The sequence below is a fragment of the Cibotium barometz genome, chromosome 56, assembly GCF_041138505.1.
Source record: "Cibotium barometz isolate CiBa-2024 chromosome 56, ASM4113850v1, whole genome shotgun sequence".
Lineage (NCBI taxonomy): Eukaryota > Viridiplantae > Streptophyta > Polypodiopsida > Cyatheales > Cibotiaceae > Cibotium > Cibotium barometz.
In genome coordinates this window covers 38,021,399-38,082,346 of record NC_141101.1, presented here as the reverse complement: position 1 = coordinate 38,082,346, position 60,948 = coordinate 38,021,399, and the positions used below count along the sequence as shown (strand labels likewise).

Here is a 60,948-nt window from a genome sequence, read left to right as displayed (position 1 = left end):
TGTAACTTGCGACCTGCAATGCTCTTTACTCAAACATACGTCTCTTTATGCTTAAATACAACAAAACTTGAGAACCAGTATAAAATACAGTGCTTGCAAATATAATATATATAGAACCTTCACGCTTGAGCTCTTTCAAGCAGCATGGAGAAAAGGAGATACATACACATTTTTATTTTAGCGACTCCGATCCTGAAGAATCGGAAACACTGATGAGAAGAGCATTTTAAATTAAACCCACCATCCTTATCTCAAAAGTCTATCTTAATGCCAACTTGCGCCTCTTGTTCTTTACTAAAAAGAATAAAATGAGACATTATATATTCAAGATCACAAACTGACTTGATCTGAGGATGAAAAGATAGACTTAATAGTATGCATTTTTCACAGTGAGATGTTAGGCATGGAAATTCTACCTTGAACATTCCAGCTTGGCCCACAATTGGTATCAAACCTTACAAGTAAAATATCTACTATTGATTATCAGGTAATAAAAGCAAAGCTATGATGTAAAATCCAGAACAGGTGAATTCAAACGTAACCAACAATTCCCGCTGAGATGCTAAATTGGATATCCCAATCTGCAAAAAAAAAAAGAAACTCACTCTAGCGCTCCAGCGCACCCAAATTCTATTCTTAAACGCAAGAGTGAAGCTCAAGCTAGAACAGCAAGTGGATGAGTCTGTCCTTGCGTGTATTAAAAAGATAACATAGGTTCAAAAGCTAGAATAACCCCCATGTACTTTAACCCATGGATATAACGCTGTCATATGAGATCTGCCACATTGGAGGGCAGCTCTTCTACCACCACATTGTAAAACCTCTGTATGTCCTGCAGCATCCTCTCATCTTCCTTTGTAACAAAATTGATTGCCACACCCTTCCTCCCAAACCTTCCACCCCGTCCAATACGATGAAGATAGTTCTCAGGTTGAGTAGGTAGATCATAATTGATCACTAAAGAAACTTGCTGTACATCAATTCCACGAGCCAAAAGATCAGTAGTGATGAGGACACGGGAAGATCCAGATCTGAACTCACGCATAATCACATCCCGAGTGTTCTGATCCATATCTCCATGAGTAGCAGATACAGTGTGGTCTCTTGCACGCATTTTGTCAGTAAGCCAGTCCACCTTCCTCCTAGTGTTAACAAAAATCACACTTTGGGTGATTGCAAGGGTCTCATACAGATCACACAAGGTATCAAGCTTCCAATCCTCTTTGTTCACATCCACGTAGAACTGCTTGATACCTTCCAATGTCAGCTCATCCCTCTTGACAAGAATTCTCACAGGTTTGTTCATGAATTTTCTTGTGATCTCAAGTGCCTCAGGAGGCATTGTTGCAGAGAATACTCCCACCTGCAACTTCGGTGGAAGCAGTTGAAAGATATCATAAATCTGCATCCAAACAACAGCAGCACTTTGTGTCAACCAACGCTTTCAAAGAGTATAGCCATGAATGTAGGTAACATTACAATTTCAGAGCTGTGACCTGGTCCTTGAATCCTCGAGACAGCATCTCATCAGCTTCATCAAGAACAAAAATTTTGATGTAATCAGGACGAAGAGAACCCCGACGAAGCATGTCATAGACACGGCCGGGCGTTCCCACTACCACATGTACCCCACTTTGAAGAATCCGAATGTCCTCCCTTACACTTGTACCGCCGACACAGGCATGCACCTTCACCTGCAAGTAGTCACCGAGTGCTCGCATCACCTTTTCAATCTGCTGTGCCAGCTCACGGGTGGGTGCCAAGACAAGGGACTGACAATCAAACAGATTGTAATCAAGCTGCTGCAAGATCCCTGAGCAAAAAGTGGCAGTCTTGCCTGTACCAGACTGGGCCTGCTGAATAACATCATAACCCTTGGCAAAAGGGACGATGCCCCTCTGCTGAATGGCAGATGGCTTTTCAAAACCTGAAAAACGAAGGAGTTGATACAAACCAATCAGCGTCAAACACAAATGAAATAGCATGTGTCTCCGAGATCAAAACAAGGACTCATCTTACCATAGGCATAAATGCCTCTCAAAAGATTTTCATGCAGACCCATTTCATCAAAGCTCTCACAGACCTCGTTCCAAGTCGAGCTTATATCATCTCCATCTCCATCCCCAGTAAGACTGCAAGGAACATGGAGCCAGATGTTCAATCAGCACACAAGCAGTGTGACATACTTTCGATACCCATACTTTAGACACAGAAGTAGAAGCATGGATTCAATATATATATATACATATGTATATATATATATATATACATATATATATATTTCATACTTTTAATGTACTGCCTCTACATAAGCAATATTACAATGCCATTATTTAAGCACCAACATTATAATGCCAGTGCATAAGTGCCAATACATGAATGAGGTATAGCATAAAAAATAACAAACTGCATGCCATATATTACGAAGCTTACAAAGCATATTTATAACTGATATCACATGCTTAAAAAGGGTATTTTCTACTTTCTATATATACGTGATTTTTTTTCAAGGCGTGTGTCTACACCAAACTGTAAAACCTCTCCCTCCCTCATCACCGTTTTCCTCCTCTTCAGAATTGTGCAAAATGCTATTCCCATGGTACAAGCACATCTTGAGTTTTTAAACCTCTCCACTCCTAGGCCCCCTACCTTGACCCCCATGCTTGCATGGTTTTTCCCGTTTCAGCACCCTAAAATATGCCCTTTTCGTTTCACTAACCGATGCACTTCCATACATATTTGCAGCTTATGCTCCAAATAGCATTCCAACTATAGATAGCATTAAGTCTGACACTGTTAAACGAAGCCAACACCACTCGAGATTAGACAACAGCACCGATTGGATTTCTAAAAAGCCAATGCTTTGTCCCAAATGGTCATGGTTGCCAGTCAATAGAAGGTGAATCACAGCCCGAGGTACATAGGGCACGTCTGGCAACTTCTTCTCTTCACCTGTAGAGTTTAAGACCCTTTGGATTGACATTTAGCTATTCCCAACAACAACACTGATGGGTTTTGTAGAGGCTTCCAAGAACTATACCAACCCTTTTTACTGGTCATGTGTTGGGATGTTCCACTATCAAAAATCCATGAATGATCAACAACTAGAGCCTGAGTAGATGACCATACCTCTTCAATGGTGACCCAAAGTTCAAGCTTGGTCTCGTCATTGTTAACTAGCTCCTTTTCCTTCCATGAAGACCTCGTACATGTGCATTATACTCTAGATGATGTGTTGCCTCATCACATTAATATCAATGACCACAGTGGACGGTCTCTTATTATGACATATAGTTTCTTTATCATTGGTCAAGGGACATAAAGCAATGGTGAGAAGTAGCATGTGGCTCTTACTAGCGAAGGAGCATCACTAGAGGCTCTATTAATACGTCAATGGTGGCACAATGGTCATGTCATGGATAGGAATTTTCTAACAAAAATAGACTCTTGTTTGAGCTAGTGGGAGGTGCGCAGCATAGCACATTGGGGTAGTGTCATGACAGTGATAGAGAGAAGTAATGATGGTCCAATACCCCAAGAACAAACCTCGCAGAGAAAGAGCATGGTAGTTAGCTTGCAGGGCAAGGGTATTTCTCTTTATGATGCATACACTCACACATTGGCACACACATACTTTATTGTGTGGGCAACAACCATAATGTGAATCACAGCCCTCTGATCAATCCTCTTCCTGCAGCAGGAACTGCACACCTCGGGCAGCTGCTGCGTCAAAACCTGGTTAGGTTATCCTCTGCGGATTTTAACAGCTACTGACGTGTCCATTTCTGATTGAATCTTCCCCACGGCAATTTGTCTGCACCTCCCTCGTTTGGCAAGCCATGATAGAGGAATGGACAGTTCTCGTCCATGCCCTAATCCAAAACCCCCATCTTTCTGTACCTTAGGTGTTTAACATTAGTAAACCAAATCCATTGAAGATCAGGAAGCCTGGCAGTGTCACAGCATTAAGTGGTACATATACCTACTTGTCTGGCTGCCCCGATGTAATGCAACTCTAAGCCCTTAACAGGAAGCCCAATTGGTGGAGCCTGGCAGCACTAACTTGATCCACTGCTATTATTTATGTGCACTACTACACAGGATGCACTTTGAAAACACAGTAGGAAAGATGTAGGGATATGGCCTGGGAAAAATTGTTGAACATGCCTTTTTTCGTGTTTCTTTTTTATTGTATCAGCTGTATCTTCAGTCGTGTGACCTACTAACAGTATAGGGCATGGAAAGAGGTAGCGAAAGGAGGAAATCTGACTTTGAAATGGATTGTATTAGCCACTACGAGAGCTGATGTACTTTGTCAAGGTTCAAAAGGAAGGTTAGGAGCTGTTGAGCTTCAGAATGGTCGAACGGATTCTGTGTAAGCACGGCAACACCATCAAAAGTACCTATCCTATTCTAGTGAGACAATAGAAGAGTAGAACAATATCCTCATCTCTAATGTATGGTACAGGCATATCCTATTCGATGTCAGCAAGACTACACCAAATATCTACCGTGTCAGAAAGACCATAGAAGAGTACCACATAGCTCCTCATCTTTGATGCCCTGATGGACGCCAGTGTGAGCAAGCCGACACCATTGAAGATCAGGTTACTAGCCCTATCGATAACCCATGCAAGACCTTCTCATGAGGACATAGAAGGAAAACACATAGATCCTGAATGGCTGCCGTGATGAGCAGCAGAGAACCATCCAGATGTATGGCAGGACCCTGCCATACCCTGATGTGCTGCAAGGCCACATCCTGTGGCTTCCCTGTTTCCCATCCTGCGGCAGCCCTGATGTACGGCAGAGGCCCAACCTGTTAAACTAAGCGTTAAAGATCAGAGTACATAACTCTGCTAGCAACCAATACAAAACCTTCTAGTGAAGCCATAGACGACTAGCACAAAGCTGGCTACCCTGATGTACAGCAGAGGCACGTCCTGCTAAAGGAGGCCCCATCTCTGCACGCTAAGCAGCCCGTGAAGATAGAAGATCTTGGCAACGGCATGGATCTGGAACTCAGAAAATCCCTCTCTCTCTCTCTCTCTCCCCACACGCGCACACACACACACACACACACACACACACACACAAGCTTACACTTGCTCCATCTTGGCGTCATAGCTACGGGCGTCGTAACCTTCGGAAGATGCCATGGCTTGCCTTGCTCGCGAAAAGAATCTAAGCTTGCGAGAATGTGTAGGAAGAGAGCAGATCCGGAAACCTGCTCGGAGGGGAAGGACTACGACGGTGTCAGCATTTCACTTTTTGAGGCCGGGGCGCGGAGTCAATTTACATCCAACCTTATTCGCAAAAGCGTTTTAAATATAAATGTATTGCATCAGGGGATAGAAATCACAAGCCTGCCGAGGAAAGAGAAAATAATTTACTAAGACTCGAAGCGTCCGCAAGAAGGGCACAAGAAGCAACTACACAAAGATATGAAGAGTTGGATGTTACACGAATGGTACGTGAGGCTGCAATATCTTATCTTCTGTCAACAAAAGAATACAGCAATTGGAGCGCCAGCTAGCAATAAGGGAAAAGATTGAAAGAACGGGGCCTGCAAATGAAGTGAGACTACTCATTGAACGAGGCTCGGAGATAGGTTTGTTGCCGGAAACTGCTCGGGCCTCTTCTCAAACCTTAATCTTGTTTTTGTCTACAGTAACCCTCTCCCTTCTTCAGTATGAGATAAACCTAACTGACAACCTCACTGTAGGAGATTCAACACTAACTCGTCAAATTACAGAGAGGGATGTCGATCCAACTATCATTATGGGTATCTTTAGGGGTGACTTAGTACTAACGGATCCAACTAATATATTTTTCTATCCCTTACATCCAATTTTGCTTAACCTCCGTAGTTAGTGTTCGACGTTACAACAATCAGACATCTTGGATAATAGTGTCAACAAACTTGACCTGTTTATGCCGGATGATATACCCACCACATCGGCCAACTACGAGGTGGTTGCACGTAGTTATCAGTGGATCATTAGTCACGGGTGGTGAGAGGTTTATAATACACACCAACATTTAAATCTCTCAAAGTCTACCCTCTATCATCCGTTTGGTATTATAAAGCTCTACCGCAATATACATAAACATTTGGAGGCCATGATGACTAATGTGGTATATAATTTTGATAAAGTACATATTGAATATCCTAATATTGCCACATAAGATCTCACATAACTCTAAGAGTTCATGAAAATTAACAAGCCCACCCACCCACTCCCTAGTTCAGGAGAGGGCCAAGAAGAAACACAAGGCTCGTCCATTCCTACTACCTATTCAGTGTTCTCTTCTATGGCAAGTAAGTCACTACACCCCTTTTCGAGTGTTACTCCTACTAACAACATTGAGGCCGATTGTATTTTCTCTAGACTACCTTCTATACCTTTAGATTTTCCCACTAACCCTATCGACCCCCAAGGAGATGCCGGCACCCCCCGTCTCCACCAAGGCCGCTTCAAGAGGTACGTCCCATTCAACAAGAGATGACATTGAGCCGTTTACTGGCAGCACTATTCTTGAGTCCTTGTTGTGTGTAGAATATGAAGGGCTTATCAGGGTAGGCAACCCATTACTGAAGCCAAAGCTGATGTTCAAGGTATTGATGCAAATCACACCGTTTGAACCCAACAGGAGAATCATACGAGATGCCTATTCTACAGTCTCATCTACATGGCAACCCTATGTGCCATATCCTCTCTAAGCACCAATGCCCGAATTGGAAGAATTATTGCCAATTGTTTACAGAAGAATTATTGCCAATTGCAGGAGAAGGCACCTTATGGCCCAATGTGGTGAAACATACAAAGTTGGCTAACCCCCACTTGGCCGAATTGGAAGAATTATTGCCAATTGAGGAGAATTATTGCCAATTGCAGGAGAATTATTGCCAATTGCAGGAGAAGGCACCTTATGGGCCAATGTGGTGAAACATACAAAGCTGGCTAACCCCCACTTGGCGACTTGCTCAAGATCAAAATTGTTACACCTTATGGGCCAATGTGGCGAAACATACCAAGCTAGCCAACCCCCACTTGGCAAATCTACTTGAGATCAGAATTGTTATATTTATGATTAGCTACTGTTTCCGCAGGTGGCGAAAAGCAAATCATGTTCACATAAGAGAGGGTTATACTGCCATTATAACAAATGATACCAATCCTCGAATGAAGGATTTCAGTACCAGATTGGTGTAAAGAGTACTTGATTCTAGAGTATAGCCAACAGTACCAGTGCTCACCACCAACCCAAAGGGTTGTTCCATTGTACATGCCTATTCAGCGGAGGCTCACCCCACTGTAGTTCCACAATGCCAAGCAACGAGACTCTTATATGTGCTACAATTTCCTGCAATTTATCCCAGAAACATTTTTAGATATAGCACAACAAAGGTAATAAATGTTGACCTTGATACAAGCATGGTGTCGTATTCTAGATCCAACTATCATGGCAACAGTCAAGTTTTTGAAGTTGATTGTGGTGCTTCTCGATCAACCAGAGGAGCGATATAATGGCTTTGATGCAGAGCAACTCTTATTTGACATGAACACTGGGCTAAATAAAAGAGACATGATGCTATACTATCATCGCCTGAGGTGCCTTCCAGGCTACATGCATATCACCTTTGAAGATATAGTCAACACAGGGTTCTGGACCTCTCACTTTGCATTTCGAAGAACCTTAAAAAAGCTTCAGTCACGTCATAACTTTTACAGGCATGAGTTCGGTGACCAGGTCTTTCGACCTCGGTAACAGGTTCTGAGGACATAACCTACATCAAGTAGAGGGGGATGTTAATCCCATTTTGGATTAATAAATATGCTCCTCCATTTGAGGACATTAATAAGTGTCATGCAAAGCCACTATAAAAGTTGCACATTATGAGATATTGGCCACCCAAGGCCTTAGTTAGTAAGTTTTGGGTGTCCAAGTGTGAATAAGGGCTACTTGTATAGAAGGCATTTTCTCCTAATCCCCCTTTGTGCTATGAGAGCTCTTGCTTGTCTTATGAGAGAGAGAGTGAGTGAGTGAGTGAGTGTGTGTGTGTGTGTACTCTAGGACATGTTCCTTTTCTATGCATGTATGTTTGGAAGAATGAGAGAGAGATTGCCTTGTGTTGTGGTGTGAGAGACTCAACGGTGACAGCATGGAGTTTGGAAGAGTGGAGCTTCCGAAAGCGAGCTTGGGGACCTCAAGGGACGTGAGCTCGAAGCATTGGTAAGTACCCAGCGATGGTTGTTGTCTATTGCTTCTTCCAATTATGAATGGTTAGAGTTCTCTCTTGGGAGGTGCGGTAGCCCATAACACCTATACCTTTCATGCCACCTCTACAAGCTGCCTACTACCAAGGCTCTCCAAAGCTTCTCATGAATTCGGCTGTCCAAGGCTTCTCATGAATATGCCCTGCATTCAGGTGCTACAGGCGGATTCGTCTTGAACCATACCACTTAGCCTCGTACACCAATTTCATGGTATGTCTTGGACCATCCATACCTTTCCACCTCAACAAGTTGATGCTTCTATGGACCTTCAAGGGAAGCAGAAAAGGCTCGTATAGTACGATCCCTCCGTCACCCTAGAATGAGAAGGGTGATCCCCTTCAACAATTAAGGAATTCACTCTATTTTTGCATATCCAACAACTTCAAGGGAAGCAGAAAAGGCTCGTATAGTACGATCCCTCCGTCACCCTAGAATGAGAAGGGTGATCCCCTTCAACAATTAAGGAATTCACTCTATTTTTGCATATCCAACAACTTCACCACCGACTGGGGTGTGATGCGAGGATGTGGTCACTATTACGAAGGGGCTTATGTTAGCCACTCTGTAGGTTAACATGGTTTCACCCGTTCGACCTATAGTAAGACGCTTTGCCATCTTACTTGCACAAACGGGCACTTATCTTTTGTAAGATTGCAATGGAACATATAAAGCGGCTTTACCTTATGCTTAATGTCAAATAGGTAAAGTCTAGGACTTCGTGTGTATACTTGCCTAAGACTAGGAAGAATAGAGGCTGGACCATTTTTTTAAGTTTGGCCAACCTAGTGTGAAAACTAGTCACTTGTATATAAGTTATTTTTTATAATAAGCAATACTACACAATCATTCCTTTGATGCAATAATATACTTGTGTTCTCTCCTCTTTCCTCTTCTTACTTGCATGTATGTTGTTGAATCTTGCTTGCTTAATGGCTAGGATTGTTTGTAGGTTTTCCTCTTGCATTAGGTTCCTCTTCTTCCCTCACCTTTTGTGAGAGAGAACCATAGCAAAAGGAACATCTTCATTTTCCTCCATCTAGGCAAAGAGATCTCTCCCTTCACCCCATTGGGGCAAGGAGCATTTTGGTGTGACAATGCGGGGTGGACGAGCTAGTGCACCCACGTCGGGAAGTTGCATTTGTAAGACCCAATGACACATGCTTTGGCAAGGCTAAGGTAATCTCTTGACTTGAACACACACATCCTTGCGTGTGTGCATTCACAAATTGTTGGAGTGTTATATCATTCAGGGAGGAGGGATCATTGGTAGGCAAAAGCACATAAGGATGGGGTTGGGAGGTAGGGGATTTTTGTTGGTAATTTGAAAGCACATAGGGGGGTTGCCAAGGTCACCATTGCATCCTTGTGGTTCAAGCAATTTTGTCAGTGGGATTTGTAGTGAAAGGGTTGATCTCGGTGACAACAATAAGCCACTAGAGACTAAGACGCCAAATTAGAAGCATCTCACTTTTAATGCCCCAAATGGAGTAATTGTGTACATTCAATTTGTCGATGTGGTGGTATGCACACTATGGGATGAATATGTGGTTGTGGTTGACGTGCAGGTTAAGTCTTGGTTTGAAGTGCTACACCAACAATCATGTGGTGTAGTAGAGGTGTTTTCTCTTCCTCCATATGAATTTTGCCATCAATTTTTAAAAAGGTTCATTCCTAGTGCTTTTCTCTCTAATGTAGTAAATTAGACAATAAAAATTTCCAATTTCCAAAGATTCTAGAGTTAGAGTGAATAGATATGCACAAAATTATGAGCTATGCCATGCTTCAATTTTTTTTGGGAACATAAAATAGTTATATTAGAAACTTATCATCGGTTATATACAAGGTCCAAATATATCACTTTGTTAACTCCCACCATTTCACTATTTAACAGATTGCATATTAGATCCCACCTCTCATTCTCCCAAACAAAAGAGGATTGCTCCCAAGAAATATGATAACCTAGTTGGATACAAGCAGAAATCGTAGCCTTTGAGGTACAACCTTTTGGAGATTGCTTCTTCATACACTTTCCTTTGGTCCATATTTTCACCACTGGTCTTCTACCCAAGGGGTTCTAAATGAAGGCAACAAATGTGTAGACTCGCTACTGGTCCTTCAAATACCATCTCTTGGTCTTTGGCCCAAACTTAGGAATTTCTACCTTCAAATCCAATCCTGTACAGCCTTGCCACATGACAGAATATGTACCTATCCAATCATCTGTCTCGGCAATGGGCAAACCGCTCTGCTGGAAGACCCTTTGTGAGAAGGTCTGCAGGGTTATCATCAGTGTGTACCTTGATGAGCTCAATGCTCTTGCTGTCAAGTACCTCCCTGATGAAATGATATGTCACCTGTATGTGCTTCGTCTTTGCATGAAAAACAGGGTTCCGTGCTAACATGATAGCACTCTGACTATCACAGTGGAGGACAGGAACCTCGGTAATACTAAGCTCAGTAATCAAATGTGATAGCCATAAGGCCTCTTTGCATGCCTCAGTGGCAGCAGCATACTCTGCCTCTATAGTAGACAGTGCAACACACGTCTGTAACCTGGATATCCAAGAGACAGATCCCCCCGTGAAGGTAAATACATACCTTGAGGTGGACTTCCTACAGTCCGCATGTCCAGCATAGTCTGCATTTGTAAAGCCAATGAACAGATGCCTTCTGCTTACCAAAGCAGATGCACAAATCCTTTGTGCCTTTGAGGTATCTCATAATACCTTTCACTGCTTCCGAGTGCTTCTCGCTAGGGTTTGCCATGTACCTGCTAACCACTCCCACTGCGCAAAGGCAATGTCAGGACGTGTAGCAACCATAGCATACATCAAACTACCAACAGCTGAAGCATACGGAATCTTGGCCATTTCAACCTTCTTATCATTAGATGTAGGGCTGTCCTCTGCACTGAGTTTCACATATGGAGGTAATGGAACCCCAATCGCTTCCCCCCCTCCATATTGAAACGCTGCAAAACCTTGGATACATACTCCTGCTGGGACAGATAGAGAAGCCCCTTTGGTCTATCCCTGAGTATCCGCATCCCAAGAATATGATTTGCATCACCAAGATCCTTCATGTCAAAGCTGCCATGTAGACTTTGCTTCAGAGAGTCCAAGGCATGAACATCCCTGCCTGCAATCAGCATGTCATCCACATACAAGACCAAGATAATTAGGCTGCCATCTACTGTCTTCTTGTTATATAAGCAGTGATCCACTTGACTCCTGTGAAAGCCCTGAGACTGCATGAATGTATCAAACTTGTGATACCATTCTCGAGGTGCCTGTTTCAGCCCATACAAACTCCTCTTGAGTTTACATATCATCTGCTCTTTGCCCTTTGCCCACAAAACCCTCAGGTTGCCCATATATATGTCCTCATGCAGATCACCATGTAAGAATGCAGTCTTTACATCCATCTGGATGAGTTCCATATCCTCGGCTGCAACCAAGCCCAAGATGGTTCTCAGAGTAGTCATCTTGACTACAGGAGAGAAGATCTCATCAAAGTCAATCCCATGTTCCTTCTTGTTCCGCTTAGCAACTAGCCGTGCTTTGTACTTTGGCGAGGAACCAGAAGTGACTTTCATCTTATAAACCCACTTGCATGGAAGAATCTTCTGCCCTTTAGGTAGATGCACCAAATCCCAAGTACCATTCTTTTCAAGAGATTCCATCTCTGACAGCATAGCTTTGAACCACTTCTTGTTGTCCTGTCTAGTCATTGCTTCCTTGAAGCATGATGGCTCACCACAGTCAGTTACATCATGACATAATCAGCAGCATACTGAGCACTAGGAACAAACCTATCATGTGGTTTTGAAGGTCGGGTCACCACAGTCAGCTACACCATGACATAATCAGCAGCATACTGAGCACTAGGAACAAACCTATCAGGTGGTTTTGAAGGTCGAGTCGACCTGCAAAGCGAAGGTTCAGCGTTTGCAGGCTGTGGGGCCTGCAAATCTGCATTTACAGCTTGCTGTCCTGAAATTTCAGCATGCTGAGATTGTGGGGCATCATGGACAATACCTTGCCGACCATTTTCAGCATCATTCCGTGCATTTTCAGGGTCATTTACAGCAAGTATTTGCTGCTGTCTATACTGGGCACAATCTGCTGTCCAACAGGTATATCTTCCCTGAAAATAACCCTTTTGACCTCCTCTATCTTTTCGGGCTGCTTGTGCATGTGATCTTCACGGAAGATTACATCATTGCTGCATACTATTTTCCTTTTCTCGGGATCCCATAACCTGTACCCCATTTCACCCTCGTCACCATATCCTAGGAAAATGCATTTACAGGACTTTGGCTGAAGTTTGCTGTGTTCCTCCTTTACGGACATGCACAAAGGCCTCGCAGCCAAACACTCTGAGATGAGAATATGAAGGTGGCTTGCCCGACCACTCTTCCTGAGGGACTTTCCCCCCCAAAGACCTGTTCGGTGACCGATTAATCAAGTGAACGGCTGTCATAATAGCCTCTGCCCAAAAACCATGGGGTAATGTAGCATGAGACAGCATAGTACGGACCTTATCTTGAATGGTCCAATTCATCCGCTCTGCAACTCCATTCTGGGGTTGATTATGAGAGGCAGTGAGCTCCCTCTTTATCCCTTTTCGCTGTCACAAAAGTCCTGAAAGGCTTTGGACACGTATTCCCCACCATTGTTAGAGCGAAGACACTTAAATGTCTTACCAGTCATGTTCTCATTCCAATGCCAGGAATTTGTTAAATTTGTCAAGAACCTCAGTCTTACTACCAATAGTGTACACCCAGAATTTCCGTGTAGCATCATCGGACAGAGGTGATAAAGCATTTCTTTCCCCCTAGAGATAACCCTGGCATCTGACATACATCTAAATGTACTAACTCTAAAAGCAAAGATTTCAATGAAAGAGACTTTTTATGTGAAGTCTGTGCATGTTTACCCCATAAACACAATGATCACAGTGTATGTTTACCCCATAAACACAATGATCACAGTGCTCAAAATCAGCACATCGAAGATAAGGCAAATAACCCAAACGAGTAAGTACTTTCATTCTAGTCTGACTCATGTGTCCCAACCGGCCATGCCACAAGGAAACACTTGGCTACTCGGTCATGGCAACAACATGGTCATGCACACTAGATACATGTAGCCGATACAAAGTATCACTCTTTGAGCCTCTGGCAATAACCCTAGATCCCTTACAGATCTTCCATTTCCCATCACCAAAGGTGGTATGAAAACCATCATCATCTAGCTGCCCAGTACTGATCAAGCTCTTCTTGAGCTGGGGTACATGCCATACATTCTGAAGAGTAAAGATAAATCCATGTTGAAACTACAGCTGCACACTGCCAATGCCTGCAATGTCACATGCATAGTTGTCCCCCAAGTGGACAACACCATGTCTACCCCCACCAGTGTGGAGGACCACTCACGATGAGGAGTGACATGAAATGAGGCACCTGAATCCAAGATCCAGGTATGCATGTCATCATCCGTATCTACTACCAAGGCATGTGCATTGAATCAAGAAGAGACAAGGAGTACATCATTACCACTGTCGCTCTCATGGCTGACTACATTCACTTCTTCAATCTTGACACTACTCTTCTTAGCTGACTGTCCTTCTTCTCATCCTTGCTATCATCAGTCTTCTTACTCTTTCCTTTCTCTTTCTTCCACTTAAAGCATTGCCGCTTAAAGTGTCCTTTCTTGTCACAATGGTTGCACTCCACATCTTTCCCACGAGATTTACTGCGTCCTTTGCTTTCAGATTTCCCCTGCTGAGACCTGCCTCTAGTATGCAAAGCACTGGACGACTTGTTAGATGCATTGTTTTGCCGCTTCATCTCTTCCATAAGTAGAGAACTCTCTACATCACAGTACAGCAGCATAGCATTCGAGTTGCTCATGGCTGTCCTGAAAGTATCCCAGCTTTCAGGTAGAGTACATAACAGAAAAGTAGCCTTGAACTCATCATCGATATTGAACTTCAAGGCAACCAGCTGGCTGAAAATGGAATTAAACTCACTGAGGTGTACAGACATGGCTATCCCCTCCTTTATGCGTAAATCCATCAATTTCTTCAGCCAATAGACTTTACTTGCAGCATTCTTCTGAGCATACAATTCCTCCAGTCGCTTCCAAACGGCATAGGCAGAATCGAGCCCTTCTATGTTGAACAACAAAGCATCGAAAACTAAAAGCTCAATGGTCAAATGAGCCAGCTCATTCAGCTCATCCCAATCCTCTTGCTCTATGTCCGCTGGTCGTGCTCCTTTCAGCTCATCCCAATTAAAATAATAACAATTGTGCTTAAAGTAGTTATTCTTATGCTTAAAATAAGAATTCTAGTGTTCAAAAAAGTAAATGTTTATTCCTTTTAAAGTTATAAAAACAGTAGAGATTGCCATGTTCCAATACTCCCACACCACTTTCCCCTTATATCTTCATAGTGCAATAGAGTCCTTGTGAACTCTATGGTTATGGCTTCATCTAGTAATCCCTCTAATACTACTACATTTCCAACCATCTTAAGTAAAGCTCTTCAATCTTTCATGCAACTCAAAGAAAAGGAACCCAGATCAAATGTCGTTTTAGAAGCATGGACAACAACGTCTGAAGTACATGAGCTCTACAAGAAGCTCAAAACATGCCAAGCAGTAGACCTTGCAGACAAGACCATGCTAGAGTTGAAAGCAACTTCAGCCATTGGGATATGGAGAGATTTCACCATCATTGAAGAGGAAAAGGAGGATCCTCTTAGAGTTGAAGTTGCAACCTTCATTCGCAAGTTAGGGTAGATGGAAAAGGTGAAGATGATAGTTGAGGCCCAAAATGCTGTCATACAAGACCTCCATCTCAGAATAGGGGAAGTCAAAGAGGGTTGTTCCCAAATCGGCCATCCACTTCCAAGGCAGTAACGCTAGAAGTGATTGAAGAATCCTCTTGCTCTATGTCCACTGGTCGTGCTCCTTTCAACTTGATAGGCTTCACCTGCTTCTTTTGCACCAAGACATTGTAGCACTGATTTTGCCAAATTGCAAAGTTATGTGCCCCTTCAAGCTTCTTGATGTGCATAAGATGACTACTGTCACTGTTGCCAGCCATAATTGCAGCTCAAATGACAAGAAGACAAGCCAAATCTGTCAAAAAAACAAGTGACCAAGAAGAGATGCAAACTGACCAACAGCAAGATCTGCTGTTCACCTGTAAACAGCACCAAAATGCCTGTATAGACTGATCTGTTTCAGCCTAAAAATGCTTGTATAGACTGATCTATTTCAGCCTAAAAATGCCTGTATAGACTGATCTATTTCAGCCTAAAAATGCCTATATAGACTCATCTGTTTTAGCCTAAAAATGCCTGTATATAGACTGATCTGTTTCAGCCTAAAAATGAGGCATAAATGTGCACCCAATGTCCAAGCATATGTCAACAATATCAGTACCAAATCAGTACATAAGGACCTCAATGGGAACCATCCAACTGTCCAAAATACCCTCTCTATTATGGTACTTGTAAACTGTAATTTTCTAGCCAAGACAAAATGTCCCAAGCTCAAAACCAAGCTCAAAGCATCCCCAAAATTATTCCTAGGTATATGACATCCAAGATAAGCATCTAGACATCACTTTGAGTACCCGAGATAGTGCCTGGCAACCAATAGGCATGTCATTCACTGACAAAATTGCATTCAGCCCTTGCTATTACAGCAGTGAATTCACTATCAAAATGAGCAATGATAGTGCCAAAGTCAGCTCCGAATCAGTACCAAATGGTAGGCATAACATCCCATGATAAGTAGGCCTCCATTTGGGCATGTATAAGCATCAAAAAACCAATGCTATTCAAGCATATGCATGAACTATTAATGCTGCCCTGTAAACTGTTAACAATCCAAGAAACTGAGTAAAACACTCCCAATGCAAATACCAAGCTCGAATCAAATGCCAAGCTCAAGAATGAGCTCTCAAGTATCCAATGATGGTCCTGGAGTTGCCAATGATGGTCCTCGAGTTGCCAATGATGAAGGAGATGATCAAGATAGTTGGATAATCTGCTTGCAGCCAAGATCTGTATACACTATCCTAAGAAAACAGCCTCTGTGTTTTCAATTTTAGACATACCTGCACTCCAAATCAGCTCACAAGCTCTTCTACAAAATCCTAGAGCTCAAAGCGAGCTTCGTTTTCATAAAAAAAGTTTTTGAATCCGAGTTTTCTAGCTCAAGTTATGAGCAAAGTAGTGACCTATGGTCAATCTGTCCCAGCAGACTCATGGCTGTTTGACGTGATGGCGCCTGGCTGGTTGGGAGGGCTAGAAGGCTATAATGACTCAATGCTAATGTGGGGGGGGGTCAATCTGTCCCAGCAGACTCATGGCTGTTTGACATGATGGCGCCTGGCTGGTTGGGAGGGCTAGAAGGCTACAATGACTCAATGCTAATGTGGGGGGGGGTCCCAAATGACCCTCCCAAGCTCCCTCTTGAAGCTCAGAGGCAATGGTAATGCTTATGCTTCACAAGAAGCAAAGAGACATGGCTGTCCTGTTTCCAGCTTGAAGTGCTCTTCCAAAAGAGCTCAAGACATACTCAATAATGCCCCAGCTCTGCCTTGATGAGGTTCAGAGGTGCCCTGATAGATGCCAAAGCAAATGAGATCAAGACAAACCTCAATGAAGAGCTGCCATGGCTGCCATAGCTGCGAGCTTTCAAGCCGACTATTGCTCCCCTGCTGTATAAGCTCCTGCTCCTGAATCCCAAGCTCTGATACCAGTTTGAAGTGCGCGGATCGAAGAGAGAACGGAGCTTCAATGGTGGATGCTATGCAGGTGAGAGAGAGAGAGAGAGAGAGAGACAATGACACAGTGTGTGGGTACAATAGTGTACCTCTTTTTGGTTTTTTGGATAGGTATATAGTACATAGAGTACAATGCCGGGCGGGTAGGCCTAGTGGTCAGGTACATTGCCCTTTATTTCCAATAACCCTTGCAGCCCTATATTGCTTCAGACCCAATTCCCAATCTTGCCCCGAGCCCCCCTAATGGCTGGATAGTCCCAAAAAGCATGTCTCCCATCCTCTAATATTGATTTGCATCTATGGGAAAATCACACAGGTGAAGTTCCTATGTAAAAGTTTATACCCAATAGGTAGGGCCCACATACACACTCTCCATAAGAAAATTTGAGCTTTCACAGGAATACCCACTTCCCATCATCTTCCATCTCTTCATCCAGATGCTAGAATTCTAGCTCACCCTCCAGATTTTATTACAATACCACACATTCACTTCACTCCTGCTCATTTCCTCATACAAAGGCCTGGTTACCCATTTATCTATCTTGACTCTATTAAACCAAGCCCAATCTTTAGCCAACAAGTCTCATCAAATGTAGTAGACACCCAGCCCCCCTTTCCACTTCCACCAATACTACCTGACTCACCAGTAGCAATTCCCTTAGTTGGAGCCTAAACTCATTCTTCAGCTGTCCCAACTCCTTCCATCCCACCACAAACCAATCCCAGTAGTCAGCCAACCTCCTCAATCCTTTATTATTCAGCTTCCTGGCTAACTTGATGTCTAGATAGGCTAAAGGGGGAGTGAACTTATGAGTCCACCATAGCCCCAGACTAAACAGCAGAGAGTTCCTTGTGGCTCTAGTACAACTATCCCATTTCACTATCTCCAACACTTCCTTCCAATTAGCACAAAAAAACTTGCAAAAGGGAGAACCTGTAATTTTTAGGGGAGCATAAGATAAAAGCTTATCTTTCCAGCCTATTCCTATCCACCTACCTTTAAGTAGTCCTATCCACCTACCTACCTTTAAGTAGTCCTATCCACCTACCTTTAAGTAGTCCTATCCACCTACCTACCTTTAAGTAGTCCTATCCACCTACCTTTAAGTAGTCCCATCCACCTACCTTTAAGTAGTCCCATCCACCTACCTTTAAGTAGCACATCATAATCCTCAACCAGCTCCCTTAACAACCTGGTCCAAGTCTCTTCTTGATGTAGGCATTTAGGTAGACTCATAGCTATCCTTGCTTTAGCATGAGTGGGTAAATGTAAAGTCCCAATGCCTCCTTCCCTCCCAGGCAAATTTAAATTGTCCCAAGCTAACCATGCTGCAACTTTTCTATTATTCCCTCCATTTCTCCATTGGAAGTCCCTAACAGGACCTACAATCTTCTTCTAGTGACATTTACCAAAATCTAGAATAGGTCATAAGAACATTATGTAAACATTTAGCACCACATTGTAGATGACCACCCTGTCATGAAAAGAAACCCTGATCCCTCCCACTTCTTCAGCTCACTTCTTCAGCTTATTAAGGAATCTCTCCAATAACTGAGTTAGTCAGTTGTTTATTTGACACCTCCACTCCAAAAGGAACACCCAGATGTTTGATTATATGTCCCCTCCTTATTACATCACACCCCCATCTCTCCAAGTCAAAATCATTATCTTGAATCAAACTAATGATCCTAGATTTATGAATATTGCATCTAGAGCCAGAGGCCTCTGCAAACTCCTGCACAATCCATAAAGCCTGCCTAAAGTTGTCATTGTCTGCTCTTTAAAAAAGCAATGAATCATCTGCAAAACATTGTATAAACAGCTATTCCTCACCCCTCAATTTTAACCCAGTCACTCTTCCTTTGTCACATGCATCTTCCAAAGCCACAATCAAGGGATGGGAAGCAATAGCAAATAGCAAGGGAGCACCCTTGTCTCATAGATCTTCTAATCTCAAAATCCCCCACCAATCTTCCATTTAAAAGGTATTTATATTGTCCACCCACCGTGAGAGTATATATACAGGTAGCCATCCCGTTTCCAAACCCCAACCATGACCCTGACCACAAAGGACAAATGAATCTTGTCATAGTCTTTCTCCATGTCAAGCTGCAACATAATGCATTTTTGATCTGTTTTCTGGGCCACTTCTCTACTCAACATGGCAGTAAAGATGTTGCCATAAATAGATCTCCCTTTAATGAAGTCATACTATTTTATGGATATAACTTCCTGTAAGACTAGAGTGATCCTCAAAGCAATAACCTTGGCCAATATTTTGTATACCACAGTGAGCAAAGTAATGGGTCTCTAGTGTTAAACCTATTTACAAGCTGCTTGTTTGGGCATGAGTTTCACAACACCCTCTTTCAAATCCTTATCCATGCTCCCAGTATCAAAGGCAACCTTACATATATCCCACACTAAATCCTTGATAGAGGGTCATAATGCAATTAGAAACCCTAGCATTCATCCATTTCCACCTCTCTCTCCAACCATCTAGCCTTGTTAGCTTCTACTCTCTTGCTGACCAGTCCTAGGAGTATGTTCTTAGCTTGGAATCTTCTTTGAGTTCAATCTTCCTTCTAACTCAATGTGGAACCAATAAATTTAACCCGCTTCCTTGCCACCTGATCAATATCCCCAAGTTCCTGACCATTCTCATTCCAATCTGTCCCATCACTTCCCTACTTCCTTTTTCTTTAGCTAGACTAAAAAGATACCTATCATGTTTCTTCTTATTACAAACAAGATTTCCATCTAATTATTTTTTCTCTCTCCAACAAGCTTATTATCCTCTCTTTTTAGGAAAGTCTGACACTTAATGTACAGGCTAACCTCAATTTCCTAATTTGACTTTTTTTTAAAGGAATTCCGGCCAACCACTTACGCATGAACACATGCAAGGACACGTGCAAAATAACTATTCCACACCCCCACTTGCTCTCATAACTTTGAATTCTGAATTTTAGCTTCGATTTAAATAAGGTCTGAAATTTCACTGCATCTGTGAACAATTTCTCCAAACTATATTAATGGCACAGCTCACGTGACCTAACAGCTTCAATTCTCTTTAGTTGCTCTTTGGCTAATAACTGGCTGCTTCTTAGATGCTGATTGACTTGATCAAGCACTTGTTTGTGGCTGGCTAGTATCTGATCTATTTCCTGGATCTATGCCAGTAATTGTCATATCCAATGGGAAGAAAGAATAGCACAACTAAAAGATGACAAGGATACCACTATTGTGCCATTATGGAGCCCCTTAAACAAGGAAAAAGAGGCAATGATAGGTGACATGGAACCACCAATGCCATAGAAAGCAGACGTCATACCAGAAAAGGCATCCACATTGCAACCTCACCCCCATATGAGAACACCCCAAAAACAGCAGCAAAAGTATCCAGTATGTCAACAGTGGGTTCCCAAAACCCAACTTAAATCACAAGGATACTATGATACAAATAAGGTCTCATGGGGATTAAAGCCAAAAGGGCAGACTACATGCATGGGACCACAAAAGCTAACCAAAGATAGAAAGCAGTATTCCAGTCAAAACCGCAATCCTCAAGGTATTCAAAAGCAATGGGTTCGAAAAGATTTACTAACTACACAAGGTTATTATCAAGGCAATAAAATAGTATGGGTATCCAAGTTCAACCCAAGATCCAATACTACAACACTCCAGTACCACAGCCCTGAATGCTTACAAATACTAGAAGGTATAGAGGTCAAGGATAAGCTAGAGAAAGTAGGACTTGTCAGAATGGCCGAAAGCCTCCCCGCACAATCAACACAAGCTTATGTGCAGAGTACCTTAAGTCCTATGATAAAGCCACCAAGAGGGGAAGAGTCAGGCAGATGGCACAATAGAACATGTCCTCTTCTTCGAAGAATTTATACATGACGCTCTGTAGCTACCGCCACCGATGCAGATACATATTCGCATTATTGAGAAGCTACCCATGGAAGAGATGCTCAAAAGGATTTCTTAGAGAAGAATATGACAATATACATGATGAAGTCACTGAGAAAGATTGCAAAGCGATGTCGATGATAATGTAGGTTAAGCCAATTGAGAAATATAACAGGGTCCCACTCAACCGAATAGCCAAAGTGCATGAAGAAAAAGAAGAAGACTGGGCTTGGTATATCCATATAGAGAGATGGAGAACTATTTAAAGTCACACCAATCAAAGGCGTGCAATCCTTACTTGCTAACCAAAGTCCTCAGTCATGTAGCTGACCTCCCAATTCCCGAAAGCATGTCGAAAGAATAGGTACAACAAGCTACGGTGCCACTAGAACCACCAACCATCACTCCTAAAGAGCTGCAAGAAGGACAAGCACTCTTAAAGGAAACAAAGGAGATAATGCAGGAGATGAAGAAGGGGTAGCACAAAAAGAGAGAGAGAAAAATGAGAGGCATAATACCATAAGTTGCTGAGGAGTCCCAGCGCTTGGAAGTAGAATTAGCCAAAGACATCGCATCATATAAGTAGGTGGTGGAGCAATAAGAGACAAGGGAAATAAGCTTTTCTGATGTACCAGTAAGCATGCCTTCGGAATTGCCTCTACAAACACCCCCTCCAAGCCTAGCACATACGGCATTTAAGAACCTCTACCACTCCATGATTCTGTTCTCTTAGATCCGCAAACTTCAACGGAGATGGGTGCAAAGAAGGTCCCATAAGAAATTGTGCCACAAAAGGCTATTGAGAAAAGGAATGAAGAAGGTACTACATCCAAACTTCTAGAGGCTATGGAGGAAGCCTAAGAATCAGAGAAAAGGAAGAGAGCTGACGAACCTCCAAGCCCAAGCAAGAGGCAAAGACTAGAAGATGAAGGCCCTATCACAGCATATTCCTTTTTGCATAACATGGATGGGGACCGCTTCCTACAGGAAACAATGGATGGTCTCGATAGCCCGCTGCAATTTCCACTTAGAAGGGCCAACCTCTACAAGTGCTTTTATTTGCAAACAAGAACAAAGGGTTGTCATTTACTTACCACTCACTTCCTACATAATAGAAATGTAACCCTATGGAAGCAAGTGCAGGAAGCGTCAAACCAAGTACAAATAATAGAAATGCAACCCTATGGAAGCAAGTGCAAGAAGCGTAAGGAACAAATGGCTATAGGTAACGCTACACACAAAGAGTTCATACTCAAAGCTTTGAAGGCCGCAAAAGAACAAGAGGCCAGATACCAGGCGTTGGAAGGAAACAACCAAGTGCTCAACAAAACCATAGTGCAAAGGATCAAAGAGAACACAGAGTTGACAACACAAGTCGAATAAGCTAAAGAGCAGCTTCAAAAGGAGGTGGCTAATGCTCGAGAAAAAGAAGAACATACACAGCAACTCAAGGAGGCTCATGCACTATTCTAGGTCAAAGAAGAAGGGTTAACCAAGCAAATCGCCACCCTCATTGAATCCGTCACACGAGGCAGCTGAACAGAAAGTGGTCTATCTTCAAGATAAAAGGGAGCAATTAAACAAAGCACATGCCAAAAAAATCAAAGCCTTAAATGAAGTAATCAAATCTCTTCTTCCATGGATCCTGTAGGCATGACAAACACCTTTCCCACCAAGGGATTATTTCTTATAGAAATATTAACATTTAAAAATCCCATAGCTTTTGTAGTTGATAAATGCACACTTTGGAATTCTGTATTTGTGGCTTCCAAGTGAGGTTTCTCTAGAGCTACCCATGTTTCATAAGAGATCAAGTTATGACTTGATCTTGTATCAATTAATGCAATTCTCTTTGCATGACTCTCTTTCATAGAGACATTTACACTGAGACGTGCCAGCTTAATGTCCAAGTCATCCTCATCAAGAAGTGTGAGTGAAGCCATGTTCACATGCAATATTCTCTCATGGTGTCTCTGTTTGGCCTTGGCTTCTTCTTGAGCTTGTTTGATTTTTTCTTTGGCCAGCTCTTTCTTTTGTTTCAGTAAATGCTCTTGTGTGAGCATCTCCTGAGTTAGTGGTCCATATTACTTTTTGAGTTTGCTCCCATTGATGTATCCTTCCATTTGCACTCCCTCAATGGTTTCAACTCGGATTGACCCTTAAGGGGTGATTTCGGACACTCTAAAAGGTCCTAACCCTCGATATTTAAATTTCTTTTTCTTGGTACTTCCGACACCATACATGAGGAGGAGGTCAGGAGGTCTCCCGTTTTCAATTCCTTTTATTTCAGGTTATGGTCAAACCAACGCTTCCTCCGTAATTTCTCAACCATAAGCCCATGTGATGCAATTAGCCGGGTTTCATCAAGTTTCTCTAAATCAATCAATATCTCAGCTAATGCATTTTCAGTAAGTCTTTCCTATACTGCAATTCGCAAGCTTGGAACTAAGTACTCCATAGGCATTACCGCATCAATGCCATAAGTTAGACAGAAGGGGTTATATCTCGTTGCTACCTTATTGGATGTACGATATGCCCACAAAGCTGCAATCAGCTGATGTTCCTAGTCCGTTCGACTGGCTTCTAATGTTTTAGTCAAAATAGCACATAGAATCTTATTTGTGCTCTTTGTCGCCTGACCATTTGCTCGTGGATAATAAGGTGATGACTTTCGATGGACTACAAGGAATTCGGCAAGTAAGTGTTTAATTACCTCATTAATGAAATGCAAACCCCACTCGCTAGCTAGTTCAAGTGGGCAGCCAAATCTCGAAATGATCTGTTTGTATAAGAACTTGGCTGTGGTACGTAGCCTCTGCCCATTTCGTGAAATAGTATGTGGCTACGATCACATATCTTTCTTGTGGTTGACGGGTGCGCTGCTGGACTGATGGGTCCAACAAAATAAATCCCCCACTTTTCAAAGGGTTGTCTTACAATCACAGGGGTGAGCGGCATCTTGTCTCTTTGTTGTGGAATAGAAAATCTTTGATACTCCTCGCATCTTTTTGCAAACTCTATGGCATCCTTGAATAATGTAGGCCACCATAGTCTTGCTTGAAGCACTTTGTGAGCTGTAACTTCCCCAGCGAAGTGTCGTCTGGTTATTCCTGTGTGTGCTTCCTCTAGTATTGTGACAAATTCATCTTCTCGCATATATCTTCTAAGGAGATCATTGTTGTCTAGCTTATATAATTCTCCAACAATCAATTGATAAGGTGCGGCCAGCTTAATAAGTTGATGTATTTTGTCCTTGTTCAAGGGTCGTTCTTGCGGAAAACCATGAGCTAGATAGTCAAATATTTCCTCACTCAGGCACCATGTCCAGTTTGAACAGACAAGCATCTAGAAGGTCATCATCCACACCAATTGCAGGTTCTCCATTCGAAATTTCAGATATATGGTCGACCAACACATGTTGTGTCCCTTTTCTTACCGTGACTGTAAAGTCAAATTCCAAGAGTAAAAGTAACTAGCATGTGATTCTCCCTGTGGTGCAAGGCTTGTTCACCAAATATAATAAGGCTTGATGGTCCACAAAGAATACAAATTTGTTGGCCAATAACTAATGTTTTCTTTACAGCATAAACCATGGCCAACCCTTCATGCTCTCTGGCAGTGTAATTTATCTCTGGCAGTGTAATTTATCTCTGCATCGTTTAGTTAACGACGACTGGCTGAGCACACCGGTGTTGAATTCCCCAAGTTGTGTCAATACACAACCTATTAATGAAGTTTGATGCATCGATGTGCACATGGAATATAAGATTCCAGTTGGGTGGTCTCAGGATGGGTGCACTGGCTAGTGCTTTCTTCAACTTATCGTATGCTTCTTGGCATTCCTCAGTTTCCATTCAAAGATGATGATTAGTCTATACAATGGTCTGGCAATTTCATCATAGAATCCGATGAAGCGATGATAATACCCAATGTGGCCCATAAACCTTTGCTGCACACCTTTGTAGTTGGTGGGTGGGAGTAATTCCAAGATTAGTTTTACCTTGCTCTCATTTGTGGAAATACCATTTTTAGACACAATGTGTCCTAAGATTACACCATGTTTGACCCAGAATTGGCATTTTAAAGAGTTTAAGAATATACGATACAATCGACATCTCTCAAATACCTTCCTTAAGTAAGCCAAATGTTGAGTCCAGCGAGAGTGTGCACACAGATCATCAATGAACACCTTTAGCCACTTTTGCAAGTAGTCCTTGAAGGCTGTGCACATCAACCGTTGGAAAGTTGCTCGGGCATTGGTGAGGCCAAAAGGCATAACCTTATAAGAATATGTTCCCCACATCATATTGAAAGTTGTTTTATGCTGGTCTTTTGGTGCTATGGACACCTGATTATAGCTTGAAAACCCATCTAAGAAGCTATAAGCTTCTTCACCTGCCCATTTCAACATAGTGGGTAATGGTCTTTCTTGGTGGCTACATTCACCTTTTTGGGGTCAACACAGACTCTCAATTTAATGTAACTTGCCCCAACAAAGTAAAACCACCTCTGAGCCACCGATGATGTAGGCCACATGGTAGATGTATGTGTGAGCACTTTAGTCAAGGTCGCGGGCACTTGTAGTACATAGAGAGAGAGAGTGTCAAGGACTAAGTTTAGGGACTTGAGGCACTGGTCGCGGGCTACCAAGTAAGAGAGAAACTTGGTATAGGGTCTAGGTGTGCTAAGTTAACTTGAGGGGAGGTGTGCTAGACACTGGTCGCACGGACTATCAAGTAAGAGGGAAATTTGGTATAGGGTCTAGGTGTTCTAGGAGTATTCACTTGAGGGGAGGTGTTGAAATATACAAGTGAATAGGGTGTGTGCGGGAATAAGCCCTTGGTTAGAGGCTGTAAAAGAGAATCTGTAAATGTGAGAGAACCTGTGAAAAGGTGAGAAGAATCTACTGGGAGAGAATAAAGGGTAGCATGAGAAGACTTAGGAAGTGTGGAGATATTCTGGGAGGTGTGGAGATATTCTGGGAGAGGTGGAGAGAATCAAGCAAAAGAGGTGGAGTGAATCAAGAAGAAATCAGTGGGATTAGATGCTTGGATGTAAACTCTATAAATTGAGGCATTGGCCTAATGAGAATTTCTTGGGTTTTGATTATCCATGCCTACATTAAGCTATTAGTTGATTGCTCACTAATTATGTCTTAATTATTATCTAATCCCTTTGTTAATGATGTTGATTCTAGTATTTGATCCACCATAGCTTATCACATTGCTGTAATTTCAACAATGCCGTCATTGCCCCGAGGCCAAGGATCACTACACTCGGGACTACTCAAAGCAACGAGCTGGTGCTTCCACTGATTTCACATTCTAAGCACCAGTTGCCACTCGATCTTTGTGGGAAGTGCAAATAAGTTAGCTGACACCTCCTCCTTGGTGCAAGTTCACCAATCCTTCACCTTGGGAGTGTCCTTGACCCCAAATAGCCCTACACCCTCATCTCATGTGGAGCACCCCACCACAGTGGTGTGGTCACCCATGCTCAAAAGAAGGCCCTTGGAGAACCAGAGCAATCAATGGAGAAAAGTGTACCCTCAAACATCTCTCATAATGTGGTAGACCTTGCCTTTATGTAAACTCTCAAAGATCTTCAAGAGGTGCCACCCATGGTCACTAACGGGGGCAAGCCGATGTGACTCCCCACCCTGCACCTTCACAACAACATCCATGGCGGCTAACCTACTCAAGGAGAGAAAGGTGGGGATGTCACTCTAACAACTGCTCCAATTTGGCCCCACTTCCCGAGTGCAATTGCATCTGCTACTGCAACAATTGGAGGAGAGGCCAAAGATTCCCGGTGGTGCACCATGGATTTGGGCCAACCTACAACAAGTAGCAAAATGTTTGGGCATCACTCATGCAATTAGCGCCCTCATCGATTTCAAAAGCCCTTGCCTCACTATGCACATCAATGGAACCCCTCTCCAAAGAACCATTATGGATGGCAGAACCTAATGCTGAAGTTCACTCTCAAAGCCATTGGTTTGTAGCTCACCATACCAGCCAATTTCCATGTCCGGATGGCAGACCAACATCGTGAGGTGACACCTCTCGGGCTAGTGGAGGGAGTGCCAGTCCAAATTCAAGATGTTATCTTCTCTCTAGATTTTGTGGTCATTTGTCTTCCCAAAGTCAAAGGAGCATACTCTTGTTGATTGGTCGACCATGGTTGCGAGGTGCTGGTGTGCTACACTAATGGGGTACCGATAGGTTGAGGATACCTCAGACCCATGGTAAAAAAGAATTCAAGCTTGAAGAAGGTCTAGACCAAGTCATGCGAGGTGTCGTGGTCACACCCACGCCAATGGAGGAAGGTATAGTGTCCTATGGGGAGGACTCCGAGCTATTGGACTGGCTCCAAGCTGCAGGGGATCTCTCATGCTACATGGTGGACATCACGGAGGTTCTTGAAGTCACCAATCCGTAGGACCCCACCATTGAGCACTTTGAGGTAATTAGCCTAGGCGATCCCATCATTGATAAGCGGTGTGGCAAGCACTCCACCTCCATCATGTCTGCACCATCAGTAGCCACCACCAAGGGCTCAGTCATCACAAGGAAGGCACACTCATAGCCACCCATAGCCAAACCTATCTTGGGCCAACTCAACGTTACGGCTACCATATGGAGCCCCCGATTTCTATAGAGAAACTACCACATCTTGGACAAAAGAGCAGTTCAGTGACTTCCCCCTAGACCAGCACGAGCACATGACCCCGACATGCTCTCTTACTTTGGCAGCCCACCACTAGGAGCCCCTCCCACTTCCTTCATGTAAGGACCCCAGTAAAGGAATTCAATCTAAGCACCCCTGAGGATCCATGCCCCATTCTCTTGGCCTCGTGGTTATGGGATCACCCCGCATTACTCAAACAGGCTGGTACCTTTTTCCACTCCTACAAGGATGAATTTTCCTCGACCTACAAGGATCTGGATGATGTGCCAACCGACATAGGTGCATACACCATCCCTCTCTAGGAGGGTACCCGACCAATTGGGGATGAGCCTACAAACTAAACCCCAAGTATGCAGAAGCAATGAAGGTGGAGCTAGAGAAAATGGAGGCTGCCCGCATCATTGCCTTGGTGGAACACAGAGTGGCTCTCACCCATGGTGATCACCCCCAAGAAGAAGACTAACAAAATCTGGGTCTGTGTCGACTTCCGTGCCCTCAAAAAGGCCACAATCAAAGATGGATTTCCAATCGCTTTCATGGACAGGGTGCTGGAAGATGTGGCTGGGCACGCACTCTACAGTTTCATGGATGGTTTCAGTGGCTACACTCAGGTGGCCATCCATGTGGATGACCAATCCAAAATAGCCTTTGTCATCTTGTGGTTACCCCCTCCCCTCACTCCTGAGGGCACTCAGGTCTTTGTTGGGCACACTGGCTATCACCGTCACTTTATCCGCATGTATGCAAACATAGCCCTACCCCTCACCCGCCTTGTGAGTCCTACCACCCCATTCCTCTAGTCCTTCCATGAGTCCTCAACCTTCTTCTATCTTAAGCATTGTCTCACTCAAGCACCCATCCTCATCCTTCCTGATTGGTCCATCATCTTTCACGTGCATGTAGATGCCAGCATCACTGCCGTGGGTGCAGTGCTAGCCCAACCCAGTACAAAGTACCAGATTGATTGGCCCATCTACTATGATAGTCGCCTCCTCAACTGTGCAAAGTGAAACTACAGCACCACAGAAAGGGAGGCTCTCACCATCGTGTATGCTTGTCAAAAGTTTTGCCACTACTTACTGGGTGTGCACTTCATCGTCATCACCGATCACGCTCTCAAGTACCTCCTCAATAAACCCCAAGTGGCAAGCTGATGAGTGTGGAGATGTGGATTCTCTTATTTGAAGAGTTCAACTTTGAGATCCTTATGAGGCATGGCAAACACCATGTGATGGCGGCTCATCTCTCCTGCATTGACTCTAGCGAGCCCGCCACCCCTGCAGGTATCAATGATGATCTTCTTGATAGTGTGCTTTTCAAGGTAGATGCTGCCCCCGCTTGGTATGGGGATGTGGTTGCTCTTTTGTCTAGAGGTGAATTTTTGGCCAGTCTCTCTCCAAAGGACGTCTCGACTCTTGCTAAAAAGCCGTCCATTTCAACTAGTGGTTGGCCAACTCTATAAAGCCGGTCAGGATGGTGTCCTTCGTCAGTGTGCTAACCCACATGAAGTCCCTCAGCTTGTGGAGGATTCTCATGACGGTCCATCTGGGGGGTCACTACGTTGGTCACACCACTCCTGAATGCCTTTTTCACTTAGGACTCTGGTGGCCCACCATGTTCAAGGATTGTTGGGTTCATGCCTAATCTTGTGACATTTGTCTCAATGGTGTGCCCCCAAGCCAAGCAAGCAAGCCAACAGACCTCTCCACATTTCCTTGGGACGGTCTTCATTTGAAAAATGGGGACTGGACTTTGTGGGACCCATCAAACCCATGACCCACCCCAATCAATACAGGTACATACTTGTGGCCGCTAACTATGCCACTAAATGGAATGAGGCCATAGCCACCAAAGACTGTACATCTTAGGTAGCAGAAATTTTTTTGTATGAGCACACCTTCACTTGATTTGATCACACCCTGGAGATCACCAGTGATCCGGGGGACCCACTTTGTCAATGAGCTGATCACCACCCTCCTCATTCAGTATCAGATCTTCCACAGGAAGTCATTTGCCTATTATCCTCACGCTAAAGGTCAAGCTGAAGGCACCAAACTTGTGCAAGTTGCTTCGCAAGGCTTGCCACCACCATCCTCGACAATGGCCAGATGCCCTGATTGGCATGCTGTGGGCCTACCGCATAACCTCAAGTCCACGACACATCACACTTCGTTCCAACTAGCATTTGGTATTGAGGGAGCCTCCCCCTTAGAGTTCAATAGCCGCTCCCCTCGGGTGGGCTCTCCGTTGTCCTCCGACCCTCATACCTCACAGCAGGAAGCAAGCATCTTGCGGCTCTCTATCCTCAACAAAACCCGTGTCCGTGCCAATCAAGCATTGGCTGCTGAACAAAACCATCACAAAGCATGGCACGACTGTCACTTGCATCATATGCAATTTAAGGAAGGTGACTTGGTTCTCGTCACTAGGCCCAATACCTCAAGCGAACCAAAAAACTTGTTCCCACACATGGGAAGTCCCGTTCACAGTCCACACAATCTTACCCCAAGGGGCAGTAGAGCTCCACACAATCCACACAATCTTACCCCAAGGGGCAGTAGAGCTCCACACTTTGGATGGGCAGGCACTTCTGTTGGTCAATGGCTCTCTTCTCAAATTGTATCGGCCACCTGGGGTCCCTACCTCACCCACTAATTTTCCCGAGCCCTCCCTCCTTACACGAGGACGCACACTAAAAAAGAAGAAGAAGAAAGAAGCAAAAGCAAAAAAAAAAAGCCAGAAAAAAAAGAAATGGAAAAAACCAACCAACCCCTTAGGCCACACACTTTGTACACATCCTTTCTCACACTTCCCACCCTTTGATTACACATTTTGGGCACGCACATTTTACACCGCATTTTTGGGAATACACAATTTTGTCATATGCCATTTTTGGGGCACACCCACATTTCCCTCCAACACTTTGTGCCCACATTTCATGCACATTCTCGGCTCGGGGGAACATTTTATGCTTGCATTTTACTCAATTTTGGGTATCCACAATTTGATGGCCCATCTTTTATGCATATTTCTGAGGTGCACACTTTCAAGGGTCCACATTGTGCACAACCCAATATTTGTTCGACAATCTCGTGCACAAGTGTAGTACTGCCATTCACATTGTGCTACACATCATTTTTTGATATTTTGGGCACACAATTTTTGATGCCTTAGGTGCACGCCCATTTTTGGGTGCACTTCCATTGATTTATTTATTTATTTTTCCACACTTTTTGGGGTTCACATATCACACATATTCTCTCAATTTGTGGTGCACCCGCGGGCACCCCCTCATTCAACTCTTCCGCCATGGTGCCCCGTCGCTTGTGGCACCCCCATTCCCATGTCTACCCATGCACCCCCATGGTGCACCTCGCCCACAACATACATTTTAACTTTTTTTTTTGGGCACCCACGACATCCATACTTGTGTACCCACCGGCCACCTTGGGATGTAAGTTGGGCTTCTGTGTTGTATTTCGTTCTTGAGTTTGTGTGAGTGTGTAGTGGAGTGGGATAGAGAGGTCACCATCTCCCTAGCTTGTGCCAACTCCTAAGGGTATACTAACCTAGAGAGGACCCTAGTGATCTTTAGTGTACTGACATGCTGGGCAACTAAGTCCTCTACACTCTATCATATAGAGCTTTGTGGTTTTATTCCATCTAGGACCTTGCTTTAAGAATCCATAGATAAAGGCTATTTTCAATGTTTTAAAGTTTACCTTAATCCAAAGCTTTAATGTGATGAACCATCACGCACAGCCTTGCCCACTAAGCATAAATCTAAGGTATGTACTCTGGTAGGGCAATTTTAATTTCCAAAAGTTTCACATCTCTACTGAAACACTTCCACAAATTGAGTTCTATTTTCCCATAAGCTTGGACATCTGTATGGCCTTCATTTGCAATGACTTACTTGGGTCATATACAACTCCTTCATGGTTTAGAGCACCATTTATGCCTTGTGCGATCCCCCTACCGAGATTATTTAGTATGGCTAATGTTTGGGCATCTAGGGACTATGAGTATTTTGTTCAGTATTAAATCCTAGAATTTGTAAGAGTGTAGGACTCTTGGTTGTACGAGGGAGAGGATCAACCATTGGTGGAATCATAATTACTAAGGGTTTGAAACCTTGTGGCACAAATTGGACACATAAAGTGATCCCAATGTATAGGAACAAAGGTTAGAATTTGTACTTGAGGCATGAACCTCAAGGGTTGGTAAATTTCTACGGCTTGATTTAGTTCCATCAAGGGCATGTTTAATCCCTCTAAGTTGACTCTAGCTTACATTATGTTGAATTCTCCTTAATGAGCTGGCGCATAATTCTCAAGTAAACATATTGTCTTTGGCTTTTATATTTTATGATTTGTTTAAATTGTTATAGTTTTATAATTTGTTTTGATGTTTTTTAGATTTTGTAATTTGTTTAGGTTGTTGAGGTTTTATATGTTTTTATGCTGGCTTAAAAGGATAAGAGAGAAAATTACGTGCACATAACCTATTAAGTGATGTACAAATATTTAGCTAGCCATTGGGGGAATCACAGTTACTAAGGGTTTGAAACCTGGTGGCACAATCGGATGCATAAATTGAGCCCAACGCATAGTAGAAAAGGATAGAATATGTACTTGAGGCATGGAACTCAAGGGTTGGTAGATTTTAATTGCTTGATTTAGCATAAAGGGCACGTTTAATCCCTCTAGGTTGGCCCTAGCTTGCATTATGCTGAATACTCCTTGATGAGATGGTGCACAATTCTTAAGTAGATATACTGTCTTTGGCTTTTCTATTTTTTGATTTGTTTATTTTTTTTAAGATGTTTACTTAAATTGTTTAAACTGCTCCTTGATGAGCTGGTGCACAATTCTCAAGTAGATATACTACCTTTGGCTTTTATATTTATTGATTTGTTTAAATTGTTATAGTTTTATAATTTATTTAGATGTTTTTTAGATTTTGTATTTTGTTTAAGTTATTGAGGTTTTATATGCCTTTGTGTTGGTTTAGCAGGATAAGAGAGACTAATTTGTATGTAAATAACCTTCTTAAGTGAAGTATAAATATTTTACCAATTTGATTTAGGTCTCAATGATGTCAAAAACCTTATACATGAAAAACTCAGCTTGCAAAAATTGTGTCATGGCCATGAAAAACTTAGCCGAGAAAAATTGGTCGTGAAAAACCGAGGCATGAAAACTCAGGTGTAAAAAATTGGCACTAAAACTTGGTGTGAAAAACTCAAGCATGAAAAACCAAGATGTGAAAAGCTAGGCATAAAAAAATAGACCATGAAAAGCTTAGCATGAAAAACTCAATCAACCGTGAAAAACTCGATTAATTGTGAAAAACTTTATCAACCATTAAAAACTCAATTAACCATAAAAAATAGTCTTTTTTAACACGGATTTTGAGTACACACAATTTCGGTCTATGTGGGAGAGGTGGCTTTTGAATTTCAAATTCGCAAAGAATAAGATATTTCCATGAAAGGCAATAGGGAATAAAAAGACAACCCTCCCTCTTACATCCTCTTACACATGTTATAAAGGACACCCAAATGTGGATTGCACCAACCCTAGGCATCTTCTCATTGAATGCACTTAGACCCTTAATGAGTTATGGTAAAAAGTGATTAAGATTTAATCCATGATTAATCTTTACACTAACTTTTCTCCCATTTAGCTATAGCCATTTATATGGTAGTGATGTATAAACATAGGCTAATAATGGGTCAGGAGGCTTTTTCCCCTTGAGTGTATGTACGCACTCCTATGAGTGTGTGTAAGTGACCTTATCATGTCACTTCACTTTTCCTCTACTCATTCTTGTAAATCTACTTTGTGTTGTGCTTCCATCTATCTATCCTTTCTTGCTGCATCTATGTGTGTGTTGCTACATTGATCTTCAATCCAACAATTGGTATTAGAGCATGTTCTCTTTGCCCTCACCCTCTTATCATCTATTCCTTGAGTTACTCTTTTAATCATCTTAGATTGACCGATTCTCTTAGGCGGAGAAAGTATATCCTATAGCATGCTATTAACTAAAACAATGTTTTTGAGCATTTTAAAGCATTTCGGGTGCATTTTGAGGCTCATTTGCATGCTATGAAGGTTTCCGTAGCCATCCTAAGGGAGTGTCAGTTCAAACTATTTTTAATTAATTTTGGCTCTTCTACATAGCATCAATAGCATTTGGTGTGTAGATAGGGTCATCCTTATCTTTGACATTGTATCTTCGAGCTTATCTTCAATAGCATCGCCAACATTATCATTGATTTTGCATTCTTGCTAAGCATCGTTTCCACACTCTACACTTTGTAATTTTTATACACTTTGTAGGTCTCCTTCATTCACCAATGATCTTTGGCATGATTTTGGATGCTTTTTGCCGAGGATAAGCTTGGCCAGACCAACTACACTTTGTGGGATGCTTTCTGTTGAGCTGGGCAGAACTAACTATCCTTTGTGGGATGCTTTCTACAAAGGATAAGCTCGACGGGACCAACTACCCTTTGTGGCCATTTATGGTGCATTATGTATTGGTTGTTTTGCCAAAGGGCTTTGGAATTTCATCATGGGCATTGAGGCATGCCCTATCTCACCATCATAGGAATAATGCTCCTTTTTTTCAATAGTGTCACTAATATATGTGCATATGTATCCCTACATGGCTTGCTTTGCTTGTGGGAGGTGTAGAGGCAGATATCACAAGTACATTTGAACTAGTATCACCATCTAAATACCTATACTATCCTGTGCATGTTCTTGTGCATCTCTGCCATCCCACCTAGCTCATTTCACTATGGGAGGTGTGGAGGAAGATACCACAGTTACATTTGAACTAGTGTAATCATCTTCAAGTCCATATTCAATAGCATTGTCAACATTACCATTGATTTCTGCATTCTTGCTATGTATCATTTTTGCACTCTACACTCTGTAATTTTTCATACACTTTGCAGGTTTCCTTTGTCATCAATGATCTACTAGTAAACCATATATCGATTTCATTAAGTGGGAATTCACAGTACTTGTTAGTTGGATATTCACATTCTTTATCAGAGATTAGTTATTCATAGGTTAAAATGGTAGGTAGTTATGTATTTGGGATGCTTTCTTCTATGAGGATAATCTTGATAGGACCAACTACCCTTTGTGGTCATATATGATGCGTCATGTATTGGTTATTTGCTAAAGGGCTGTGGAACATCATCATTGGCATTGAGGCACACCCTACCTCACTAGACATGATAGTATAGTTACTTTGGATGGTGACACTAGTTCAAATGTAACTATGGTATATATGCATCCACATCTCCCATAGCAAAACACACCTTGTGGGATGGAAGGGATGCACATGCACATGCACATGCACGTGCAATAGTGGCACTTTCAATGAAAAAAGCATTATTTCTCATATTTTCTCATGTAAAACTATAAAGCATGCTTGGGATGCACTTGTTTGTTGCACTTTATTAGGTACATAATGAGGCACTCAGGTTTTTAGTTAGCACCCATGCTCGACACTCAATTCTCCGTGTGTTCTTCGAAGAATCAACTCATTATTACCAGTAGTCTACTCCTCTCATTGCTTTGAGAGAGGGTTGGGTCTAGAATGCTAGATAGCCATAGCTATCACCTATGGGGTTCTATAGGCACTCACTGATGAATACGTTTGTAAAGAAAGAGTTGCTGATGGAAATTAAAGCACACACTAACAATTACACTCTCTCACTCTCAATACAATAATCAAGATGTGACAACAAGGCTTGCCATTATATTTCATAGAGGAGCCATCGTACAGATGCTTGTATTACAATGATGATGAGAGTATAAATTGCCAAGAAGGCTTAGCACTTAGGCTTTTACAATATAAAATCAAGAATCCCTAGAACCATCAAAACCCTTTTTATAAAATTTACAAGGTTTTTGTACCCGCCTAGGATTTTGGCAACTCCTAGCTTGCAACATGTCGTCACCCTAGGATTGGTTACAATTGTCAGACATGGGATCTTATTTTGGATTCTCCCATCAGCTACTCATGTCCAAATTTGTGCTTCTTCTTGTGTTTGTTATGTTTCTTCTTAGTATTTAATTGATTTCTTTAGGGTTGTGGCTCCTCTTCTCCAGTCTTTTAACCCTTGTTCAATTGAGTGGTATTCTTTGACATTGATTGGTTTGTGCCTCCAAGGATAGAGAACATGGAAGAAATGAGGAAATACATCATCATGAGGCCCAAGCACATACTTGCTGTTGTCGTGGAGGTGGTAGGTGATTGATGATCACTTTTTCGAGGACCTCGTTTTCTTGCAAGATTAAATTATTTAACTCGAGCAACGCCTCAATCATATGATGTGTGTATCTGAACAGTTGCATTGCCATATTTCCTTCTAGCTTTATTTCATGGATCTCTCTTTCTTTTTCTATCCAGACCTAGATTTCCCTTTGTTGCATTCCAGCCAATATCTCTCGTATCTCTTTGACTTCATCGATTAATTCTTAGGACCCAAGTAGTAGCTCCACACTCCTCCTAATTGACCTAAAATCTACTGTGGTTGTATGATTTAAAGATAAAGCTTTATCATCTTTTGCTACTTGGTATACCGGTTTTGAATCCAGAAACTGAATGTATCTTGGATGCTTGTATGGCATGTACAATATCATGTAGGCTACCTGTGTCATTAGCCATCCTTGCTTGATTTTTTGGAAACTTATGTATATCTTCTCTTCTTCTGTCATCTCTTTAAACTGCTACAATGTTCCCACTTCTTTTTGCATTTTCTCTTATCTCCTTTGCTCGACAGGTTGTGCTTTCTTCGCTTCTTTTTCCTTGTTTTCTTACTCCATCTTCTCTTTTTCTTTGTCTTTGCTTGATTCTTTGCTAACCCCAAGTGGTTCCCTTCTTGATTTATCCTAGCCCTGATCTTTTCTTGATCTTGGACTCGGATTGCCTAGAATCTTCCTAGAATTTTGAGTCACCTATTCTTGGGCTTGTGCTCAAGTTTTCACTACCACCAGATTTCCTTGGCCGATTGCCTTAGGGGGTCAACACCATCTTGTTCTTTTAAGCTCGGTGTTTGCCTCTTGAAGTTGTAGTGTTAATTCTTATTTCCTTCTCTCACAATTCGAGATTTTGAGTTTCTAAAGATTTTTCTTTTCCTCTTGGCCTACAATTGTCTTTGTAGCTCCTTAGCTTCTTTTTGGTTTAAGCTCAAAGATGTTGCTTACCAAGGTGGTGAGAGACCGAGCAAGAGTGTTGATTCCTTGTTTCCTTCTCGCAGTTCCAAATTTTGAGTTTCTAAATCTTTTCCTTTTCCTCTCTCGGCCGGTTGATGTCTTTGTAGCTTCTCAATTTCTTTTTGTTTAAGCTCAAAGATGTTGCTTGGTATCGAGGTGACAAGAGCCTAAGCAAGAGTGTTGATTCTTATGAGCCTAGCTCTTAGCAAGGCCTCCTAGTTTAAATCTTGGCTCCAACACCCGCACCCCAAGGCAAGGTACCTCTTTAGATTTAGGTTGCCATGTTTTGACTCTTAAAAAAAATTTCTACCCTAGGTGGTCTACAGACTCTCTCTCTGAGCTTGACTCGGGCTGTGGTGATGACTCTTCGAAATTTGAGTTTTCTTCAAATCCTTTTCTAGCCTCTTCCATTGTTTTTGTTGCTCTCTTGGCTTTTGCTCTCTTGGCTTTTGCTTCTGCTTTTTCTCTTTGTAGCCTTTGTTCTTCCTGTGCCTTTTGCTTTGCTCCTTTTTCTTGTGCCTTTTGCTAAGCTGCTTGCTCCACTTGCTCAAATATCTCCTTTCTTGTTCTCGAGAGTTTTCAACCTCCTACTCCTTTCTTTTGACCTCTTTGATTATTTATTATTCCAAGCTTCAAATCAATATGTGCGCTATGTCCACTGAGTCTTTTGAAGTAATCTCTTTAGTTCCATTTTCATCCTTCCTTGCTTGATTTAACCAGGGCTTTTTGTAAATTTTCCCTTTCTCTTTCAAGCTTTTCTTGAGTTGATATTTGTGTAGTATCTTCTGTCTCTTTTGTCCACTTCTGCTTTACCTCTCTCTCTCTCTCTCTCTCTCTCTCTCTCTCTCTCTCTCTCTCTCTCTCTCTCTCTCTCTCTTCAGTTTCTTTTCTCTGAATTTCTTCCTTTATTGCAGTGACTTTTTGGCTACCTTTTCTTGTTCCTTTTTGGATCTCTTCACATCTCTTATTTTGCTAACTTTTCTTCAGATAATCTCTTCCCTCTCCTAGATATCTTTCCTTCTAGGTAAGACTAGCACATAAAAATCCATTAATCATGTTGAGAAGCACCAAGATCTAGCTCCCTGTATATCTGTAGGCACTCTGCCCATTTTCTTGGATATTTCTCATATATATCTCCTTGTTTTCAAATAACATCCTAGCAAAGTTAACCCTATGCCTGAGCTTCAACTGCATCACCTTCTTTAGGACCTTGATTGAGATGTTTGTAATCTCCTTTTTGAGCAATATCCTAGAGCAATGATGAATCAATAGAAAGAGGCCTCTCCTTGATTTTCTTATTGAAATTGATACCTTGGTGTGAGGCCTTCTTACTACTCTCAAGTAGAACTTCTATCAACATGCTATCCTCTATATCTTCTCCTATTTCCTCATCATGCGGGCATAGGAAATCCTTAATGTTTTACAATGATAGCTCTACTTTGTGCCCTGCAAGATGACTGTGTACTGCCCTTTGTAGTTGTAGTTCCCTATTGCTTATTTAGCAATGTTTGCTCGAGGTGAGAATGACCAAGCAATAGCTAGCTATCCCTCTCCACTGTCACCTTGATTATAGGTAGAGGTAGGTTTTTGAAATGGTCTAGACCAAGCCCCCTCCACAATGGCCTTGGCTGTAGGTAGAGACAAGTAATTAACCAAGCACCATGACTGTAGAAATCACTTCACAAGGGATTTGTGTTTAGATAGAGTTAGCGATGGCAAAGAGAGTGTAGTTTACAATTGGCGAGATTTTGTGCAAGGGATGAGAAAAATAGATAAAAAGAATTACACAAAAATAGAAATAGTAAAGAGTATTAAAAGCACTATCTATGCCATGGGCATGTTGTATTTTCTTGGCAGTGGATATGCCATGGCTGTGTGATTTTAGCAATGATGTCCATAACTTTGTGATGTACTATTGTTCGCCCTTTTTTGAGTGGCTGTTTGCTCCACTTGTTTTCTTTGGATGAACCTTGCACTACCTAGTATTTGAGTTTTTAATGATTATGATGGATTTTCACTTTGTTACTCTTCATCCCCATCCGTACTACAAAGATTCACGTGATGATCTACTATGATTTTTTTTTTGGTTGAGTGGTTGACGCTCGATTTCTTGGGCTTTTGATGACTGATTCTTTGCTATCTCATTGGTTTTTTAAAAGAAAAAACCTAACCTTTAGTTATTATGAGAGCTAAGGTTAGCTTCTTAGCCTTTTATTCTTGTGAGTTTAGATTGGCTCGAAGTTGTTTATGGTATCAGGCTATCTCTGGACTTGGAGTCACTTTCCACTTTGTATCCATTCTCGCTCTCAAAGTTATTTCTAGTCTCAAAGTCATGATTACCTTTAGGGTGCATTTGAACCACCATGGGAGTATAGAAAGTGATTTCTCTTGCATTGTAAAATCCAGGTAAGTGATTTCTTGCAAGAGCAATTAATGTCACAATCCCATTAGTATACATGTGATGTACCTTATATGGTCCTGACCAAGCTATTTTGAGGTTTGAATTTTTGGGTCCTAACTTGGATTGGTACAATAGTACTAGATCCCCTTCTTAAACTCTCATTCTTTAATGTGTTTATCGTGCCATTCTTTTCTTTGGTTTTGCATTACTTGTTGAGACCACTCTACTCGGATCCTCATTTCATCAAGCTTGGTGAGTCAGTATAGTTCAGAGATTGGCAACATTATCTATTTGGTGCTCAATGACAAGTCTTAAACTTGGGAACAAGAACTCTAAGGAAACTTACTGCTTCAAGACCATAGAATAGCCTAAAGGGAGTGTGGCTTATTATGACTTTATTGGCTGTCTATAGGCCCATGTGTAGTTATTAACCTTCTATCCCTAGTTATGTGGTTCATTTTGCACAATCTTAAATAGAATTCCCTTGAGCATCTTATTTGTGCTCTCGGCTTACCTGTACCTTGGGTAATATGTAGTTGATTTTTGTGCACTATCATGAACTGTCTAATTCTTCTATGGCTGAAGTGAGTTCCTTGACGAGGCGCGATTTTAGTAGGGTAGCGAAACCTTGTTATAATTGATTCATAAATGAACCATGCCGTGTTTTACACTAAGTTGTTCTAGTAGAGCCTTTGCTTCTACCCATTTAGTGACATAGTTTGTTGTGACTATGATGTACTTATTTCACCTTGGCATGCCACTTTTTAAAAGGTTTAATGAAATCTAATCCCCACTTCATGAGTGTATCTAATGCTTGTATGGGCCTTAGAGGCATCGTATCGCTTGCTCCCCATCCTTTGACATTGGTCACACTAGCTACAATACTTATATGCATCGATGTAGACATTACTCCACTAATAGCTAACTTGTAAGGTTATTTGGGCTATAATATTAGAAGCCATGTTCTCTCTTGATGGTCTCGAGTGTGCTTCTATGATCAGCTAGATAACAAGCTTCTCTTGAAACACATCTTTGAAGCACCATGTTAGCTTCGAGTCGGTTAAGCTATCCCGTAATAATTGTGATTTTTTTAAAATTTTAGAACTAATGCCGTCTTTTGATTTAGAGTTTGTTCTTCTAGCATTTCTCCTATGGTCAAGTAATCCATGATGTCTTGCCACCCTAGTTCTATTGTTGAGGTTGAGAACAGCTCCGTATCTAGAAACTGATCCTTCACTTGTCCTTCCTCAGTCCCTCTTGCTTCAAATGACTTCAAGAGGTAGCCAATGTCATAGTATGTTTTCCCAAGTTTATGGATGATTTTGAAGTCAAATTCTTGTAGAAGCAACATCCATCTTAGTAGCCTTCCTTGAATCACCACTTTGTTGATTATGTACAATAATGCCTAGATCAACATGAGAACAAGAAGAAATTTTCCAATAATTGATGCCTAAATTTTTGGACACTGTAAACCATCCCCCTCTCATTCTGTGGTGGTGTAGGCCTTCTCGCTTTCCATCTTGACAATTTCCTACTTGCAAAATACACTGGTGAGAAATCTACCTTTCCTTAAGGGTATGTTAGTATTGTTCCTATGGCCAAGGGCCTAATGCATCTTCATGAATATGGAAAATTACATCCTAACTAGGTTGCCTAAGGATTAGCACATTGATGGCGATAGTCTCGAGTGTTTGGAATGCCAATTCCTCACTCCCCCCAATGCATCTTCATGAATATGGAAAAGTACATCCTGACTAGGTTGCCTAAGGATTAGCACATTGATGGCCATAGTCTCGAGTGTTTGGAATGCCAATTCCTCACTCCCCCCAGGTAATCTTGTTTTGTGAGCCCACATAAAGGAGTAGCTATTTTTGTAAAATCTTGAATAAATCTCTTATACAAGCTCACATAACCCACAAATGACCTAACTTGGGTGACAATTATTGAGGAACTAATCTTTTCTATGACCTGAATCTTACTCGGGGATGTAAGGATACCTTCCTAAGGTGGTATGATGATATGACCAGGTAATTCCTCCTTGTACACATATAAGACACATTTGAAGGGATTTATGGATATCTTTTTCTCTCGGCATCTAAGAAATATCTTCCTTAGATACCTCAGATGCTTCCCTTTGAGTATAAAGTAAACATTAGGAATTTTTTGAACCCAAAGAGGGCCTCTTGGATTAACTTTTGATGGGTGCACATTTTTGACTTCTTTAACCCTAGGGGGCCTAGGCTTTGGTTTGCTAATGGGGCCTAATTACTACTCTTGTCCCCCTACCTCTTGGGCCCAAACTTAGAGGTCCCCCCATCTAGAATCGCGCAGATGAAAAACCCTAAAAATTGAAAATTTTTAATTTTTTCCCAAAAGTGTGTTTTCCCTCTCAAACTTTCCCCCAACATACTCTAGGTTTGGAAAGCTCATTTTGAACCTCTTTCTTCCTCTTCTAAGCTCTCCATTGTTGCAGAAACTCCATACCTCTCAAGCTCTCCCTCCTTGTCAAGCTCCCTCAGTCTCAAGCTCCCTCTCCCTCTTTCTTCCTTTTCTAAGCTCTCCATTGCTGCAAAAACTCCATCCCTCTCTCAAGCTCTCCCTCCTTCTCAAGCTCCCTCTCTCTCTCTCTCTCTCTCTCTCTCTCTCTCTCTCTCTCTCTCTCTCTCTCTCTCTCTCAAGCTCCCTCCCTCTCCATTTTGCTGCAGAAACTCTATCCCTCTTTAGTCTACTCTAGGTTCAGGAAGCCTATTCTCAAACTCTAACTCCATTGCTGCACTGAAAACCCTGAACTCTCTCTCTCTCTCTCTCTCAAGCTCCCTCCCTCTCCATTGCTGCAGAAACTCTATCCCTCTTTAGTCTACTCTAGGTTCAGGAAGCCTATTCTCAAACTCTAACTCCATTGCTGCACTGAAAACCCTGAACTTTCTCTCCTCTCCACTCTTCTGTTGTAAAACAAGCTTTTCTTTTCCCTTCTTCACTTTTCTTACCACCATGGTCTCTTCCAGTAATGTGAGAAGACCTAGGGAGAAGGTGGAAGAGCTTGTGCTGCATAACACAAGAGATGAGAATGGAGTTTGGGCTCCAACAAGATTCAGGGTTGGGGCTTGGGTCTACATGCAGCCAAGCTCTAAGGGACCACATCATCAATTGCGTCAACTGGGGAATATGCTACATCATTGGAAGGGGCGGCTACAAGGCTTCAAGCATACTAAGAAGGAAGGACTTGTTGCCATAGTGCAACATGTGTATACCCTTGGAGACCTACACATTCAAGGCCAACGACCAAGGTTTCCTTCAAATTGTCAGTGTAACATAAACACAGCTTTAACAACATGCTAATATTGGATTTTTTGTTTCAAATTTTCTTATAATTCTCCATTTTCTTATGTCTCTCTGTTTGCAGATATTTTCCTCTCTAATTATGTTAAGGAACAACCGTTCCAAAGCCTCACTGGAGTTTTCTATGCTATGCATGCATCCATTGGAGAGGCAATGTGTGTATCTCAAAGCCCAAGTGATCTTGTACAGAACAATATCATTTTCTTTTCTCACTCATATTTTGTAGATAAAAAACCAGGTTTATTTGGCAAGCTAGAAGAGATCCCCAACCCCCCTCTTAACAATCCCAAATGGCCCAAACCTGATGCTTGGACCATCTTATGCTTAAAGTTTAAGATGGTAAGTGACATCAAGCCATCACTCAAGTTTTCAAAGGCATCTAGGTCAGTAGGGCTAAATTGGTTTTATCCTTTACATGTTTTGGTGCACATGTTCAATCCATGTCAATTCCATGAGTGAGTGGCAGCAAGCAAGCATTGGAGCCTAGCAGACCTGCATCAACTCTTTAGCATCATGGGCTTTGACAATGTGGAAGAGTCAAGTTTCAAGTTGATGAGAAGAAAGGTATATCTGATTCCACTACATGTCTATTGTGAATGCGTCAGAAATGACCATGGGAGCTTGGGGAAGTAATGCCAGAACAGTGTGAATTTTGAGCCTGCACCGCTGCTGTAGAGCCCAAATTCGCACTGTTTTGGCACAGCTTTCCCTGCCCTTTCAAGAGAAATTCTGATGCATTGGATGACAAATAATGTATTTTTATACATGATTAAAGGTATTTTTTTTATCAGCCAGATAGGCTTGTTACAAAGGGGGTTTGAAACAAAAGAGTTGCTTCAAAAAAAAGGTTAACATCTAAGATCTCTAGATCGTGTCTCGCTCGCCTCGAATGCGCCGATCTAGTTGCATGTCCTTCGCAGATATGGTAATCCTCTTTGCATGTATTGCAAGGAGGTTGGTGTCTTCACACAGCTTGCAAAGGCTCCATAGCTAAGTAGAGGAAGAAGCTAAAGCAGAGAGATCCTCATAGGGAGGGGAGAGAGAGAGAGAGAGAGAGAGAGAGAGAGAGAGAGAGAGAGAGAGAGAGAGAGAGAGATTGTTAAAACTTTGCTGTTGCTGTAGGTTTAACATAAATCCATTTTTCTAAGTAAAAAATGATATTTTTGATATACAAATATACTAACATGGAGTTTTTTATCAATAAATTACATTTATGAGAAAAATTAAAAAATAATAATTTTTGGGGTCCCCATAATTTCGGGATCTCATGGATGTAGTGGTTCCTGACAGTTAGTTATGTTTATGGGGTTGGGGGACCTGACAGTTAGTTATGGATGTACTGGCTCCTGACAGGCTTCTTGAATTACAAGCTTTTGGAGGGAAAAATTTATTTTCATCATACATATCAGTTGGGTGGTGTTTTTTCCACGTCAAAATGTAAAAAAATAAAAAATAAATTTTTTTAACTTTTTGGGGCCCACCTAAATACGAGAATGTTTTGCTGATGTGGAAGGGAGATATGATGGGAGTTAATGAGGAAGGAGATTTCAAACTGACAAGAAAGATTCAATTTGTAGAGAGTGAAGATAAAAAATTCAAAAAGTAAGAGAGAAAGTATGAGAAAAGTCAAAAAGTAAGAGAGAGAGTATGAGAATATTCCCTTTAAAAAGTGAAACTAGGGGGATATGGCAGATGTGGCAAGGCAAAAAAATAGGGATTATCATAGCCTTTGTCTCCCTCAAGCCCAGCTTTTTAAGCTCTAATCCCTTAAAATTAGGAATCCTTAAGAGGCCCTTTTTGGGTCCAAAAAATTCCTAATGAATCATCCACAAATAACTGCATAAATTTATGCAAAAAGTTTGAGAAACCTTTCATTATGCACTATTGGCTAGGGTATTGCATAGGCCAAATGGCATCACACAGCTTGCAAATGCTCCATAGCTAAGTAGAGGAAGAAGCTAAAGCAGAGAGATCCTCATAGGGAGAGAGAGAGAGAGAGAGAGAGAGAGAGAGAGAGAGAGAGAGAGAGAGAGTTTACCCTCATCAAAATATGTAGGCTATAAATAAGAGAAGTTTATCTAGAGAGTGCCCACAGTATAACTTCTAGTGAATTTAGAAAATGAGATTGTCTTTGAATGTTGAGGTCAACATGCTAAGTGATGTAAGCAAAGCAACAATCTTGAGCCTAAATTATCCCATAAGATAATATATGTGAGGAATCACTAGCGTCCCATACCACCATGATATCACCCATACATACCTTAACAATTTGAAAACTCCCTAGTATGACGTCTAGGAAATATGAATAAAATCCTGTATAAAAGGAATAAGATGGCCTTATCCCAGACTTTCACATACTAAAACCTGTCTCTATATACCTGAGACTACATCAAGGAATAACTTCTTCTGAGTACATCATTTAGAAAAGAAATTGAATTATTGGCACCTTTCTAATGATAACTACCCAAAACACAATAAAGCTAGGGTAGAAAAATAACTTACCTAGATACATAAACAACTAGGTATCTGAGTTGGAATATGTACATGAGTACAAGAAATATACTCCAAAATTATGTGCAAAAAACGAAGGCAAATGCTACCTTCAAAGCACATGATATTATCCAAAAGATCAAAAGATCCTTTTATAAAACCATGGATAAAAGCATAGAAGCTTCTCGAATCCATGAAAACCATAGTTGATCATAACAATCAATGCATACCATCTAAAGAACATTAATCATGCCAAAAGAAGCAATAAAATTGCTGGCCAACTCATCAATCTGGAGTATATGTACTTCAACATTAAATAACCCTCAAAAATATTAAATTCTCGAGAAAAAGAAATATCATGATTTTTTTTTCTAATTTTTCCTATTTTCTAGGGCCTTAAAATATAATAATTTTGAATTCCACCAAACCTATCTTATGGCATTCCAAACCTATATTTTTTCAAAATTTTTTTAGCAATTAGATTTGCCAAAATACCATTGATATTTTATAAATACCAAATTTTACGATTTCTAAAAATAATTTCTAGAATATTCCTTATTTTACCTGAGAATCCCATCGTTCAGGAAATTTCCAATTCCGCCCGACAATTCTCAAATCCAATGAAAATTTATAATTTTAATGGATTTTCTAAATTTTTGGGTCAAAAAATATATTTTTAAAAGAATTTGAATGGTCACGGGCGCCCGAATGGGCACACCACATGCCAAACACCAATCCCACATTTTCTTGAAATTTAAAATAGCCTTTGTCTAATTTTTCACTAATTTTTAGGGATTTTTAAATTTTTTTTAATTAACCTTGAATGCATTAGAATACGAATGGTCAAAAAATTTTGGAATCCCAGCGGTTTTCCTGGAATACAGAAAGCCAAAAGTTTCGGGAAAATGAAAAGACAAAAAAAATTGGAATGTGAAAGGTCAAAAGTTTCCGGAATACTGAAGGTCAAAAGATTTTCAGAATTCGAAAAGCCAAAAGGTTTCAGGAAAATGGAAAGCCAAGAGGTTTCCCGGAAGATAAAAAGCATAAAGGTTTCAAGAAGAAATTTTTAGAGAATTTTTATCTCAAATTTCACATTTTCTGGCTTTTTTTCCAAGCTTTTTTTGAAAAAGATTTCAAAAGCTTAAAAAAATAAATAAAAAACTCATTAAAAAAATATTATTAAGCTTTAATTAAAAGCTTATTTAAAATTTTTATGGGGGGGGGGAGGGGCGTTTTTTTGCCGGCGGCGGCTGCTGCGCAGCCCTCCCTGCTTTCCCGCCTGTGCTGCGTAGAAGATCAACAAGAGAGAGAGATCTCTCTTCCCTCTCCACTCTCCTCTCTCCTTCACACCATTTCATGGTTACTCTCCACCCCCTCCTTCTCTGTTATGGAGGAGGCTGATTAGGCATTAATTAATCTTTTTTAATTAAACTAATCTTAATCATAATTAAATATTAATTATGATTAATATTAAAAAAATATTCCCTTTTAAGAGAAATTAACACGAGAAAATCAAAATTGAGAGGCAGAGAGGGTCCCACGCACACGGGAGAGCATTTCATGCATCAACATGTTGTCCCCTACTACATTTCAGTAGAAAATCGACAGAAATTTGATCGCATACTCGCGGAAAAACCCACAAAAATGTATAAAAAATACATTTTAAACCATAAAAATTTTCCAAAAATTTCTAAAAAATTAGCAAAAAATTCCTAAAAATTCTAAAAATTTAGGAAATCCATTCTACCAAAAATATCCATAATAAAATATGTGGTGTTTTTGTAAAAATTTCCATTAATGCTTATTTTAAACCACAAAAATAAGAAAAAATAGCATTAAACTCACGGAATTCCCCTACAACGTTGATTCGTCCATTGAATAGTAGTAACACGCGTTCCAATTTCCATATCGACGATCCACATGCAAATAATCAATATAAATCAATGAAAAAATATTTTTATTAGTAAATATTAAAATTTAGTTAAAAAATTCAACAACAATTAACTAGAGATTGCTTTGATACCACTGTTAAAACCCTAAGATCTCTCTAGATAATTGTTATGCATAAACATGCATAAATTAGGCATAAACTCAACCACCCAACCACCTCCGCACACATGAACTATAAATGAAATACATCATACCTCTACCTTGATGTCCCATACCATCAAGAGGTATAACTCTAATCCAATAGCATGTAGCTATAGTGTGAAATGGTAGGTGAGTAGATATGGACCTCTACACAAGAGACCATAGCCTAAGCCTCTAAGCCCCCAAGCCTCTAAGCCTCCCTTGAGTGTGCTCCATGCCCCTATTATATAGGAGGGCCCTCAAGTGACTCTTGACTTTCCATTTTCCATGTATGACCCTTGGATGCCTGACCCTAACCTTAACCCTTAAGGTTAGTCCTAACCCATGCTCCACTAGAGCTTGTTCCCATGCTCCCATGCTCACAAGCCTAATGTGGGTTAGCCTCCTAGTATATGCACACATAATGTGCATATAACACTCCATCATCAGCTTTATATGGTAAGAGTGTATCTCTCAACAGAGATTTATGAAACAAGGTGTTTCAACTTTTATCTTAGTTAATTACTAGCTTGTAGTACCATCTCCTTTTGAGATTTTCTCTTTAAAGGGATTTTTTTCTTTAGTACAGGTTCTGCTTAAGAGGGGAAGCCTCTTCTTTTTGTGTTTAGGTTACTTTTATGTCTTTGACATTTGCTTCAATCACAATAGGTGATCGAGTCAAACATTTGATAATCCTAAGCATGGTTTCTTGAGCTTTCCTATTTTGGTTATTGACAAGCATCTTCTTCTCACCTTGGGGTGGTGGGTTGGGTTGTAGTGCTAAGATAGGACTTTCAATTGCACTAGATGAGGTGATAGGCCTCGTTTCTTTATCCGATTCTTCTTGGCTCACCAAATTCCTAGTGTTCTTGCCCTTGGTTTCCAAGACAATCTTTAAGGTTGATGCTTCAACATTGTGTGTCATGTTTACTTCTTTGGGTGAACTTTCTATAGGTCTCTTATTGTTGTCCATGGGTTTAGCCTTAAACTCTTTAATGTGTGTGCTTTACATTCACTTTAGCTTATAATTGTAGCACAATTACATTAGCTTCACAAGGTACAAAGCGAAGACAACACCTTGGCCCACCTAAAGAAGGAGATAGAAGAACTCAAGGGGCAACAAGAAGCAAAGAAGGCAGTGTGGTGTGCCATTTGCCAAGCCTTAGGGCACTCCTCCCAAGAGTGCCCATGGAGAAAGTATTGCCCTTTCCATGAGAAAGGAGGCCATGAGGACAAAGATTGTTAATACTTGAAGGGCTTCTGCAAGTTGCATCACCACCAACGGTTTCCTCCGCCACAGTTGCCCCCACAAGTCATTTCACATCTTTCACCCCAGCAACCACACCGGTCTACCAGCCTGCCACTCCTACATAAACCCACACTCCCTCACCCACTAGCCCTTACCTTACACCCCTCATGCCCACCCCACCTGCCACCCTCGCAATCACCCCTGCACAAAACCAGCCTCCTTGCCCAACTTTTCCCCAGAACTGTCCCATCTTATGCTACCGCTATGGGGAGTATGCTCTCTCTTCAGTTTCTTTTCTCTGAATTTCTTCCTTTATTGCAGTGACTTTTTGGCTACCTTTTCTTGTTCCTTTTTGGATCTCTTCACATCTCTTGTTTTGCTAGCTTTTCTTCAGATAATCTCTTCCCTCTCCTAGATATCTTTCCTTCTAGGTAAGACTAGCACATAAAAATCCATTAATCATGTTGAGAAGCACCAAGATCTAGCTCCCTGTATATCTGTAGGCACTCTGCCCATTTTCTTGGATATTTCTCATATATATCTCCTTGTTTTCAAATATCATCCTAGCAAAGTTAACCCTATGCCTGAGCTTCAACTGCATCACCTTCTTTAGGACCTTGATTGAGATGTTTGTAATCTCCTTTTTGAGCAATATCCTAGAGCAATGATGAATCAATAGAAAGAGGCCTCTCCTTGATTTTCTTATTGAAATTGATACCTTGGTGTGAGGCCTTCTTACTACTCTCAAGTAGAATTTCTATCAACATGCTATCCTCTATATCTTCTCCTATTTCCTCATCATGCGGGCATAGGAAATCCTTAATGTTTTACAATGATAGCTCTACTTTGTGCCCTGCAAGATGACTGTGTACTGCCCTTTGTAGTTGTAGTTCCCTATTGCTAAATATTTTACAATGATAGCTCTACTTTGTGCCCTGCAAGATGACTGTGTACTGCCCTTTGTAGTTGTAGTTCCCTATTGCTTATTTAGCAATGTTTGCTCGAGGTGAGAATGACCAAGCAATAGCTAGCTATCACCGTCCACTGTCACCTTGATTATAGGTAGAGGTAGGTTTTTGAAATGGTCTAGACCAAGCAATAGCTACTTGTCCCCCTCCATAATGGCCTTGGCTGTAGGTAGAGAGAAGTAATTAACCAAGTGTAACGTACCCATCTTCACTAATAAAGAAATGTCCATGTAATTATGAGTTTTTATAGTATAAATATCAATAATTTTATTATTTGAGTCATTTCCAATTAGAATCTTCAAATTCTGAGCCCAAATTTGGAATCTGCGCGCGGTTTTACCCTAATATAGGATTTTACAGCATCCAAAACGGACACCGGATCAAGCCTATACGCTAATTTCAATCATTTTAGTTATAAAACGGCGACCTTTAAACCTTAATAAATGCACGACCGCACGTCCGTTTGACGAACGGTCTGAACCCCTGCGACCAGGAGAACCTCCCGGACAAAAAAATTTTTCGCCCCCCGGGGCGGCCCGGCACGCAAATCGAGGCGGGCGCCCCAAATTTGGGTACCCCGCCCCAAAATTTGGTCCGTACACACTTACTAGGGCGCCCGTACAATGGCCGCCCAAGAACCAAAGGACGACCGCCCACTGTTTGGTCCACGCGTACCTTTGGGCGGACACCCAGACCGGATAAGGTACATGCGTACCACTCCTTTCCCAGACAGCCAGCACCGTACCTTTCCCGTAGACCCATGCAGACCACTGGTCCAGAGCCTTTGAAGGTACACCGTCCTTTCGTCCCTGCTTTGCGCAGCGCCCGCACCCTCACCCCTCAGCTATATAAACCCCCGGGGTGCTCCTCAGTCGGCACGCACTTCTGTGTAGCGTATGCCCTGTTGTGCTGCTGTCCGTACCGTCGTAGCGTACTTGCTGCAAGTACAGCCGCCCTTGCAGCCACCCCTCTCACAGCCCCTCATTTGGCTCTTTTCAGATAAGCCAATTTTCCTCCATCCTCCTCTTGCCATGGACCAGTGTCCTTAACTCTTCTCCCCCCCCCCCCCCCCCGTGTGAATAGACTTACAGAGAGGCTTGCAGCCACCCCTCCCAGCCCTCTCCACGTTTTTGCCTTTGGCCTTAAGGACACCCTCACAATTCCCCCCCCCCCCCCCATTTGCGTAGACTTTAGTAAGAGATTTTTTACTCAAGCGAGGGTTCGTGCGCCATTTTCTTTTGCTCATACGGTGAACAAACGAGCTCGGAATTCAGATCCGACTGAAGCGTTTCGATCACAGCAGCAAGCTCTACAAGGCGACACCTACGATGGCCTCATCCCGGAGACGGCAAAATATTACCTCAAGAGGCGCACGTAACAACGAGATGGAGGGAGATGCGCCCAACGCGGCTCCAGTCCCTTTTCAAGCCGCTCAAGGAAACGGTGGCCAGGTTAGATTGGTTAATTTTCAAAAGAAGAGATTTTTTTTCTTAAAATTAGTATTAATGAATGGTGTCTTTTCCTCTTAAAATGACGACATAAAAATTATATGAAATTATGAATTATATGATGTTGTTTTCGATAAATTACGTTGAAATTGCTATCTTCATAAATTGTGAATGCTATACTTAGAAAATTGCATTGAAGTTGTTATCTTTGGAATTCAAGATTTTTTTTGGCTTTAACGCTAACTCCGTTCCGTGCTTGTGTAGCCGGGCGGCGTCGTTAGTAAAGCCCGGTAATGGTCCAAGGTATCCCTCATACCTTTGGAGGAATAAGGATCGCCGATTGAGGCGAGAGATTATGAGGCTGCCTAGTTCTGAGGGCCCAGGCTAGTGCGGTAAATAAGCCCACCCTAGTGCGCAGACATCCCTCTGAGGGGCGGGAGGATCGAGCGATGGAGCCTGAGAGGGCGACAGGCCGGCTTGAGTCCTCGCCAGCGGCCGACGATGAGGTGTATGGTCCCGTAGGGTTTTGCCCAGCATGTAGAGGCTGGAAGGCCGAATTCTAGATCATCGGCAGAATAAGAATAAGAGAGCCGGATTGGCTTGTATGGAAATGGATTCATGTATAAACTTTTTTATATAATTGCATCTTGTCTTTGGTATGATTGTATTGTGTAAGAAGGCTGTTATAACGAACCTTGTGAAGAAGGGCCCTAATTAAGGAATATGCTTATTTATGTCAAACAGTGTGGTAGTATTAATTAGAAAACAAATTGATGCGTGAGTAGGGTGGAAAGTGGGAGGATGGAATGCCCTGACGGCACCATCCTACGGATGGGTGGACCCGATTAGTCGGGTAGCTTTCCAACAAATTAAGTGGAAGCCCTACGTTAGATAGTTAGGTTCTTGGGCAACTCTATTCAAGAGACTAGGTCAGCGGCTGTGCCTTGCATAAGATGAGGAAAAAAGCGTTGTCCCTAGAAATCAAGTCTAAGTAGTTGCCCAATTTTTGATCAAATTGCCCTATGGGTGATTTGATGTTTAGGAAATCACGCTCCCCCTGCGGGATAGAGCTAGGTCATACCTATGAATCGTATCCTTGAATCTCTACAGGGTCAAGGTGTCGATGAATAGGAAATTTATCCTAAGATAAGACTTAGCGGACTATCTTAAGTGTTTCTCCCATTTTTAGAGGGAGGAACCTTACAATTGGTATCAGAGCAAGTTTGACTCCTAGGAATTGCAGTTTAAGGATTGTTTTGTAATAAACGTTTTACCTAACATAATGCTAATTAGTAAAGACATCCTACTAAAACAAATAAGATTGAAATGATGTTTGAATGCTTGTAGGAAGAGGAAGATGCCTACTCCAAATTTCTAGTTTTCCAATGCATCTTCGAGACTGCTAGTCACTCCTCGAATTTCGAGTTTCGCGACACCATGATGCAGATATTAGAGAAGATATCCCTTCCTCATTTCTCTCGTATTCAGAGAGGATGGGGCAGAGATTTCTGGAGTCGTGGGCCGAGATACTTCTTCATCCGAGCAGATCAGACTGGAAACCTCACCACCGACCTTAAGCGAATTCGCTGGATTGAGAAGCTGAAGATGGTCCGCTTATTTTGGTTCGTCGGTACCCCCAGGGATGACACCTCGGTGACTATAGATGGGGTTCGCATACCTCAGGATCGTTGGGTGTATGACAAAGTGATGCAGGTCTTACCTGCTGATAGAGTAGCAGTGTTAGGACCCACCCCAATCCAGAGTTTACCACCCTTACCATCAGTTTTTAGAGTCTTAGAAACTACAGCGGAACCCCCATATTTCACATATGTGGACCGCTCTACCCTTATGTCACAGTGAAGCCTAGGAATTTCCCTTGATGTCAAATAAGACTAATTATATTAGTCTCAGATCTTTGTAATAAAACTTGTCCTTGTAAATATTTGGAATTAAAATAATTTCAATGTTTTACTCTCCAAAAATTAAGCGTTGTGCAAATATGAATCTTGTAATCTTAAAAATTGTTTTTACGATGATGGCCAGGATGACCACCCTCCTCTTCCCAATGCGCTTTATACCGATACCCAGGAGAAGAAGCTCCTGCTCAAGCAAATGCAACCTCCCTCCTTTAAAGGAGAAGGTTCAAAGGTTGAGAAGGATGCTGAAGTCTGGATTGAGGCGATGGACGATTATTTCTCTGCTGCCGGTACTGGAGTAGCAAATCAGTCTATGCTCGCACGGTTTCGCCTCACTGGAGATGCTAAACTCTGGTGGAAACAGTGGTGCCGTGACAAGGAGGTCACCGAGCATTCTCAAACGTGGGAAGACATCAAGCAGGCAGTGAAGGAAAGATATCTTCCTCCATCCCATGAATCCATAAAGATGAATGAGTTTTTTAGCCTTAGACAGTGCACCTTAACTCTTGAGGATTATTATTCCAAATTTATTACCCTTCGGAAGTATGCCCCAGCTATGACTACTTCCCAGCAAGTGGCTCGTTTCTGCCAAGGGCTAAATGAACCCCTAGATTCCCGCCTTGAAGCAATGAGGCCAACCACTTTACAGGATGCTCTAATACGGGCAAAGCCCCTTGTGAAAGAAATGAAGGCTAACAAACCGAAGAATCAAAAGAGATCTTACCCTGAGGCAAACCTTAGAGATCAACCCTACAAGAAACCTCAACAGAGTTTCCCCTACTACAACAGAGGGCGACAAGGCAACTCTTTTGCCCCCCGCTCGTATGCTGCTTCTTCTAGAGAAGGCCCTCTGTGTTTTGAGTGCAATGAGCCGGGACACTTTAGAGCCAACTGTCCCAAGTTGGCAACATCATTCCCCCAAGGTAACAGAGGAAATCAAGGCCGTGGAACCCCTACCCACCAAGGTGCAAGAGGCAGTGGTCGTGGCAGAGGCCGCGGAGGAACAGTTGCTAGAACTGCCTGTGTTATAAGTGAAGAACCAACCTTGGAAGAGGCTGAAGAAGAGCGCGCCACCGTCCATGCGGCGGTAGAACACCAAGGTCCGAATAAACAATTTGGTGTAATCCAAACCCCCGCCACTCATCACGGTAAGCCATTTCAGCTTTTGATTGATTGTGGCAGTACCCATTCATTCCTTTCTCCTAGGTGCTTGCAAAAATTAAACTTGAGTCAAAAATCAGCTAGAAAAATGATTGTAGAGTTAGCCAGTGGGAAAGAAGTAATATCTCGCCACTCTATAGGAAACCTTGATTTTGAGCTGGGTAATGAGCAAACTCACGGTCACTTTAGAGTCTTGCCATTAGGAATTTATGATGGAATCCTTGGGATGGATTGGTTAATTGCAAACAAAGCTAGCATTCATTGTAACCAGGGGAGTATCACTTTTGAAAATGAGCATGGCCAAGTAATATCTGTTCAGGGGATCACAGGAAAACCTAAGTCTAGAGTAGTCAAGGCAAAACATCTTCTCAAGGGAACACGTAAGGGTCAGCAAGTTTTCTTAGTCAAACTCAACAAAGTCATTGAACCTAGTATGGAGACAGAACCCTCTTGGCTCCAAGAATTCTCTGACATCTTCCCTGACGAGCTTACAGGGTTACCGCCTCCTCGAGAAGTCGACCATGAAATCGAGGTGATCCCTGGAGCTCAACCCGTCTCAAAAACTCCCTATAAAATGTCCCTTCCTGAAGCCATTGAACTTAAGGAGCAACTTTCCCAACTCATTGAACAAGGATTTGTACGCCCCAGTAGCTCTCCTTGGGGAGCACCTGTTCTTTTCCAAAAAAAGAAGGACGGGACTCTCCGCCTCTGCATAGATTATCGAGGGCTAAATCAAGTCACTGTCAAGAATAAGTATCCTATCCCTCGCATCGATGAACTTCTTGATAGGCTTCATGGGGCCAAAGTCTTCTCAAAAATAGATTTGAGGTCTGGTTACTATCAGATCAAAGTCAAGGAAGCAGATATACCCAAAACAGCCTTCAATACCCGTTATGGCCACTATGAGTTTACTGTAATGTCATTCGGGTTAACCAATGCTCCTGGAACCTTCAACCGCCTAATGCAAGATATATTCCGCCCGTACTTGGATGAGTTTGTGCTTGTTTTCTTTGATGACATCCTAATCTACTCCAAATCAATGGAAGAGCATGAGGAGCATGTGCGTAGAGTTCTGCAATTGCTGCGCAGACACAAACTCTATGCCAAGAAGAGCAAATGTACCTTCTTTACTCAACAAATTGAGTATCTTGGATTCATCGTCTCCAAGGATGGCATCTCAGTAGACCCCGCCAAGGTCAAGGATATTCTAGAATGGCCACCCCCTAAATCAGTTCGTGAAGTTCGTGGATTCTTGGGAATCACGGGTTGGTATAGGATTTTTATCAAAGATTATGCCTTGGTAGCTGCACCCTTGACAGATCTTCTTAAGAAGGATTGCAAAATAGTGTGGCTGCCAATCCATCAAAACAGCTTTGATCAGCTGAAAGTCATTATTACTTCTGCCCCAGTCTTAAAGCTTCCTGATTTCTCCAAGGAATTTGAAGTGGTTACCGATGCTAGTAGTCTAGCACTTGGTGGTGTCTTAGGCCAAGAAGGAAGACCAGTCGCTTATACTTCCCGCAAGCTGAAGCAATATGAAGCAAACTATGCCACCCATGATTTGGAACTCTTAGCAGTTGTTCATTGCCTCAAATTATGGAGACATTATCTCTTGGGAGGCAAATTCCAGCTTGTAACTGACCACAAAAGTCTAAAGTGGATCTTCACCCAGCCTAACCTCAACATGCGGCAAAGGAGATGGATTGAAATTCTACAAGAATATGATTTCGACATCAAATTCCGCCCTGGGAAAGATAATGTGGTAGCTGATGCACTTAGCCGCAAATCTTTCTTGAATGCAATTTCAATGCCAAATAATCCCATACTGGTCAAGGTGGAAGAAGTCTCATCTCATGACCCAGATTATCAAAGGATGATAAAGTTAGTAGAAGAAGGGGGACATTCAGAGAAAGAGAAGAATCTAATCAAGGGATACTCCACTCATGAAGAAAGCCTCTACTTCAATCACAGGCTATGTATCCCTAAGGATCCTGCTTTAAAGAAACTAATCCTCCATGAAGCTCATGATAGCCCTACTGCAGGACACCCAGGTTATGCAAAAACATTAAATGCAGTAAGAAGGAGCTTTCATTGGGCAGGCTTGAAAAATGATGTGCTTCGGTACTTGAAACAATGTCTCTCATGCCAAAGGATCAAGGCTGAAAGACTCAAGATGCCTGGAAAGCTTCAACCCTTAGATATTCCCCAAATGAAGTGGGAGTGCATTAGTATGGATTTTGTCACAAGTCTCCCCACTGTTCAAGGAGGATATGACTCCATTCTAGTAGTAGTGGACTTACTTACCAAAGTAGCTCACCTTATACCAGCAAAGAAGACCTTCAAAGCTTCTGATGTTGCTCGTATATTCATCAAGGAAGTCTTCAAACTTCATGGTCTCCCAAAAAGAATAGTAAGTGATCGGGATTCTGACTTCACCTCAAAATTCTGGCAGTCTTTATTTCAAGCTCTGGGGACCCAACTTTGCTTTAGCACAGCTTATCACCCAGAGACCGATGGCCAGACTGAAAGAGTCAATCAAGTAATTGAAGACATTCTCAGAGCATACTGTGGACGGGAACCCAGAAGGTGGATTCAATACCTTCCTCTGGTGGAATTCGCCTACAATGCGTCTTATCATCAAAGCATAGGAATGTCACCATTCAAAGCACTCTATGGGCAAGAATGCTTGTCTCCTCTAAATTTCTCTGATCCGACCATAAGAGTTGAGGCATCCAGGAAAATGCTCGAAGAGATGGAGGAACAAACCAAAGCTATCCAAAGGGATATTAAAGCTGCCCAAGATCGACAAAAGCATTATGCTGACAACAAGAGGTCTGAAAGGATCTTCAAGGAAGGAGACAAAGTTCTTCTACGAGTGCGCCCCAAACGAAGTTCTCTATCACTTGGGAAATATAAGAAGCTCAGCCCTAGGTATTGTGGTCCTTATACAGTTATCAAGTGTCTAGGTAAAAGTGCCTATAAACTCCAACTTCCAGCCCATATCAAAGTCCATAATGTATTTCATGTAAGTCTGTTAAAGCCATATGTCCCCAGTCTCGATCATATTCTTGATGATGAACAAGTTGTAATCCCTACTCAAGGAGTCCTTGAATTACAGCCCAATAGCATCATAGATTCTAGGGAAAGGCAACTCCGAAATAGAACTCTTGTAGAACATCTAGTTCAGTGGAAAGATTACCCTGAAGAGGATGCAACTTGGGAAGATGAAGCTACACTCTTAAAGGATTATCCCCAATTCATGACGAGATGAGGACATCTCGATTTCTTTAAGGGGGGAAGGATGTAACGTACCCATCTTCACTAATAAAGAAATGTCCATGTAATTATGAGTTTTTATAGTATAAATATCAATAATTTTATTATTTGAGTCATTTCCAATTAGAATCTTCAAATTCTGAGCCCAAATTTGGAATCTGCGCGCGATTTTACCCTAATATAGGATTTTACAGCATCCAAAACGGACACCGGATCAAGCCTATACGCTAATTTCAATCATTTTAGTTATAAAACGGCGACCTTTAAACCTTAATAAATGCACGACCGCACGTCCGTTTGACGAACGGTCTGAACCCCTGCGACCAGGAGAACCTCCCGGACAAAAAAATTTTTCGCCCCCCGGGGCGGCCCGGCACGCAAATCGAGGCGGGCGCCCCAAATTTGGGTACCCCGCCCCAAAATTTGGTCCGTACACACTTACTAGGGCGCCCGTACAATGGCCGCCCAAGAACCAAAGGACGACCGCCCACTGTTTGGTCCACGCGTACCTTTGGGCGGACACCCAGACCGGATAAGGTACATGCGTACCACTCCTTTCCCAGACAGCCAGCACCGTACCTTTCCCGTAGACCCATGCAGACCACTGGTCCAGAGCCTTTGAAGGTACACCGTCCTTTCGTCCCTGCTTTGCGCAGCGCCCGCACCCTCACCCCTCAGCTATATAAACCCCCGGGGTGCTCCTCAGTCGGCACGCACTTCTGTGTAGCGTATGCCCTGTTGTGCTGCTGTCCGTACCGTCGTAGCGTACTTGCTGCAAGTACAGCCGCCCTTGCAGCCACCCCTCTCACAGCCCCTCATTTGGCTCTTTTCAGATAAGCCAATTTTCCTCCATCCTCCTCTTGCCATGGACCAGTGTCCTTAACTCTTCTCCCCCCCCCCCCCCCCCCCCCCCCCCGTGTGAATAGACTTACAGAGAGGCTTGCAGCCACCCCTCCCAGCCCTCTCCACGTTTTTGCCTTTGGCCTTAAGGACACCCTCACAATTCCCCCCCCCCCCCATTTGCGTAGACTTTAGTAAGAGATTTTTTACTCAAGCGAGGGTTCGTGCGCCATTTTCTTTTGCTCATACGGTGAGCAAACGAGCTCGGAATTCAGATCCGACTGAAGCGTTTCGATCACAGCAGCAAGCTCTACAAGGCGACACCTACGATGGCCTCATCCCGGAGACGGCAAAATATTACCTCAAGAGGCGCACGTAACAACGAGATGGAGGGAGATGCGCCCAACGCGGCTCCAGTCCCTTTTCAAGCCGCTCAAGGAAACGGTGGCCAGGTTAGATTGGTTAATTTTCAAAAGAAGAGATTTTTTTTCTTAAAATTAGTATTAATGAATGGTGTCTTTTCCTCTTAAAATGACGACATAAAAATTATATGAAATTATGAATTATGTGATGTTGTTTTCGATAAATTACGTTGAAATTGCTATCTTCATAAATTGTGAATGCTATACTTAGAAAATTGCATTGAAGTTGTTATCTTTGGAATTCAAGATTTTTTTTGGCTTTAACGCTAACTCCGTTCCGTGCTTGTGTAGCCGGGCGGCGTCGTTAGTAAAGCCCGGTAATGGTCCAAGGTATCCCTCATACCTTTGGAGGAATAAGGATCGCCGATTGAGGCGAGAGATTATGAGGCTGCCTAGTTCTGAGGGCCCAGGCTAGTGCGGTAAATAAGCCCACCCTAGTGCGCAGACATCCCTCTGAGGGGCGGGAGGATCGAGCGATGGAGCCTGAGAGGGCGACAGGCCGGCTTGAGTCCTCGCCAGCGGCCGACGATGAGGTGTATGGTCCCGTAGGGTTTTGCCCAGCATGTAGAGGCTGGAAGGCCGAATTCTAGATCATCGGCAGAATAAGAATAAGAGAGCCGGATTGGCTTGTATGGAAATGGATTCATGTATAAACTTTTTTATATAATTGCATCTTGTCTTTGGTATGATTGTATTGTGTAAGAAGGCTGTTATAACGAACCTTGTGAAGAAGGGCCCTAATTAAGGAATATGCTTATTTATGTCAAACAGTGTGGTAGTATTAATTAGAAAACAAATTGATGCGTGAGTAGGGTGGAAAGTGGGAGGATGGAATGCCCTGACGGCACCATCCTACGGATGGGTGGACCCGATTAGTCGGGTAGCTTTCCAACAAATTAAGTGGAAGCCCTACGTTAGATAGTTAGGTTCTTGGGCAACTCTATTCAAGAGACTAGGTCAGCGGCTGTGCCTTGCATAAGATGAGGAAAAAAGCGTTGTCCCTAGAAATCAAGTCTAAGTAGTTGCCCAATTTTTGATCAAATTGCCCTATGGGTGATTTGATGTTTAGGAAATCACGCTCCCCCTGCGGGATAGAGCTAGGTCATACCTATGAATCGTATCCTTGAATCTCTACAGGGTCAAGGTGTCGATGAATAGGAAATTTATCCTAAGATAAGACTTAGCGGACTATCTTAAGTGTTTCTCCCATTTTTAGAGGGAGGAACCTTACACCAAGCACCATGACTATGTAGAAATCACTTCACAAGGGATTTGTGTTTAGATAGAGTTAGCCATGGCAAAGAGAGTGTAGTTTACAATTGGCGAGATTTTGTGCAAGGGATGAGAAAAATAGATAAAAAGAATTACACAAAAATAGAAATAGTAAAGAGTATTAAAAGCACTATCTATGCCATGGGCATTTTGTATTTTCTTGGCAGTGGATACCCCATGGCTGTGTGATTTTAGCAATGATGTCCATAACTTTGTGATGTACTATTGTTCGCCCTTTTTTGAGTGGCTGTTTGCTCCACTTGTTTTCTTTGGAGAATCTTGCACTACCTAGTATTTGAGTTTTTAATGATTATGATGGATTTTCACTTTGTTACTCTTCATCCCCATCCATACTACAAAGATTCACGTGATGATCTACTATGATTTTTTTTTTGGTTGAGTGGTTGACGCTCGATTTCTTGGGCTTTTGATGACTGATTCTTTGCTATCTCATTGGTTTTTTAAAAGAAAAAACCTAACCTTTAGTTATTATGAGAGCTAAGGTTAGCTTCTTAGCCTTTTATTCTTGTGAGTTTAGATTGGCTCGAAGTTGTTTATGGTATCAGGCTATCTCTGGACTTGGAGTCACTTTCCACTTTGTATCCATTCTCGCTCTCAAAGTTATTTCTAGTCTCAAAGTCATGATTACCTTTAGGGTGCATTTGAACCACCATGGGAGTATAGAAAGTGATTTCTCTTGCATTGTAAAATCCAGGTAAGTGATTTCTTGCAAGAGCAATTAACTTCACAATCCCATTAGTATACATGTGATGTACCTTATATGGTCCTGATCAAGCTATTTTGAGGTTTGAATTTTTGGGTCCTAGCTTGGATTGGTACAATAGTACTAGATCCCCTTCTTAAACTCTCATTCTTTAATGTGTTTATCGTGCCATTCTTTTCTTTGGTTTTGCATTACTTGTTGAGACCACTCTACTCGGATCCTCATTTCATCAAGCTTGGTGAGTCAGTATAGTTCTGAGATTGGCAACATTATCTATTTGGTGCTCAATGACAAGTCTTAAACTTGGGAACAAGAACTCTAAGGAAACTTATTGCTTCAAGACCATAGAATAGCCTAAAGGGAGTGTGGCTTATTATGACTTTATTGGCTGTCTATAGGCCCATGTGTAGTTATTAACCTTCTATCCCTAGTTAT

The 60,948-nt window shown here is 42.1% G+C and overlaps 1 protein-coding gene across 1 annotated transcript; it reads right to left on the bottom strand.

Moving 5' to 3' along the window:
* Window positions 1-442: 442 nt before the first annotated feature.
* On the bottom strand, window positions 443-5,292 carry LOC147607195 (eukaryotic initiation factor 4A-3-like). The gene is made up of 4 exons (XM_086791561.1): window positions 5,104-5,292; window positions 2,020-2,132; window positions 1,497-1,927; window positions 443-1,402 (listed from the first exon to the last, which is right to left on the bottom strand). The coding sequence occupies exons 1-4, from the start codon at window positions 5,157-5,159 to the stop codon at window positions 767-769; spliced, it is 1,236 nt and encodes a 411-aa protein (XP_086647687.1). The 5' UTR covers window positions 5,160-5,292; the 3' UTR covers window positions 443-766.
* Between the last annotated feature and the right edge of the window lie 55,656 nt (window positions 5,293-60,948).

Coding starts and splice junctions, on each gene's coding strand:
- LOC147607195 (XM_086791561.1), bottom strand. CDS start 5,159: ATGGCATCTTCCGAAGGTTACGACGCCCGTAGCTATGACGCCAAGATG. Junction 2,133..5,103: donor GACGCCAAGATGGAGCAAGT/GTAAGCTTGTGT, acceptor TGTTCCTTGCAG/TCTTACTGGGGATGGAGATG. Junction 1,403..1,496: donor CTCGAGGATTCAAGGACCAG/GTCACAGCTCTG, acceptor GTTTGGATGCAG/ATTTATGATATCTTTCAACT.